General features: G+C 41.1%; 2 protein-coding genes and 1 pseudogene across 4 annotated transcripts; 2 read left to right on the top strand and 1 right to left on the bottom strand.

The window, feature by feature from the left end:
• Window positions 1–8,141: 8,141 nt before the first annotated feature.
• Window positions 8,142–10,067, top strand: LOC147885851 (7-deoxyloganetin glucosyltransferase-like). Its single transcript, XM_087396685.1, has 2 exons — window positions 8,142–8,648; window positions 8,778–10,067. The coding sequence occupies exons 1-2, from the start codon at window positions 8,162–8,164 to the stop codon at window positions 9,716–9,718; spliced, it is 1,428 nt and encodes a 475-aa protein (XP_087252811.1). The 5' UTR covers window positions 8,142–8,161; the 3' UTR covers window positions 9,719–10,067.
• Window positions 10,068–18,776: 8,709 nt separating this feature from the next.
• Window positions 18,777–33,072, bottom strand: ARP6 (actin-related protein 6). Of its 3 annotated transcripts, none has more exons than XM_087396639.1 (8): window positions 32,089–33,071; window positions 31,163–31,379; window positions 29,393–29,456; window positions 29,099–29,183; window positions 21,900–21,950; window positions 21,328–21,390; window positions 19,169–19,350; window positions 18,777–19,067 (listed from the first exon to the last, which is right to left on the bottom strand). In XM_087396639.1, the coding sequence occupies exons 1-7, from the start codon at window positions 32,805–32,807 to the stop codon at window positions 19,221–19,223; spliced, it is 1,329 nt and encodes a 442-aa protein (XP_087252765.1). In that variant the 5' UTR covers window positions 32,808–33,071; the 3' UTR covers window positions 18,777–19,067; window positions 19,169–19,220. The 3 variants fall into 3 exon arrangements, with proteins under 3 accessions (XP_087252765.1, XP_087252766.1, XP_087252767.1); XM_087396640.1 differs by having other exon boundaries at window positions 21,358–21,390; XM_087396641.1 differs by lacking the exon at window positions 18,777–19,067 and having other exon boundaries at window positions 19,289–19,350; window positions 21,900–21,936; window positions 32,089–33,072.
• A 3,022-nt stretch (window positions 33,073–36,094) lies between these two features.
• On the top strand, window positions 36,095–52,288 carry LOC147885849 (uncharacterized; annotated as a pseudogene).
• Window positions 52,289–72,089: the final 19,801 nt, after the last annotated feature.

The following is a 72,089-nucleotide window of genomic DNA, read 5'->3' as shown; positions in this document are numbered from 1 at the left end:
GATAGGAACCTATTTCCTGTGCTTCTAATGACTCCACATGCTAGGAGGTCATCAGTATCCACCTCCCTAAACCCTAGGGGTGTGAGCTGGGCTTGAAAGTGATCTAAATGCTTCACAAACCTGGGTTCTTGATTGAACAAGTACTTCAAATAATCAATTGGGACCATCTTTTCATAGACTCATCAAGTTGATATGCAAAACTCGTGATGTAGTCTTGCATGTACTTGATGACGTCTTCAAAATCATCTCGGGCTCCCAAGTAGGTGCCTAGGACATCTAGGCTCTTATCAAATACTGGAAATAACTCCTCCTCTCTATCAATTAATGGAGTACGGGAGATGAAATCATGGAAGGTAGACCTAGCAGAATCCATGGTAGTTTGGTAGCTAGGAGAACTATGGCTATGATAGTGAAACTTTGAAACTAAAGTAACTTTATAACCTATATATACCCAAATGTTCTAAATATAAAAAATAAAAAGAATTATAAATTTTTTGGGAAAAACTTGACATTGACATGAAACAAAACCATTCAAAACATCAAAATTAATTGCACCACTATTAATTGGAAAATGCCAAAATCCACAATTGTTCCACCCCACATTTTCTAGACAATCTTCAATATTGCAGGAGGGATAAAAGTGGCACTATGCACGAGCTTCTCTAAACGCTTTCCTAACTTTTCACCATTTAAGGTAAAGTGAAAGGACTCAAACATGTTATCCTCCATGACCAATAGGTGTTCCCGCATGTCCTTGAGAGTCCACTGACATGACAGTCACATTCTTGACATCTCCTAAATGAGAACCAATACATAAACTTACCCTATATTATCATCATCGTTAGAGTCAAGGGGGAGCCAATTGCCACCTGTTTTCTTCCAGTGCCTATATTGGAAAGCAAAATATAACATTTGGTGGGAGATGTGGTACTTGACAACCGCATTGTCCTTACATACATGGCATTGAAATAGATCACCCTTTTGTTCACCTGACCTGCTTCCCCAATTCACCCCAAGCAATTCCTCAAGGGCATTCTCATGTAGGCACTTGCATGACCACATGGTTTTTGTTCTGTGCATCTGGATATTATGAAAACAAGAAGAAAAAATGTGCAGAGGCATAAACCAAGACAACCTTACCCATTTAGAGCCAAATGTAAACTTCATGGCCATGCCCACATCCTTTGCAATCTTTTCCTTGTATGATTGCATTGTTCTTGTGTCCACCATGCCGCAATCCATGTCTTCAACTTGTGGTGTTGCAACACATTGAAGATGGCCATAACCTGATGCCATCCTTGGAGTAATGTACTTGGCATTATACCAATAGATATTTCTCTGTTTCAAAGTAAAGGACTTCTCTTTAGCATGCATTTGCCTTCCTAAATCCTCATGAATGGCAGTAAACTTACCTAAGAAGCACTCGACTGGTTCCCACTCCTCAAAGTCTGAAGGAAATACACCTGCTATGCACAAGTGCTATTTCAAAATACAATTTCAAACTGATTCATTACACTGGTTCTATTTCAAAATACAATTTCAAGCTAACTCATTACACTTCAAAATCTTACACAAAATGCAGACTTACAATGCGATGGTATTGTTGATTGATTGCTCGATGGAGGAAGGCGCATGTCCTTCCCCATATAGATGTGTTGCACCTTTGCAAGCAATCCTTTCTTCCCAAGCTTGAACTTCATGATGCAGCCCTTCCTTTCATGCAAAAGATCACCTCTTTTGCTCTTGGGAAGCTTATGTGGACCCTTGGCAGATCCTCTCATGACTATCCAATCATTCAAGCTATAGGTGCAAGGCACCCATTCACCCAATGCATTTTTGCTCCTGTGGGACACAAAGTACATGTATGGTCTCCTCACCATGCTTGTACAAAGGTCACAACAGCAAAAGTGGACTAGAAAGTGCAGCTTGGAGGGAAAGAACAGCTCCGATAGAGGGAGAGAGAGGGAGAAGGTATAGAGGGTGCAACTGAAGCTTGAGAGAAGCTCCAAGAGGTGCTGTAGCTAGGAATGGAGGGAGAAAGAGTAGAGGGGGATAAGCAACTGCTCCAGGAGGTGTTGTAGCTAGGAATGGAGGGAGAAAGAGCAGAGGGGGATGAGCAGCCACTACAGGAGGTACTGTAGCTAGGAATGGAGGAAGAAAGAGCAGAGAGGGATGAGCAGCTGCTGTTGTAGGAGGTGCTATAGCTAGGAGTGGAGAGAGAATGAGAAGCTACTACAGGAGGTGCTGGAGAGGGAGAAACACAGTGGACTAGAGTAGGAGGGGGCAGAGAAGATGCCAAATGAGTTCCCACATTTGAAAAATGGAGGGAGAATGGAGCTGGACTAGAGAAGAGGAGAGGGTAGGCCTATAACAAGCTAAGAGGGGGGAAAAATTTGCCCAGAAGGGCCCACTGCCTCTTGAATGACTTGTAGGTTTGTTTGGGGGAGGTGCATATGGGAGAAGGGTCAAGCATGGGTTGAGGGGGGGGGATGGTTTGAGTGGTCCCCAGTGTAAGAGGAGTAGCCAATGGGGGCTGTTTGCAGGTCTGCCCACCCTCCACCTCAACATGGCATTGCCCCACAAAAAGGATCACTCCCATTAGTACACCTCAAATACCTCACTAATACCTTGAAATTAGGAAACACTAATTGGGGGCCCTTTGGAGACCCCAATTCTCCCCTAATGCTTGAGATTTGGTATAGCATTTAAGACACACTAAAAAACAAGACCGGGAACTTCAAAATGTCTGTGTGTCGAGTCTCTCTAGAGAGATGAAGTCCATTTGTTTGAAAAAAGAAAAGAATTTCTAATGGAACGTTGGCCTCTCTCTCATTGGAGAATCTCTATTTTTTGTCTAACCTAAAAGGCCCCAAAATGAGCTCCATTTTTTCCTAATGATGTCCCCAAAGGTCTTACAAAACCTTTCCAAGTAGGACACTAGATCTCCTTCATCTAGGAATTTACTAATAAGTTTGGAGATGGTGACTGGTTTACTCCTTGGTACCCATTCTAGTGAAGGTTGTTGGCATGGCTGCCCTTTCTATTGTTTGCACAGGATCCTCATGGCTTCATCAATGAGCACCGTTTATAGTGCAATAGGATTTACTACTGGGGAAGGTGTTGTACCATAATTAGGTGGCACGAGAGGTGGATTATAGAGAGTTATTGGTCGTGCAAAAATGGGATTAGCGGGTCCTAGTCCACTCGGACTGCTAGCATTTATAGTAGGCTTGGCCTTACTAGTTGCACTGGTGATGGCCTAGGCATAGGCACACTCAAGTTGAGCATTGGTCTATAGGGTATAGCCATGGGGTAGGAAGTGTCACCTCCCCAAGTTGGGTATAGAGGGGGTAAGCAGCCATTGTTTGTGGTAGTGTCCCCCTACGTTCATTTGTTCATTTATTTGCATTGTAGGATTTTGTGTCTGATAGCTAGGTATCCTTGGCTCGAAGGTTCCACTGAAGGATGGATCCCCTTCATAGAATTGAATATGCGATCACGTAGGATTCATCAGTGCAGAGAGGATAGAAATAGTCTGCATGCTTCTTGGTAGATATGATGTTGGAGGGCCTTAAACTCCTTAGGCGCTCTACTTTGCCTTGCAAATTGGTTTACCATGTTGGGGTCAGATTGACAAAACCTCCCCATAATATTGGAGATCAGTCATGAGGTTATGGTTGAAGGTGTGGGGGAATGGAGTCTGGCCAAGGAACCATAGAGGCATTGAGATTTGGGTTTTCACCCATTCCTTCATTGAGTTCCCCTATCGAAGCTCATTTGAGTCCTCTGGCTGGAGATATCAACTTGTGATGGAGCATGCATGGACTCCGAGTTGCTTTAGTGATATATTGGAAGCACTATGCAATGGATGATCATTTATGTGGTCAGCCATATGCTTTATAGGAAAGAATAGCTCCATTGTAAAAAACTATATTTGTTCTCACCATAAAAACACATAATATGCACGAAATGAAAGGCTTGCATTCATTGAACATGTTGGAAATATTATGCAAACATATCTTGTCCAGTCAAATAAGAATTTGAGATAATCAAGTCAAATGAATCCCTTGTTGAATATCTAAGAATATTTACTAAGCATTAAAGAATCAAAATCATTTTGGACACAATGAGATAAATCATGAGGATCTAGATATATTATACTATATAATAGATATGGAGAAGCTAAGCAATGCCTTTTATTGCAAAACATTTTTTGCCTTGCCCCAGTTTGTACCATATGATAATATCCAAGATGAAATTTTGGCTACAACTTGGAAACCTAATCTAAAATCAAATTTAGATGAACAATGTGACCAATTTTGGTGACAAAGGTTGTTCTGATAGCAAGGGATGGAATAAGATCCCTAGCACATTCTCAAGTTTTTGGTATGAGCTGAAACCTTTCAAAAGTCTCCCAAAAAAGTATACAATGAAATGGATTTATGATGATTACTTGAAAAATAAATGCTAATGAGTTCAAACCAAAAAGACTTAATAGTGGATGTGAGTAGCATTACTCATTGCTAGGATGGCAATGACTCCAAAATTGTCTCTAAAAAATACAATGAGTCAACTAAAAGACACATGGATTCAAAACAAGTAAGTGTAGATTTTGAGCTGTTTGAGTGAACCCTTGTAATTTCTAGAGTTGCAAAAGAATGTTAGGAGGGCCAAGAGTGATATAAATGATTTAAATCATTAAAATATACCTACTTTATGGAAAAAATATGATAGTTAGTTGACAAAGAATATACCACTTAATATCTCATTTTCATTACATGGTATACTATATTTTATCACATGGTTACAATAAAAGTTTATGATGGGCATTGCATAATCCACCAATACTAAGAGAAAAAGACTTGAATGAGTGATTTTTTGAATGATTCATGTTTTTAACAGTCGATTAAATTGATTTAAATCACTACTTGATATCAAAATACTTAAAGTTCCCTTAAATCCTTGATCATAATATGTAGATTGTGGAACCAATAAAGAGATAGCAATAGCTAATCGAATATATAGTGTCATCTTGGATTGAGATAGTTGGAAGGAGTTGTCTTTTTGGAGAAGGGCCTTCATAGGAAGTTGATGTAGAAGAGTTTTTTAGCAACAAACACAAAGCATGAAAACGCCAAAAAGCACTAATAGCATGTACACTTGTCACTTTTACCCATCCACAATACTATCAATTTTTTATTCAAACCTTGATGGCATAGTCGTGTGCAAACATATTGTTTACTATGCCATATATTGCAATTATAAGAATTATCATAGGACTTGGAACGTGGTTACTATATATTTCTATGTCTTTTGTTTTTGGGTGAAATCCCTTTGCTATACTTCCTCTCTTAATTTGTTGTTTAAATGCTTTTTAAGTGTTACCCATGTGGCATGTTGATTAAATGCCTAAATAATTACTTTTAAAAAAAGCATATTCATGTCCATATTGTTATCAAACCTTATCAAACATACATCGTGCTTTGTTAAAAATGTGTCAAGGATACCAAGAAGCTTTAAGAAATCTCTATGGATCAAGAAATAAATTGCATTGACTTTTTTATGGTTTTACAACTTGGGGTGGTCTAGTGAAACTTTTGTAACCCAGCACATGTGTTTGACAATTTAAATACCAAATTTCATATTAAGTTTACATACATAAGTGGTAAAGTTTATTTATGTATCAAAGAAAAGTTAAAGTTTCCTAGCATTAATATATTGAAACTGTAGATGCAATTGCACACACACATTTGATAGCACATTCCATAACTTTTTCTAGTCTTTTTTTAAACTATATTTAAATTAAAAAACATACTTCACATTTATGATACTACTATTGGTGTTCCTTAAATATTCATAGCCTAATTTACCCTAAAATTGATGTGTTAGAAAATAATTTATTGATGCTCTTTGAATAAATCCAACATTGTTTGTAATTTTGTTGCATCCTTTTCTATGCACTCCTTGCAACAATGAGGCCCATAAACATAAGGTGAACAAATTCCTTAATCCATAGCCTCAAATCCACTAGCATTTCCTTTCCTATGCATTTCCTTGGATTGAGGCTATTTGCTCTCTTCATAGACGTGTAAAAAGATCCATGTTCTTTATTCATTGTCCTTAAAATAAAATATCTTATGTTACGATGTATCTTTCTATGGCTTGCAAGAAAACTAGAGAGAGGATACAAGATATGAGATTAAAAAAATTAGGTCAAGGTATGAGGAGGTTGAGAAGGGAGGGGGGGGCGGGGGCTAGTGGTATAATAGACAAATGAGAATGGAAGAGATAGTTGCAACATTTTAGAGGGATAAACAACATTAAAAAAGGCACCTCTCCACAAAAGAGCAAATCAAAGAGGTAATAGAAGGTGCACATATTTGAGCATTGCCATCAAAGCAAAGAAGAAGGTATGCTATAGTATTAAATCTTGGGAGCATTCTAGATAGCAATAATAGATCATCTAGATGCCTACCATGCTTACATCTTACTTTTTCTTGCACTAGAGGATTCATCAAGCAACAAGTTCACCAATGCCTTAGGAGTTACATGTTCAACAAACTACAATCCGTACTTGAGTAATTGCCTACACAATGTGAAAGTGACGCATAGCTTAGATAAGCTATAGCTATAAAGAGAGTGACTTAGGCTACTGTGGTGTATTCCAATGAAATAGACATAAAATGTCTTTGATGTATAACATTAAACATGTTATCTATTAGAACTTGGAGAAATATTACTAGAGTAGCAATTAGTAATAGAGTGGATGTGATGTGCCATGGTGTAAGAGACTACTAGGCATCAATGACACAAGAAAAGTATAGAAAACCTAAGCGATTAAAAATGCAATTGTTTTGATACAGCATAATTTTTTTTCCAAGATAAGATGGACATCAATAGACCTTGCATCTCGAACCCAAGAAGTACGATAACACATCATACACATGATTTTACACCATGTTTCTTTTTTTCTAGAATATTATGCGAGTCTATTTTCATTTGCATCATTATGAACTTAGGTAGGTCGATACAATCTTGATTGAGGTAGTATCCTTTTGCAAAATAACCAACCTGGTGGTTATTTAATGATAACCTAGCTAGTTAACCAATTTTAGCTAGCTTACTGGCCTTTTGAAACCTTGCTACCTTTGTTTAGCTAATGGTTTAGAAACTATATCCTAATTGTCAAAAAAAAAAAGCTCACTTTGTCCCTCAAGCCTCGTAAGGGAATTCGAAGTAGGAGATGATCCTTAAATCCAAGGAAAAGATTGAGGCACATGCCATGGTTGCTTGTTCCCACCAAAGCTTGCACCTTTCGGGTAGGACCCCAAGAAACTGTAAGCAACTGCTAGCATTGCATGCCTAGCATGTTGCACATTAAGTTGCTAGCCGGTTTCATAGATTGCTCCATGGTTAGATGTATCACCCATAGCTTCATTTGTACCTTGCACACAGGTCAATTGCTCAACATCACCTCCTCACCACATTTTCAAAGTTGAATCACCAAATATCCAATGCCCATAGCATGCATACTATTCAAGCATTGTGCCTAGCTCCATGACTGGGATGAGGGGAACCTAGCAGGGTCTCTGTAACAACCCCCATCATCTCTTTGTGATGGGTCTCTATAGCAGCTTGATTCCTCAGTAAGTCCCTCCCCCTATTGTGGTGCTTTTAATTGTACTTTTGGAGTCTTTCGGCGATTTCCTTTTCTAGCAATAGGAGGTTGTGGTCAAATAATGCTATGCATGAGAATGTAGTTGATTGGCGATGATGCCTCTCTCGTATGCTATGGAAGCTAATGGTGAAAATGGCAATTGAATTTTGTGCTTGCGTAGCATAACAGATATTGAGAAAAGCTTTCAAAGCTCACCGTGATTGTTTTACCTACAAGGAAAATTTTCAAAGTGGGAGGAGTGCCTGGCTATGGTGATGGAGGACTTAATGGCTATGGCAATGGAGGAGCGATTGGCTATGGCTGCCAGACCTCTAGGTTATGTCTTAGGATAGGGTTAGTGAAATTGGGTATACATTAGGTTGGACAATGTAGGGTTAGGTTAGGTTAAATGTTGTAGGTTAGCCATATCTTATGTAGCTTTGAAGCCATCCTCCCCCTTATAATTTGCTCTCGAGTGGGCTCATAGTATACACCTTGTTGAAGATGGAGGGGGTGAGAGAGGAGCAACACCATGCGGTTCTGATCCCTTACCCAATACAGGGGCACATAAAGCCTATGATGCAGCTGGCTGAGGCCTTTGTCTCCAAGGGCTTCACAGTTACATTCGTCAACACACAATACAATCACCAACGGCTCCTCAATTCCCACACTACCTCCTTGCTTCCTCGATCCATTCGACTCGTCAGTTTCCCCGATGGCCTTCCCCCCCACTTCCATCGCCACCCCTCCTACATCGTCCAGCGCGTCCTCGCCTTCGAACAGAACCTCGTTGCTCCCTTCCAACAGCTCCTCGCATCCCTCTCCCTCCCCGTTTCTTGTATCGTCTCTGATGTGCTCATGTCTTGGGCTCTCCCCGTCGCTGCCCAGCTCCACATCCCCGGAGCTGCCTTGTGGACATCCGCAGCATCCAGTTTTGCAGCCTATTGCCAGATACCGTCTCTTATCTCACAGGGCTTTTTGCCAGTTCCAGGTTTGCGCCGCACTGCAGTTCTTTGTTGTTCATCGCCTCAAGTTTCAATTTTACTTGTCCAAAGCTGATTTCAGAGCGTGATTTCGGCTCACGTTCCTTTTGCTTCTTTCTGCTTATTTGAAAGTACAGACGTTCCTGCCATTCTCAATCAGGAGGAAGTTATCACCACGCTACCCGGTTTCAAACCGATATTTCGTGTGAGGGATCTGCCTTCCTTTTTCCTTGTTCAAGACCTCTCCGACGACGTTCTGCAGGTTATAATGCGCCAAATGAAGCTGATGCTCAAAGCGAGGTGGGTGCTGACGAACACAATGCACGAATTAGAAAGCGAGGTGGACGAAGCGTTGCACCAAGAAGCGCCGAGTATACCCATCGGCCCTCTCTTTGCGATAACAGCTCCCGCTAAAGGACCTGCTGGAAACAAAATGGCTGCCAATCTGTGGAAGGAAGATGCGCGTTCCTTGGACTGGCTGAACGAAAAACCTCCAGCTTCCGTCGTCTACGTTTCGTTCGGAAGCGGAGAGATTCTTTCTACGAGGCAGGCAGAAGAGATCGCCATGGGCCTGGAGGCGAGCGAGCAGCCATTTCTGTGGTCATTTCGACCGCGTTTACTGGACGATCAAGCATCGATGCTGCTGCAAGGCGAGTTCCAGGCTCGGACAGCGAGTCAAGGATTGACAGTCGAATGGGTGGATCAGCAGGAAGTGCTGGCGCATCCATCAGTGGGAGCGTTCGTGACACATGGCGGGTGGAATTCAGTGATGGAAAGCGTGTGGATGGGGAAGCCAATGTTGTGTTGTCCACAGTTTGCAGAGCAGAGGATGAACTGCAGGCTGGTGGAGGAAGCGTGGGGAGTTGGGAGGGAGCTGAGGGGTGGGGAAGATGGGGTGGTCGGAAGGGAGAAAGTTGAAAAGATGGTCAAGGATGTCATGGTCGGAGAGGATGGCATCCAACTAAGACTTAGGTGTTCCCACCTTCAACAACTTGCCCATGGGACCTCTTTACGCACTTCCTCATCTAATCTTGACAATTTTCTTCACGAATTACTCAACCTTCCCTCCAAAGTTTAGCGAAGGGCCTCCTTGCTTCTCCATCCTAGTCACTCAATATTTATATGTACTGATTTGTATGGCCTTCATTGAAGAATGGGTATAGTGTATAGAATGCAGTCCAACTTGGATCTCATATGCTAATTTGATTCTATGGGAATCTCTTCATTCCAGTTCTTATTTGTGATTTACCATCTCCTTGTTTTGTTTCTCTATGCCAAAACAAAGACTCACATACATGTCGAGTCCTAAGTTATGCTTCTACCTTCTAACAAGAGCATATACTATAGCCAAGTTTCTTCTTTTACAAGATGCTAGCATCCAATCTCGTTATACAACCCTCCTTTCTGTTCTATCATCAAACCCTTGTCACCTCTCATGAATCGTCAAAAATCTTTTCATTTGTAAACCTTGAAAAATAATTGGCCATGTCATATCTTGACAACAAGTTTGGAAAAGAGGAATGGAACATGGTGTAGTCATCTTGATGTGAAATTATGATTCTTGGGAATCTTATGATTATTTAAATTGAAAGGTAAAGTTATTATTATGTGGTCATCTTCAAATGAAACTATGATTCTGCTATTGTGAAAATTTAAAGGGTGAAGTTGCTAAATACATTATTATGTTTCTAGATAAATCCCACAAAGCTAGTGTAAAATTTCATGCTAATAGCACACCAAAAGTAAGTTAATAAGGCAATTAGATCTAGCATGGTGGGCTTTTTTAAAGGGTAGACAAGCTTTTGTAGTGCTTCTATAAAGGGTCTTTGAGAAGGAAATTATTCCTAATAAATCTCAAATATTTTCTCTAGGATTTATGCATACTATTTAAAAATGGAAATAGATTCAAAGGATCTATAGCAATGATGAGGATCTAAAGATGCAAAATAGAATGCACAATATGAGCAAGGATGAAGGGAGGGTGCAGAAGCCAAAGTAAGGCATCAATAGTACATATAGAACCCTTAATAATGTTTTTTATTGATACTTTTTTAACCAAAACTTGCAGGTATCAGGTATAGGTGATGGTCGAAGTAATCTGGGTGTCTTATCGCTATTTCTTACAAGCTAAGCATTGTTGAACTAGGGTAGTTACATCCTTCCTTGATCCTCACCAATAGAAATATCTTTCAATGATATCAATGGTCTCTCTTATACCTTTATTTCTTGTATAAGAATACTAACTATGCATCTCTTCAAAGACTATGAATCTAAATGCATATGGTACACATATAAGCTCACTACAACTATTCACCTCATTTTTAACACTTTTTTTTATGGAAAATACATTGCAAATGTTTTTTTCAACTCGAAAAAGCATCACAGTATGTGTCGAAAGGAAATTGTCGATACTCCCATCATATTTTCATAGATATTTCTCCCAATACATCAATTATTTGGACTTGCTGGTGCTAATAGCAATCATAATATCGACACTTATTAGAGTTTTGTTCGATGGATATTTTGGTACTTTTATTCATGCTTGTCAGAGTCTTTGCAACCTGTTCTTGATGCTTTTATCGACAGTTAAATGGATGCTAGTAAATCATTTTTTGACTCTAATATATACGCTAATATCAATGAAAGTGAAAATCCTAAAGCTGTTTCGATGCTAATATTGACACTGTATTTGTGTCCAAGTTTTTTTAGAGCAGTTAGGGCCTAATCTTCCCTTTTGTATAAAGGAGTACAGTACACTATAGTGGCCATTGTAGTGTATTGTCTATATTTTTAGAGGTCAAAATTTTCCTATACATCCTATACACAAGAAACTAGTCATTGCTTCAATCCTCCGAGCCACCTTTCTTGCTATCTTCATCATCGTTCCTATTCTTATTGTCCCCTCCTCTAGCAGCCCCACTCTCTCCTGCTATTATGGTAGTGGGATCAGCATACACAAAACCTATCTAAATTTTGAAAAGGAAATGTATACACTTAAGACCAAGATGGCTAGAGTAGAAGAGTTGGAAGAGATAGGCCTTACCCAATAAGGCTTTGTGCAGCCAATAAAGGAGCAACCTAAAGCCTCCTCAACCAATAAGGGAGGAACATAAAGCCTCATTAGCCAATAAGGGAGGAGCTCAAAACTTCCTCAGCCCGAGTTTTTGTCACCAATCAAATATTTTCTTGCATTTTCATCATTTGACCTAACAGATCCAATAACCCCAGTGAAACCAGTTGAAGGAGAAGAATGTCTCACAACTACAACCCAAACTATAGCGATGGCAAAAATAGAGAAAAAGATAGACATTGCTATAGAGATACATATGATGTTCAAGATGATGACATAGATTTCACAATTACAAAAAAGGATAAATCCTTAGGTCTTTTGGTTCATAAAATTACAACTATTACCAAAATGATGACCGGGTTGTGGATGACAGACACCTCGCTGACACAACCTCAATACTAGCCCTCAAATTGGTTGACTATGCAAATTTAGATTTCAAAGGAGATGATGCAAATATGGTTAATGATCTCTCAGAACAAGAAGATATGAAGGCAGTACATTTTGCCAAAGAAACCACTAGCCTCTAAATAAATTCTTAGTTTCATCTCCTGGAAATCATGGAGTTCTCTTATATTCTCCATGTCAAACTGTAAGGTAAGGTTGACTCTTAGCTCCTGAGATGAACACATTCCCTTTTATTTTTGAGTGAGAAATGAATAAATAAAATCATTCTGAGAAAGCCCTGTAAGTGAGAAATGAAATCTGAAAATCACTTTTTGGTAGCCGGGAAGGTAAAAAACGGAACTAAATTTGAGAAAAACAGCGCATTAAAAAAAGTGTAGTGATTGATAGAAGTGAAGTACACAAAGAATAACTTCCCTGTGCCTTGTCTTGGGTGTTGGAAAGAAAGGAAGAAACGTAGGCTGAAGCAGAAGTTCCAAGAGTGAAGCAAAGTTGTCAAAGGGCAAGCAGACAGCAAGAAAGATGGTCATGAAGAGGGCGAATTTGCAAAGAGAGCAGCAAGGAGAGGGTGCAAATTTGTAAGAGCGAATAATTTGATTGCTTAACACAAATCCTAAGCTTTTATAGGCCTTGGTGAAAGAAGAAATGTATAGAAAGCTGATAAAAAGCAAGTTGAAAAAGTATAAACATTGAGAAAACTATTTCGAGTATCTTATTTTATAATTGTAGTATTTGATTGGTTATTCTAGTTTTTAGGAATTATTTTAATCCTATAATCAAGTCTCTTAAAAAATTATGCACCACGACTCCTCTACTCATGCACATAATTAATTAGATTAGTAGGCCTAGAACAAATGTACATCCTAGGTTTGTTAAGCTCATAGCCTAATCTAGACAACTCAGAATTTACCCAAACTGAAGCTATCCTTTAGACCTTAACGTAACATGCATGTGAGTGATCAAGGTGCTAAAGCTAACACTGAAACATTGGGAATTATGAAGATCACATCCTCCTGATGATTAAACACTATGTGCTCTTGATCTGTCGTCATTAAGCTAAGCCTCATTACCCCACACACCAAGGCTCACCCCCAAAGCCAAACTGAAGATGTTAGAAAACCCTTGTGGATGCAACACATCATCAATCTCGTACAACTCACAAACATCTGTCTGAAGATACATCTATGAAAGTCCTTGTACCATTTTTGTCCTCTTTAAAGATACAAGGCTTTTGAAGTTGAGGTACACATGCCTCTTATGCCACAGTGTACTCAAATAGGCATCATAATTCTAATGGTGAGCTGCCAAGTGCTCTCTATATCAAACGACTGGAGATAACTTGAACATATGGCTAATTTTACACTTTGAGCAATGATGAAATTGAAACTATCTAGTTCCCAAACTGTACATCTAAGCTTTTTGAAGACAACCCTCCATGCCACTCTCTGTCCAACATAAAGAAGATTATGTGCCATTGTGGAGAAAGAAAGAAAGAAAGAAAGAAATTTTATTAGAGTCTTCCGAAGACCGATGGGTCTATGAGACTGGAAGAAAACCTGATACAAATCACACGGGCATCATCACCCGTGCTGAATCCTAAGTCTGATCATACATAATCAAATACATCTGGGTGTAACAATGAAAAGAAAAAGACTAGAGTGGAGCGGAATCTTTTGTATGTCATGTCGCCCTGGCTGGTGCATAGTCGGTGATGGGACGTTGGTGCCCGTTAAGAAGTGCCGTGTGTCTCGGTCTCCTCGACGCAAGACCAAAGCCACCGTGACTCCCGTGGGACGTATCTCGGGTCTAAACAATGATGGGAGGTCCCCCATAGTGATCTGTGTCTCCTCGATGTCTCGTGTGTCGTACTGTGGTCATCGGACCAGGGTCTTGTCACATCTACAGCTAGAGACTATGGACGATCAACATCACTCGATGGGAAGAACTCTGTGATCCTGCTCTGAGAGGTGTCTGATGATGTGGCCAAGCCCCATTGCGTGAGTAAGTACTCTCTATGTCGGATCCCCTCATGAATGAAGGCCGCAAGGCATCTCTGATCTGGGTAGGCGAGGAATCTGGAAAGGAGCCCAGAGCCGTCTCTGAAGAGGCAATGGTAGCAACCTCGGATCTCATAGTACACTGGGCACCTAAAAATAAAATGCTCCTTCGACTCAACCTCTTGACAATCGCACAATATGCATAAGTGATGCTCCCTAATAATCCCCTTTGCTTTGCCGCTCTCTATGCGGAGGCGGTGTGATGATACCTAAAACTGTCCCATGAGTAGTGAGTGAGGCATATGAAGCTCAGTGTACCCCGGTGGTGTGATGAATCTCTCGTCTGAAATAGGAAGACAATAATCTCTGTAGAAACTCAGCTTCACTAGAAGCTCCCTCGGCTCCAACCAGGTCCTAAAGGTGTGCAGCTGCAACAGATCCTCTCAAATGACCCAGTTGGTGTGTGGCCCGATCAAGATGGTGGGCGGGAGTACCGGAGGGGCATCTAAACTGTACTGAAAAGGAGGTATCCTATCGATGTGAAACCCTAGTCTCATAAACCACCTGTGAGTCCATGCATACCAACATCGCTCGTCTCCCTCTGCTGCCAACCTCATGGAGGAATCGAGAGCCAACCATGGCAACCTCTGTCTCCCTGATGTGCAGTCCCTATATGATATAACCCGGTGTAGATATGTGATGGTCTGAAAGGTTGCATCTAGCTGGAGTGGAGAAGCACCGACCATGGCATGAATGATGTGACGTGGTACAGACGGTTTCCCCCGGATCATCCATGAGAGCATGAGGATCTGTAGGCGCTCCACCCGTGTCCACTCTATCTCTGACATGTCAGGCCCCCAACAAGGGCTACCATACATATCGACTGGTCCATCTTGGAAGTGGGAGTGGAAACATTGTCTCTCTAGTCGAGCCAATGAGGCGTATCCCCTACTCCATCTGGCCTACATCACTGGTCTCATCGTGAAAATCGAGCCGGAGAAGATGACCCCCAAGTAAGTGTATGAGGATATGATCGCAACTGGTGACCCACTGAAAGTGAACTTCCGTTGCATGTTTGCTCGAGAGGTGTTTTTGATTATGACCTTGGTCTTGCCAAGGTTGACCTCCAAATCATGGGATAAACAAAAAGCCTACATTGCATCCAGGTGTTGCTAGAGCCCCTCGAGTGTGGATGACAAGAGTGCCACGTCATCTACATAAAGAAGAATCCTAATGATCATCTCGACAAGTGAGCAACCAGTCCCTTCGAATGCCCCCATGAAAGTCTCAAGCTCATTGATGTAGACATAGAATGCATCTGCATCGCTATGCAAAGGTATGTTTTCGATCCCTTCAATTTTGTAAGGTGTGTCATCTCCCATCACAACATTGTCTTTAGGATTTTTGTTGGGGAAAAGGTCAAAGAACCATTATCTCTCAAGGGTCACATGGTAGCTCACATCGACAGAGAATCACAATGTATCTTCTTCCTTTACGCTTCTCGAAAAGGCACAATGTGAGACAAGGCTTTATGCTGATAGTGATCTTGATAATTCTCCTCATCATAGGCATAGTGTGTTGATTATCTGTATTGATTGCCTTGATGTTGATGGGGATTACTAGATGTGATAGATTGGCCACTTGCTAAATCCCTTTTCTTTTTCCTATACCTCCAGGATTCCCTGTCCTCTCTAAGCGAAAGAACCATGGTTTTCATTCTGATGTCCAAATAAAGATTGAGACTGTCAAGGTTGTTACTTCTGCCTTGATTATTGAAGTGACCAAAGTTCTTGCCTTTTCCTCTATGGAACACCCTTCCTCCTCTAACTGTAAAAGCATTGTCATCATTCTTGAAATCAATGATGATGAGACAACATCTCAAGTGCTCTTGAATGATCATATTTGACTCAACTAGTCTATTGATGGGTTCTTGTATGCTTAAAGTTGATTGATCTCCCAAGTCCTTCAATTTGACCAAGCAAATCTAGAACTAATTCAATTCGTATCTTGGGAGTGTTATTCAAATGATTCTTCACCAAGAGGATTTTGGATTTGTTCACATTAAACCAGATCTCAAGAGCCTTCCATGCAAGCGTAGAGAATACATATCATGATAGCTATTACATTGAAGATTATGATGTTCAATGCAAGCTAAGATTTCACATCCCAATTGGATTGTTGCTTCATAATCTCTTAAAGTTGATCATGTATAAGAGGAGGCTCAAGTCTTTTTTCTGTTTCGGTAGTCACATCGCACAATCTCTCTAGTTGGAAGATGTTGAAAATTTTGAACTTCCAACTTCCATAATTGTTATCATCACACTTGCTATTGTTATCTAGAAAATAACACCGTCGTGAGATTTAGCCATAATAATCAAGTTGTGTATACAAGCTTAAAAGTTGTACGTAACATATCACAACAAAGTGCCAATAATATTCAAAGGCTTTACAAGGCTTGATATGAAAAATGTGCAAAAATCAATGCCAAGGTAGTCAACTAGTGACTTACAATGGTGACACATGAGTGAACCTATGTGCAAATGTACTGAAGCCATTAATCCAACTATCAACTGACGCATCAAGTGCATAATTGCCCACTGCCAAAGTATTGACAGTGTATCAATTACGTGAGTGAGTACAAATTATAGTATCCTAAGAGACTGACACCAGTAGAAACAAATCAAAGTTTTCAAGCAAGGGCTCAATTAGCTTAGTAAATTATCTTCTCTAAGATGCGCTAGTCTAGGCATTTTATGTGTTGGGTTCGAAGAGGCTCCCAATGACTCAATAGTTCCAATGATGAGGTTTCAATAAAAAAGCTACAATATTTACAAATTCAAATCAAAGGTAACAAGAGTGTGGAGCTTGAGCTACTAAGCAATTTTGCTTTTTGCACTTTCTCCAAATTCCTTCAAACATCCCAACGTTTACCAAAGGAGTGTCCAAAATAATGATGTTGATGCACAAATGATGTGAAGAATGTGTGCATATCTTGAAGCACTTGTGAGACATAATTGCTAAGGTGGCAATGAGGTTGCATTACCAACTATGTGGTGTTGTAACGTGCATTGCTTGAGTTGGCTACACATCTACGTTGTGCGGCTACCTTTACTTTGCTTACGTCGCTGTTGTAGAGTGCTTAGGTCTATCATCCATAGAGTCACCTTTACGTGAAGGCTGTTAAATGATAGTTGCTAGTGGAGTGTCTTATAACATTGCGTTTGTTGTCGATCTTCTTTGTGTTGCGATTGAAGCTTGCTTTTGTAGTCTGTTCTTACTTGCCTTGCATAGTCGTTTCAGTCATAGTCAAACCCAATCAAGTCATAGATGTTGCAGCCTTGTTGTTGCCTAGGTGGAGGCTAAGGGGATCACATACTATGATTGGTTGTGTAGTTGCGATGCTAAATGACAAGTACGAGTGATCAACGCCAAGGAGGGAAGAAGGAACTAATAAGTCATGTACCCGTGTCACAAAAACCACGAGCCCAACAAGTAGTCTATAGTGCTATTGGCCCCTCTGTGTGGAAAACAGGTAAGCCCTTCGAACAAAGCCCACGGCTAAAGGCCGTTGTATATGATCAGATCATGTACTGCTCTCATCTCCAATAGGTCTTTCTCATACCCTATCACATGTGGTGCATCCTCCGAATGTCATGTATGTTCCTTTTGTGTGCATTGAAATCACCTAAGAGTACCTCTCCTTGCTTGGAGAGCTCAACGATATCATCATATATCGACTCATATGAGCTATGACCCTCTGTCGTGACTTCATGCATAGGGGGGCGATAACATGAAATCAAATATAGAATGCTACCAGCTCCCTTTGGATGCAATCCTATGCTGTCTCCAAGTCACGGCTCTACGCCTCAAGAGCAACAGTCACCCCTGCCGGTCTCGCACCCATTCTAAACATGGAGGGAACGTCCCCAAGTGTAATCTATGCGTCAACCCTCTACTTGAGCTGCCGTGTCACTGGCTCTGGCTCCCATTCATGTCTAGGACTGGGGGGCTCTATATGGTCGGACTGGAAGAACTCCATGATCATGCTCTGAGAAGAGTCCACCAGGGTATGCTCCTCCTGTTCTTAGATCGGAGTAGGCACTCACAATGCCTAACTGCCTCATGAATGAATGACGCTAGGTACCTTTGATCTGGAAAAGTGAGAAAATCGGAATAACAACCCGGAGCTATCTCCCAATAGGCAATAAATACATCCTCTGATCTCATAGTAAACAAGGCATCTGAAGATGAAATGCTTCTCCGCCTCAACCTCTTGTAGGTTGCACAAAGTGCATATACGCCTCTCGGTAGACCCTCTACCCGACCCCTATCAATGCGGAGTCTATGTGAGAGACCCGAAATTGCCCAATAGAGACCCTCAATGAATGGGGCAAGTGACTCTGTGTGTACCCTGGTGGGTCAATAAACCCCTCATCCGAGATATGCAGGCAATGCTCGCTAAGACAGCTAATTGTACACTAAGTTGTACTCCAAAGAAACTGGAATCCTTCGGGTTAAGGTTTGTCCCATAGACCCTATCTTGATGGTACAATTTATAAGATTCTCATCAACCCCATGAGCAAAAGCATCTACAAATCTGTGATACCCACAACACTAGGAAAGAGAAGCAAAGCACCCACCTTATCCCTCATATTCTAGAAAAGGGGAGCTCCTAACATTACTAATCCCGTTCAATATCCAGGCAGACGGACCATATGCAAACTACTTTTTTAACAAACGTAGCAGCAAATCATCCTATAGATCTGGAAATCTCAATTTTACAACCAGAATATTCTTGAGATATCAGAAATTACAAGTGGAAGCGCCTGCCTGATCACAGGAAGCGCCTGCCATATCTATAATTTTATTTCCTCCCTCCATGTGACATATAAGGGCCACTATGAATGCAAAGCACTGGTTTATGTGTCCTGACAGCATGGAACTTGGATCCAAATCTCCTGTCTCCAGAAAACAGAGGAATGACTTAATTCAGAGCACTTCATATCATCTCTGACTTTTTGCACCACAATGGAAAAATGCTGCAATTCCAATTGCATACCTTGCAAAGACCAAAATCAGAGCCGCAGCACGTTTTACCAAATGTCAAATAGTCAATGCATAAACCTCCGTCGGCACCTCAAAGATCCCATTTCTTCATACTCAGCTCTGGTTACTGAGCAGCCATCAAACTCAGAACTAGAAGCAAGCAATGCACCGCCCTTCCAAGGCGCCAAGATGGGACTGTTACATTAGCCAAGTGTAAGAGACTCTAACATAGGCACACAATTCATAGATTCACAAGATAAACCCTTCACGTTAGAAAACTCATGTTCTAAAATTGAGCAAGTTTCGATTCTTTCCACACAAGAATCCTTTTGGGATTAAAAGAACAAATTCTAGCATGCATCCATCCGATTTCAAAAAACCAGGATACACTATCACTCAGAACTATGAATAGCAGCCACTCAAACCAGTGGGAACTAGTTACTACCATGATGCACACAATGCAAAGCTTCCTAATCCCCATGTCTCGATGCCTCTTAAGGACTTGCACCATATAAATGAATAACCCTGCAGATAGTAAGCCTCATTCACCTGGACAAGACGCCAATGTCCAATGTATAGCTATGTCAAATCCTGCTATATCCAGAAGTAAGAGACCCACCATGCTCAGCTAAGCTACTTTTGCCCAGATGTTGACCCTACAAGACTTTTAAAGGCAAAAAACAACCTCAAAAAGGAACTCCAAGGAAAAATACAGAAAAATCAGTACAGTGCCCAATAGGTTGCTGAAGAGCCCAGGGTGCAAGAGCTACATGAAAGCAACTAAAGGAAGACGATGACCAGGTCGGTAAGAAGTGGGATACAAGACAGAGAGCTACCTCAAAGAAGGTAAGGGAACAGAATGACCAGGTCAGCAAGAAGTGGAGGACGGGGCAGAGATGATATAACATAAGACTTATGTGCATGATCATGGATGAGAGAGACGACACCCTATTAGGATGTCTTAAAACCAGAAAATGGCAGCAAACTATGTGGGCTGAGCATGATGCGATCATTAGAAACAGTACCTCTCAGTTGACCAAGAGGAACTTATTCGGGGGGCGCTGATCAATACCTCCAATGTCATCCCTGCCAGCCATTAGCTTACAGAAATCCCATGAGCAAATAGCCAGCAGACATGGGAGACATTGTCAAAGCTCAGGGGCTGCCGTAAACAGCCAGCAAAAAGCTGCACTCTTGTATCATGAATCTGCCAACACCTGGAGTAAGAGAATTACTGCTCCATTTGATTTGTATGCATGAACATTTGTCTCATGGTGAAGAACAGGGATCCGTCATCCAAGGACCTATTCTATTCATATTTCATATCATTCTTTTGGTCCTCATACAATACCTCTCAAACACCACCATAGCCCTCCCCCCTTCTAAGGCCTATCCAAACTTCCCCACTGGCTAAGCTATAGCAGGCTTTTTGTAAATTGGAAACTGGCACCTAGTAAGAAAAAGGAGGCTTCTTGAATGTCATAGTACATGCTATGCTTTAATGGTACATTTTGTTTTCCAAAAAAATAGAATTTAAACTAAGGAAATGTACACAGAAAGGGAAGCGTCTTTACCTCAAAATCTAATCTTGCGAAAATTCAAAGATCGGCTCTAGGTTCCCTGACAACCACTTGATCACTTTCCAAAGGTATCCAATCACAAAAGTGCTTCCAACAACTGTCCTCTAGTATGACTCAGGACAAAAAGATGCAAACCACAAAGGATCCACTTTGCTTCCTCCAATTGGGTCTTCAAATGTCACACATTCTAGACCGCATCCTTATTTAGGTTAGCTTGCTCCAACATTTATCAATATGCTTAAGGAATGAGCCAAGTAATGTTCTTAGTGTATCACTTTAAGAAAGGAAGGGAGGGTCACAGAATACCGTAGCCATACATGTGCATCAATGATGCAACCATGTCTTTCCATACCATAGCAGTGGATAGTGAATTCACAGAAAGGGATAAAAATCAGCTGAACCACATGAAGGTGATGATTGGACACTCTATGAGGAAAACAAAGTGTGCAGGGAATAGATCTTCATGTGAAGATTTGTGAAGCCTTTAATTTTGCTTCTGTATCATTCATATCCCCATACATTAACACAACAATTCACAAAGAGAGAGAGAGAGAGAGAGAGAGAGAGAGAGAGAGAGAGAGAGAGAGATTACTCATCTACAGTGCGTAGGTTCAACTCATACTCAGTAGGAACCAAAGGCCGAAGCTCCAACTCTCTGTTAAAGATCAACAATCCATCTCAGAAAAATGTTCACAAAAATGGCCTGAAAAGATCTGATACATTTCACCACAATAAATGGTCAGAAAGACATATCCAAAGTAAAGAAACACTCATTAATCTAGGTACTGGCACTAAGTATGCAAAAACGGTATAAATAGCAATACGGAAATCTTCATCTGTGTTTCAGTGTCTCTGTGCTTAACAAAAGACAGTAATTTCCTCTCCATATTACATGCCTGCTAATATGTGAATTTATTTATGTGCATGAGGTTGGTGATTCAATGTGTGTGTGTGTGTGAGAGAGAGAGAGAGAGAGAGAGAGAGCATTAATGCTGAACAAGAACACAATGGCCTAGCTTTCTGATTTCTACACCTTTCTATTGGCTTATTGGCATATGTTTTCTTGAATGGACAAAAAAAGAAGTGGAAAACATGAACTCGTGATTTCAGGAACAGGAAGGAACAGAAAAGGAAGCAAATAGATCAATCAAGCCAAAGTCTTACAGTCTTTCCTTAAAGCCCGGGAACTGGCTGCTTCCTCCTGTCAACACGACACTGGAATGTAAAAATTATATAAGTGACTTGAATTTCAATTCTTCTCACAATACGAACTACACAACTGTTGCTTTTTAATAGCTAACTTAAGAACAAGCTGGAATTTTTTTTTTAAAACAATTAGTACAATGGAAAGGACGAACTTCTGATTGCAAACCTATTCAGTGTTTTTTCACTGCTAAGAGAGGAGAAAAGTTTAAACTTAAAGCACAGTATAGCCACAAGTACACATGCGTGCACTGCCCCACAAGCTGTGGCAGAGGTTATCATAAACAATGCATGCTAGATCCTTGATCCGAGTCTCAAGCCATCCAGGAATCAGGGTGAAGAGTATTATTAAGCATCATACCTTCAGCAAATTCGCAGGGGATGACCACTGTTGACATTAAGTATCAGAAGAGAAGGGTAATGCTCAAGTCCCACAATATTTCCATGATTAACATTGAATTTTAGTAAACAAAACTTACAATCCTTTCCAAGGTAATGAGCTCAAGTATGGGAACGTAACAATAGGTGTGCAAAGAGGACCCCTCCTCTGCATAATGGATCATTGGAGCAAGCAAAGACATGGTTGTAAGAGGTATGTTTATCTATCTATCATTATAAGCAATTGGTTTTGGTTAACAGTTGGACAGCAAGATGGGCTATCACAATCCCAAAACATTTTAACAGCTACTTTGTTGAAGACTATAGAGAGCCAGGTGGTTCTATCTTTGCTGCATGTTTGGGCAGCATTAGGCACTAGTTTTTAATATCAAACTAGCAGCAAATTTGTCTATGATAACCGTCAACGTTATCAAGAAATCCTTATGGTCCCATCTTCTCCCAGCTTGAGTGGCATCAGCTGATTTTGAAGGTCCTTCACGATCCTTGTTAGGATGATAGTGTCGCATCCATCCTTCAAGATCGTCCAAGCCACTCTCCAAGACCTCGAGTATTTGTTTAACAAGGCTTAACATCTTCATGTGCAGCTCCTCTGTAACAAATTTCCATCAACATCTCAAGTGAGATAGACTAGTCTTCTGATTTGTAGTGCGTGCTCTCACAAAACCCTAATAGCTTTGAGGGAGCTTGTTAAGCAACATCAATGCAAGAACATACTTAAACCCTCCTTCCTATTGAGCCTCCCAACTAAACCTAAGGTCATCTCGATAATGTAAGAGGAACAATGATACTTTTCATGGATTGGAACAATAAATTTACGTCATTAATTCACCTTGAGGTAATTTGATGGTTAGGACTATTATTAGGTTCACGAAGTGGATGAACCATGCCAGCCATTGGCAAGGTTAGACATTTCCAAGGAGCCAAATGAGGTCATATACCCATACATACATCTATTGTGGATGAATGTATTGATCAATCCTACATCATTGCATTGACCACTCAACACACTCTGGTGCAATCGATTAGGTGATGCGCTTAAGACTATTCTGAGCGATCAAATAGATTGTCTATTGTCTAACAAAAGAATAAGTGGCAAATATTGTAACAAAATCTCTTGCAAAGATCAACCAAGATCAGTTTCCCAACATTTTGGATGTTAAACCGATAGGAAAAATTGGAACACTAAATGATGAACTATGGATTTGATTCATTGATTCATCTTCATGGTGATTTGGTGATAAGGACCATAGACAAGTTCTTGGATTGATAGGTTAGACCTTATGGACCATGCTATGACTTAGAAGTCATTGGTAGGGCTAGAGACTTTTAAGGAGCCGCATTGGGGTGCCACACCCATAAGCATCCATAATGGCTGAAAGAGATGGATGCTACATGATACCATTCTATTGGCCATTCTAAGGTGGTTTTGTCATTAATGCGTAGGAGTATAGTCACAAGAAACGTATCCCAACTCTACTCAAAGGTGACAGTGAGAGTCAAGGTATCACTCTTGAGATGGACCACCCAATATAGAGATCACAGAGGCCACACCCCCACTACAACGAGAGAGCACCCAACAAATGCAAATAGAGATAACGCATGTGCCATCCGATGGTTCCTGAGGCCACAAGATCATAGTTGATCACACTCTTGTTTTCTCTAAGGATTGCTCAATTTTGAGTTGGCCTTGGAGTCTCTCAGTATAGCACTCAACAAAGGCCTTAGAGAGCTCTTGCATCAAACCATGGTGGTTTGTGAGGACCCAAGGACACACATCAAGAATACAACTTTCTTGATGTAGTGAATGAGGGAAGGGATGACATGATGGATTCAATTATGACAATTCATTTGTCAATTCATAGACAAAGTTATTTTAACGCTAAACCTCATGTGGATGTGCTCAACCTCTCTCTCTCTCTCTCTCTCTCTCTCTCTCTCTCTCTCTCAACCCTAAACTTCATGGGGGTGGGGAGGGACCAGAGTCCCCCACCAAGATCCAAGCTTAATACGATCTTTCTTGAGAATATCAAAGGACGGAGCGATTTTCAAACCCTAGTACTAGAGGATAGACAAATCTCACACGCACTGAGGATTGACATCCGACACCTACAAGTCTCGTCACATCATATCAAGATCGAGGCAAGGAGAGCCATAGACACGCTACGGAGCAGAGGATATGCAAGCTATGCACATTGCCAGAGGTAGAGACAGAGGAGCACTTCCTATGCACTTGCCATGCATAATATGAGATTCGAGGACAGTACCACTCTCTTTTCAAGAGTTTTGGAGGCATCTCTCGACTGACCCACTTTCATCACTAGGTTTTCCTTGACCTCGACTTGATGGAGTGCGGCAACACGAAACTTATTGCACTAGATCAAGCAATAGCAAGTGATAGTGCCACAGGGGGTCGGGCCTCTGTAGACCTTGCTTGAGCAACCTCGATCGTGTGATGGTGGATTCACCTCTAGCGGCAGAGCTGGCCAGTGGCGGGTTGGGTGGTCTACACCCTTTGCCCTCTTGTTGGGGCATGCTTCGTTCGCGTAGGGCTTGCAGGTGCAAGTTGCTTTCTCGTGCCACCCGTGGCTTGGGGCATTGCACCTCCTCAGAGGGAAGCATTGTTGGTTGTAGCCTGCTCCTGCGCCCCAGCGGCTTGCATCACCTGCACCTTCATCGCAGCAACAGGAACATCTTTCAGGAAGCGTCGTGTGTGCTCGGGACCTTTTGTTGAGGAAAGGTTTGGTACTACCTCGAGCTCAAGGAGATAAAGATGCGAGATGCCTTCCCCCATGGTGGTCAAGAGCTCTTCTTGATGGTCAAGCTCGACAACAGGGATCCTGGCGCTTTCGATCTCGGAGCTACACCGGCTCGTGGAACCTTGCTACCTCGACGTGGCTTCACTGCTTTCCTCCTAGCAGGGGTTCTTGATCGTGGTTGGCACCTTGGTCATGGTCGGACACCGGCTCGTGGAACCTTGCTACCTCGACGTGGCTTCACTGCTTTCCTCCTAGCAGGGGTTCTTGATCGTGGTTGGCACCTTGGTCATGGTCGGCCTCGATTGCTGGATGTTGACTCATAGGAGTCATATCAGTTGATGGTTCACTGTCTCAAAGACTTTCTACCCACAAGGCGGCGGCTCGTGGCTCTATCCGCAGGGCTGCTGGACTTGATCCCTTCTCTTGGGGCTCTACTCTTTCTTGTCGTACCAGGAGGCACCCCAACTGGGTTGAGGCGTGGAGCGGGCTACTGGAGTGCAGACTCGCCCCCCGCCAGGCGGTGGTTGCTCATGCAAGCGGGTCTTTTCTTGTTAGTGCCCTCGAGCGGGCTCGATGGACAAGAGCTCAGCGGAGGAGGTATCCATACCTTCTTGGATCACGAGTACCTCCAGGATTCACTTCATCAGGGATCCGTAGCTTTTTTGGTTTCGTGGTTTACTGGTTTTCAGAAGACCTAGACTAGGGCTTCTTGTTTTGATAGCATTTTGCAACAGTTTTATGCTTAGCCCTATGTGGCTTGTAGTTTCGTGGGTGGGAGTTATCCCTGTGCTCCAGCATTGATGTTGAGTCTCTTGTAATCCTTGTTTCGAAAGTAATATAATTAGCCCTTCTTTTTGCCAAAAAAAAAAAATCTCTATCCCTCTCCCTCTCCCTATCTCATTCTCTATCTCTATCGCTATCTCTATGTATGCACACAAACACAGCTTGGGCTTCCTCATCTACTTACTCCCCTCTCTTTTCTTTTGTTTTTTGTCTCAATAGCGTCAAGAGCATGAGCCTTAGTTCTTGAGCTGCCAGATGCTACGGCTTTGTATGTGGAGGGAACGACCCCATGTCTATATTCATTGCTTGTTGACTAGATCATCCTTTGTGTCATGTGTGGGCTTTGTGTCCTTGGCTGTGCCGTTCCGTGCCGTCTCTTGTGGGGATGACTCAAAAGCATAAAACTCTATGAGATGTCGCTGCGCATGGTCAGGCGAGGGAGGTTCCGTTGAACTCCAGCCGTTGCTGCCATCAGATCGAGGAGGGATGCGAGGCGCCATCAGATTGAAGAGGGGTGCGAGGCGAGGTGGAGGAGGGCGAGGGAGGGGAAGTGGATGAAGACGGGGGGGGAGGGGGGTGAAGCGGCATGCAGGCAGCAAGGGGCCATGGGCGACGGGGCTGCAGCAGCAGGGAGGCGGGAAGGTCGCGACGTTCCAGTCAGGGTCCTTCAAATATTCAAAAAAGGGGATAGAGATAGATACACACATTCAGTCGTACAAACATACGTACACACACACACACGCGCGCACACATAGAGATTGCCGTTGATGGGAGGCCTCTCAGGCCTATGAGACAAAAGTACAACCCAAGAGTAGCTCATACAAGCCACTATGGGCTGAAGCAAAGGTGTTGCTAAGGCCCTTGCTGAGCGCTATGCTACGAAAACTCAAAATCAAAAACTAGTACTCCAAGCTAGTACTCAAGATATAACCATTTGCCACGGTGTTTATCAGGTCATCTCTCGCTGTGGAAGGGGGCGTGGTCTCTGTGATCTCTGTATCTAGTAGGCCATGTCAAGAGTAACGCCTCGGCTCGGAAGGTCCCCTTTGAGTAGAGCTGGGATGGGTTGGACCTCCATCGTGCATGCTTTGGTCAGATTTGGCAGCCACACTAATTGGCACAAATCCTTTACCCTTGACATGGGGAGAGGCTTAGGTCTTCATACAGATACTGGAGGCTTTGCAAACATCGCAGTACCTTGATTACCAAAATTGGGCTCCTGTCTTGGCCATCTGCACCTCATGATATGACTGCCTTGCTGGCAAGCCTGCATATCCACAACAGCAGCAGGACAGCAAAGCAAACACAGACCTGCTGCACAGTCAGCAATAGCAACAGTCTAGGAGCCTGCAGACAGGCGCAGGCATCAGAGGTAGGAGCACGACACATGGCAAGTCAGCAGTCTGTCATGTCAGCAGGTCAGAGCAGCAGCTGCATTCAAGAGCCATGTCAGCAAGTCGGCAGTCAGCAGTCTGGTCGGGTGACACATGGCAATCAGAAGACAATCTGCCCAGTCGGGTCAGTCTGTGGCATTGGACAGGCTACAGACTGAGTTGGCCCTGTTCCAGCCATCTCCCTATAAAGACATGCATTCCTCCCTCATTTCAGCTTCCCCTCCTTCAACAAGAGCCTTACCATGGCTCACAGAGGGCGGGCACGCTTTTCCATTGGCCCAGTGTCACCAGCTTACAGGATTCATGGCCAGCAGTTCTCCCGGATAGAGGCCTTTGACGCAGCACCACCCACCTGTTCACGAACGAAGTCCTCACCAGAGGATAGTGTCTCAGAGAGGGAGACAGTGGCCAGCATCACCGCCTGGAACATTTGGGTTGCTCGTTGCAGTCAGGTGATAGGGGGACAACCGACGACTCCTGCGACTACCCTAGTGGCCATCTGGCAGGATATCATTTTCACGCTACGCGCTACTTGAGAGTGTGGCACTCCATGTTTGAGTGGGACTGCCGAAAGGTGGGACCACTTCTGCAAGGTTTGGCTTGCAGGGACTTTTTACACTCTTTCAGCAGAGATATCCGTTGGATGTATGGTCACCACCTCCATGGCTGTTAGCTCATGTTCCAGAGGCAACTTAGGCAGTGAGACGGTGCCCTTGGAACAGGCTGGTTTTTCTTCTAACAGCCTTGCCATTGTAATTACCGGTTTTTCAGCTCCTTATGGGGGCTGAAAGCACTGGGGGTTTTATTTTCAAGCATTAATAGAAGTTTCTTTTCTCTGGAAAAAAAAAGAAATGAAATAGGCACTCAAATACATGTGCAACTGTGGAGTGAGTGTGAGACTCTGAGGAAGGAATATAAACGGCCTCCGAAGAGGAATACAAACAATGAATATTATATGCCCACTAGGGATGAATACAACTAAAAGAATAAGTACTGTATGGAGGGAAGAACCCTCACTGCAAAAGAGGAAAGAGAATCCTGTATAGAGGGAGGACACCCTCACAGCAGATCTGGAACTGAGGGCTGCTGAAGGGCAGACCCTATCTACTGCTGAACGAACCGGGCTGAGGACGAACTGAAGGAGGGCAGCAGGCTGGAAGAGGCTGCTGGACTGCTGCAGACCCTCTTGCCCTGATCCAAACTCTTAGGACTGCTGCTGGCTGAAGACTAGAGCCTGCAGGAGTGGATGAAAAATGAGGGCCAAGGGGCTGCCTTTTATAGGCCCCCTTGGGCTCCAAAACTGACAAACCAGCCTGCGAGAATTTGGAAGTGCCTTCTTCTCATTAGGGAAAAGTCTTCATTAACTCATTTGTCCAAGTACAATCAGAGATAGGCTCTGATACCATGTTAATAATTTCGACATGTGGATTAAGGTGGAGCCATCCACAAAAGCATGCTGTTCTGTTTCCATCACTTCTTGATAGCACATTTGGCAGACATGTTCTTCCCAGGGGGTACTAGTCATCTCACCTGTTCACGTCTAAGGCACTGAGAACAACCAAATGCAACAAATTATTGAATACATTGGGAGGGAGGGAGGGAGATAATGATGATGATGATTACATTAATATCCATGGAGGCCAAATAGACCAAAATTATTATAGACTGCGAAGTCTAACTAAAATGTGAAGGGTAGATGTGGTACGAAGGTGCAAGGTGTGAAGTGCCCGATTGGGTGCTGGATTCATGTGTACTCCCGTGCAAGGGTATATATACCCCCCCCTGGGCCCCCGCCCAAAAAAAACACATAAGCTTTCAGGGGACATACCTGGAATAAAGAAGTGGATGCAGATCAGGGTGGCATCCATTCACTGCTCGAATTATGCAGTCAGCTAGCCCTGCTTGATTCATACCTGCAATGTTCCCACATTTCACGACCATGTAACACATTGTAAGCAGATCAAACTAGAATGATATAGCAGAGAAAAGCGGAGCTTTCAAGGGAAGCCAAGATCTGTTGGGTGAGATTACATCCGCTCATGTACATGAGTTTTCAATAAATGTGTGAGAAGAACAAAAAGAGCGACAGAGCATATACAAAACTGGGCTTTCAATTACAGACCTAGATCTGCTGGGTGAAACAGCATCTCTGGAACCAAGAATCTCTCATTCGTTAATGTCAACTCCTGGGTCAAGAAAAGTAGCATTGTTTGTGACTAGTCAGGTAATACTCTTGAATTTCACTGCATTGACTACACTGCTAGCATGACCTGCACCGAGTATCCAGCAGAAATATGACATCTATTGCTTATGAAGTGGTCACTGCTACTTGCTCTCATGATACAACTCAAAGCTAATGGATGTCCAAACTTTGAATTACCTCAGCAGAGGTCTTTTTGAGTTAACATTAGCATCTATCACGTTAATGTGATCAGATATCTACCACACTGATGTGAGTCATCTTTTAAATCCCAATATACCACACAGACCAACAGATAACAGTCGACAGATCTTCCAGAACAAAGTGCCTCCCCTATTTTTTTAGCCTATGGTGTCCCAGGAATATCCTGACTTTGACTTTGGTCTAGTATATACCAAACCCAGCTCCCTTCCAAATCCAACAAATAAAAAATAAAAATTTATTACTAAACACCTATAAAAGCTGATTAAACAGAGGTACAATCTCAACAGTTAGCATTCACAATCCTGTATGTAAATTAAAATTTTAAAGACCCTTGGCTTTCAGATGCTTTAGAATCCCAGGTCTGGCAAACCATGTAACGAGAAGGCAGGGTATGCAAACATTTTCTTAAGTGTGGGACGACGGGCCTCATTACCAACCAGAAGGTGCTGATGAGAAAGCTGCTGCAGATGTAAATGTAGAATAAAATGAGTGAAAGATAACAAAACACTGAATTCTAGGACATAGATTCAAGGATCAATATACCTAGATGAATCCAGGAACATTCCCAAACTCATCCTCTAAAAACACAACATAGTGCAGTTTCAATGTCATGATAGTCACTCACAAGGTTGAAAACCATAAACTCCATCATGCATAGCAGGGACTAGCTACTATGACATCCCCACTGACGGCATCAGCCCCCAACAGTGGATGTAGACCATAGTATAAAAATATGCTCTCACACATACAAATCCACACACCCACACATACTTGAGCATCCATTTATACAAAGTCTTCGTACTGAGTTTCTGTCGGCACTCCGGAGGTGAAGGGCAGACTCAGCCATGATGAAGGCTAGCACTAAAGGAGAAGGCTAATCAAAAGGTAGATTCAAGGATCAAATCCGCGATACAAAATTATGAGAGAGGGACAGTGCATAGACTATCAGCCACATAGGACATGGATTCAAGAATCAAAATGCCATAAATGCACAAAGAAAAGTATTAACAGAAGGCATATAATCCCCCACAGGGAGCTATTGCCGATCAATCCAAAAAAGAAGCTGCATGTCAGAGAATGGCCAACACCATCTCATGACAATCCCTGTTTCCCCCAAGGTGGGGATGTAGTCTTAGCTTCAACTTTAAGCAGTATCCGATGCTTCTTGAAAAAAACACACCATCCCATGCTTATCAAAAGCTCAAATTTCCAACCATGGATAACCAGTTAAAGGCTTCTTGGTAATGAATGGCGAAGACCCCAACAACTTAAGAACCGTCCAGGCAAGGCAATAGTATGTTTAGATCAGCAATGTACAGTTGCGTAATCCTTGCCCAAAGCCCTAGGCCAAAGCACTTTAATATATATATTACTCTCTTGAAATAATAACAGCTAGATTGCATATTCCTGCTTCCTGCATGAGCATGGTGCTATAAATCATCTAGCAGCAAGTTAATATCTTTTCTCTTAACAAAAACATAAACATACCTGTTCATCATGCATTGCAGGCTTTTCTTGCTTAATTTCTGACGCTTCATCTTCCAGATTAATTGCACTTTGCACATTCCCCTCTTTTCTGGAATCTTGTGACAGATTTCTAAGAGCAGCCTGTGCAGCCTCGGGATCTTTGACAAAACCTCTCTTATGTTTCACCCCATCTGGCAGAACATAGGTGCACTTAATAATATTTTCCTTTCCTGCTTTCCTGCCAGAAAAAAGAACTTTTGAGCATTTCAAAGTTAAGAACTTCTAAGCTCAAGGCTATCGAAGCGATGTAATGGAGGATGAAAAGAGCAATATAAAAAGCATGCCAATCTTTGAACGAGTAATTCTTCCTCCAGCCAATCTGGATTTTACGGGAACTACGACAATTGTGGTGCATAGTCGACTAGTAGAAACTTTACAGAACGGACATTAACACCGATGTTAGCAGGAACAGGTGTGAGATATTGTAGGCTCACCGATAAAATACAACATAACGTTGAGGAGCTTTGATATTGTGCGTACCATTCAGAAGCCTCCCTAAGGCGATTCAGAAATTAACTTTTTTGGGGACCAGGGTGGTTACAAGCCAGAAAATCATTGTTTAGGTCGCCCTTCCTGTAATTCTTCTTAGTAAAGATGAGGTGTGATAAATTTACGAATAGCATTGGAGATAAGATTCCCCATCATCTATTCTCTAAAGATTGATTCTCCTTGTTCCTAATATAAAGGTGCATTGAATTCATTTGTCATAAACGAGGCTGGCTTACGGGCATTGTTACCCTGAGATTCAAAAGTTCTATGTGAGAAAACAAATACAATTTCTTCAGGTGACCTCCAACCGCCGCCCAGAAAGAGAAACATTCGGGAAATTTTAGTTTAGAAAGATTTCAGTTCGCGCAGTGGTTCTCGAATATACATAAGATACGTACCGAGCTATTGCTAAGTCAGAACCCACGTCCAAGGAGCAGTAGCATAGCTTTTCTTTCACATCATCTATAATGTAAGTTTCATCCATCATATTCCAAGCCCTGTAGGAAACGAGCTCCTTCAGATAATTTGCTAGAGCCTTGCCTCCCAGGTCGATCCTCTTTACCGCATGATTGCATGTAAACTTCTGAAAGACGGGAGCTGCATGAGTGAAGGAAAAGCCGCAATCAACAACAAGGCTACATTGAGACCTAGCCAAAAGACTTCCGGGGTCCCGCTTCTCTTCATGTATATGGGTGAGAGAAGGTGCGTCTGCAACGTAGAGCGACTGAAATCCGAAATCCTCAAACACCAACTCATCGGTAGCTTTCTGAACGGAAGGCAGGGTAAAGAGCGGCTCTACGAGGACGAGGCCGCACTCGGAGGGTCTGATTTTGAGGAGACCTTTGAAAATGCGATCCCAAATTTCCTTCTCCAATTCGGGAACAATGAGGTATCCTCGATCCATGGGGCGACGGATGCCCATACCCTGGACGTCATCACACTGGAGGATTTGATCAGCGACGAGCCAACGCTTACCATTCTGGGGGCGCCCAATACAGTTAGGGGCGACAACGGATGGGAGGGACTGTCCGGCGAATCCAGCTTTGCAAAAACCAGCGCCATTGTCAAGAACGACGACAGATTTCACGGAGCTACCAGCTGCTGCAGCTCGAGTCATGGCTCCTTGATTTCAAAATCTGTTACAACTCCAACGAACACAAAACGCATTCCTTGCTGCCTTGATTTTGAAATCTATGAAAAACCCGACTTGCTTTGATTTGAAATCTACGAACAACCCAACTCGAAAGCATTGCTTTGATTCGAAATCTGTGAAGAATCCAACTCAAAAGCGTCGCCAAGACTGTGATTCAGAAGAACAATCTTAGAAATACATGTTTGTGATCCTAGAAACAAATAGCTGCCTTTTCCCTGAAAGCTTACAAGGTACTAGTATCATACCAAGTGCATTTTGGGGTAATGGGTAGGCCTTCCTCCCAAGAGAAAAATCCAGTATTTAGTTTTTTTTTTTTTTGGGCATCTCTCTCTCTCTCTCGTTGCAATTGCTCCCTTTTCAGCTCACCATCTAGGGTAGGCCACATGAATGAAATTCATCTTGCTTCAACATCCTCTCAACTCAACTTTATTCCTGCTTATTTTGACCCATGGAGGCTAACCCATAGTCTTTTGTTTCACAAACCTGAGCTCTACCACTAAGCTAATAGGTACCCCCAGATTGAAAACTAGGCAATTAAGCGAAGGGGGGGGGAGGGGGGAGTGTAAAAAATTTATCAAAGCCTTATTCTGCCGTGCGAATTCCCATAAGATTTGAGAGAAGGGTATGAGCTTCTTGAAGAAGAATCTGGTCTCCATAAAGTTCTAATGGCGGTTATAAAGAGCAGTCCATGCTGAAGAGAGGAGAAGGGGGGCTGTGAAAGCCTCCCGGGGAAGAAGAAGGAACAAGAGCAGAGGGGAGAGGGAGGTTGGAGTGGAGAGAGGGAGTGGAGGGAGGAAGAAGATGAGAGGAGTTGAGGGAGGGAGAGAAGTAGGAGTGGGGGAGATGCGCAGGGAAGGTGTTGAGTATTCATCTCAACATCATGTTGAACATGGTCATAGCACTAACCCAAAAGAGTGCTAAAATGGAAAGGGTTGGAAACCCTAACCCTAATGCTAAAGGGGATTGTAAATATTCATCATTTTCAACTAAATCTAGTGTAGCTGAGAGGCGTAGGAGTGGAGGGAGAGGGGCAAACGCGGGGGCGGGAGAGGCGCAGACGCGAGGATTGATGTGCATATTTTGCATATTGAGGGGTTGTAAGATTATGTTAATGTGTTTAATTAAAAGGGGGGACAGATCAAGTAATTAATTAATTCAAAAGAATCGAGGAGCGAATAGTTGGAAGAGTATAGCATCCCTAGCTAGAATGTTTGGCTAGGTCATATGTGACGTGTGCATTTGAGTTTAGTAGACACATAGTATGTAAACATGTAGACCTATGTTCCTGTTATTCGAAGTTTGATGTGCATGATAATTGACATGATGAATACAATCTCATTTGATGTCTATTTTGTTGCATAGGTCTCATATAGGCAAAAGATTGGGATGTGTATACCTTTTGAAGAATATATTCATCCAAAGTATGATGTCTGTTTTGAATTTGCAAACTCTAGTAGGACAAATAAAAACAAAAGGAATTAATAGATTTGGAGTGGAATCCTAAAGTACTATATGCGCATGAGAAGAATGTGCTCCTTAGAATATGTGCGCAAGGATGGGAAGATAGGGGAAGGGGGGGGAGGGAAAGAAAACCCATACATAATGTATCACGGAGAGTCGGCACAAGTCTCTCCGTAAATTAATAATCATAGGGAAACATGTCTTTCCCGAGTTTTTAAAAAGATCACCACTAGTGTTGGAGGTATAGCATATGAGAGAGCACATCTAGTGTTGGATGTGTTGAGCAAAAATAAAACAATCTTGCAATGTCATACTTACATGGACTGTCAATGGTTGCAAGTCCACTCTGCTTATTGTCTATTGGATCGATGGTAGCTGCAAAGTAGACGAGGAGGATGACGTTGGAGATGAACTTGTAGACGGGTTGCCCTGCCTCCTCGTCCGCCATCACAGATTGCCATGACTTGTTCAATTACCCTTTATTGTAGATGGGCAATCGCGACACATGAAGCTTTTGAACTTTCCATCGTGTCAAAAATCCTTCACATATCATGCAATTAAAGGCTCCTTAGCTCATAAAATCTATGGGTGACACAAGCATGATGATCACACAATATTACAGAATATTGCTATATGAGCAGTGACACCACGTGATCAACCTGTCTCTTGAAAGTCAAGAGTCTGGCCAAGTAAACCGCTTGAGGTGCTTGGCGTACTAGGAGGCATCAACGACATTGCAATCAGCCTCTGAGAATCTAACAACCCACCTGCAGATTCAGTAGTAGTGGTACTCGTACTGGAGCTTCTGCCATTGAAGCCAAGGAGCCCTATTGAAACCACCCATTTTTTACCACGATGGTGGGAACATTTGTTCTAGAAAATCATCCATTCTTGTTGATTTGAAGCCAGATGTGGCTCGAATAATGTCTGTTGATGGAGTTGTAAGATATTTTGTGCATCAAACCCTCAAGCCTGTGAGTTGGTTAGTAGGGGTTACGATGTTGTAGATTTGGCTACGTTCTCCGCTCCGCATGAGCGTCAACAATAGCGACAATCGATGTGATGACCGTTGTCCACATAGTGATAGTCGATGTGATGCCCACTGTCCACATGCGTGGGAGGTGCTATAGTAGAAGCGAATCATTGAATTACAAGTCCATGTGTCAATTGACCAGTGGCTTCAAAAGCATCTCCACTGCTGGACTCAGTCGAATCATTCCAACCCTTCCTTGACCAACACGGCAGAAGCTTTCGATGTGTTAATTGATCCATCCTCTTCACGTCCTCTCCTTTCTGCCCCTCTTCTTGCTGCCCTTTTTTATTTAAGCTGCTCCAGTCTACGTGAGGTGTTGTTGCTTTCATTCCATGAGTTTCATAATTTGTGAGTCACGTTCAACTCAGTACTTCCTTCTCTATGATTTTACATTTTGGGCAAGCCTTATGAATGAGTCATTCATTTTGTTCACTTGTTTCTTACTATATTTTTTTTCAACTTGAGTGTGGAAGCATGGAATGCTTTCTAGAGAGAGAGAGAGAGAGAGAGAGAGAGAGATTATGGATGCGGACATCATGATATATGCTACCTACTAACTTTATTGCTTTTTGTTGGGTCCTCACAACCACCAGTAATACTCCCATGTACTTATGTCAGTATTCCTCATTGAAGAAGGCTCATTTGAGTCCCACAAGAGAGGTATGTTGAGGCTATGAACGTATTCATGGTCGAGGGTATCACTAATACTACACTATACTGGCTATGATTGATCCCTCCCCATGATAAATATGATATTATGGAGAATATGGTGTCTGTTTTTGCTACTAAGAGAGTTGGGTGGGCTATTGGGGATGGTGTGGAGCTATATAAAGCTATGTGGATTGCAACTATTGTGGTTGAAGGCTCTACTACAATTGATGCTGTTGGGGGTGCTACCAAAACACTCATGCATGTTGTTGAAGGTGAAGCGACAATTGGAGCAGCTATTTTCCTGGTGTTGTGCTAGCAGGGGAACTTGGAGGAGTTGATAAAGATCAAAGTATGAGGAATGGGGGATCTCATAGAAATAGGGCTATGACTGCCCGACTTAGTTGGGTGGTCAATGCCGACTTAAAAATTAATGTGTTGACTTTTGATTAGAAAATTCGACTTGGTTTTGTGACCTTTATCTTTTGCTAGCCTTTTTATTGTTGGATTTGTCCCACCGCACCATATCACATGAAAACCTCTTTGATGGCTTCTTTCATTAGGGCACCCTTCTACTAAGTCTAAGGTCGTGGCCAGGGAAGTTATGACTACTTTATTGTGGTAGACAGAAATGAGGACAGTGCCATTTTTGTGGTCCTTTTCCTAGTAGTGATCATAGAGGTATTTTTTGTCATGTCTCAATTTATGCTTTGCAAATGAGAAAACCTCCAAACTTGCTGTCAGTTGTTCATTGGCTACCTATTGTGCCATTGTCTATGGAAAGGGAACTAGAGGTCTCGTAGGTCCTCATGTTCTGCGGCCCTTTGGAACTGGGTCCTTTGCTCATGAGCTCAAAGGTTTGAAGCAAACTCATAAACATTGTCAAATCCCATGGGCCTAAAGAGCTGCAGCGTACCATTGAGTGTCTACTCACAATCAATGAAGGAACTTCATGGTCTTGTCCAAGCATCTTTCTATAGCTAAATGGCAACTTGAGTGGACCAATTGGCATAGCTATTGACTGAGTCTAGGCTCCTTAGTTAAGTTTAAAGAATTGTGCCTCTGACCAATCTCTAGGTTCCGAGGTGGAAGGAAATGTGCCCCAACGTCCTTCAAGATCTCGAACCACTATATTGTGGTTGCTTGTTCTCTTCATCATAATGATCCTTTTGCCACTTATGCCATCAGGTAGCTACCTTTACAGTGAGGTGCATTGATGCAAGAATACACTTCTTGTTGTGTTTCTAGATTTTGAATCCAATTCTTTTACCAACTATCCTTTTCAGCAGGTGAGCATCTTATTGATAGAGATAGAGGATAGAAGGATTCAACATAATTTGTTTCTGGTTTTTTTCCTACCATTCAAAAAATAATTTTGAAATTGGAGCCCAAAAATCAATACTAAGGGGTCTATTTTACCATCATACCATAAGAATTTGAGCATCCCAAGAAATGACAATTTTGTGGCTTCTTAATGGCCTTGCATCTCTGTGGTTGAAGAGAAATGGGAGGATGGCAATCTCATTCTTCCTCTACATCTCAATGAGTGCAATTGTTTTGTATTTCTTGTTCTAATACAAAAGGTACTATAGATCGTGCTAGGGGTGTGATCTATGTGCACTGCCAATGGACATGTTAGCTATTGAGTGGCTATACAATTTTGCAAACATTTTTCCAACTTGCTTGTCTTATGCAATGTTACTATAAGAGACATGGTCCAATTAGTTTGTCAATTGCCATTATTTGTTGGAATTGTAGTGTAATACAAAATTCAACACAAAAGCATTCCTTGCTCCACTAGATTCCCCCTTCTTTGATTAAGAACAACAATCTAGGAATAGTTCCATAGCTGTTACTTAAAAAGGCTATGAATGAGGTGGCTCTGTGCTCAAGTTTTGCACTCTCTGTATATATTTGTTTGTAGACATTTTGAGAAAAAGACTTGGTTGAACCACATTGGGGCCTTGCTAAAAACAAATAGCTGCCTTTTTTGTTCAACCTTCAAAGCTTACAAAGTATCATATTATTGACACTCCTTTGCCTACAAGATTTTGAAATCTTTTTTCTTCTCTTTTTGGGGCATAGGGTGGGTTTAGACCACCCGACGGCCAAGGCAATGGGAGGAAAGTTGTTTGGTGCCTTGCAAGTTCGTTTGACACTATCTCCCTGCCCAAGTATGATCTAGCCCACAAGCAGGCAACCCATGAATCACAAAATCTCACGGGCATGCACTTGTTAGAATCCTCCAATAAACACCCTCCAGAGACCCAGGTAGCATTCATGAGAGCTTATGAATCAAATTGGTGTGAATAGAGCGAGGTGCCAACCAACCAATCTTTGGGACGATGGGCGGTGGGCAGGTGGTCTAAACCCAGCCATGGTGTTCTCTGAGGTTCCAAAAGAGAAAAACATTTTCTTTGCATTTTTGGTGTGTTTCAATAGTATTCAAAGGGTGTTACGTCACTGTGGATTTTGAGCTCAGATGATTTAATGCCTACCATGTGGTTCCAAAGAGGTGAACCATGCTTAATGGAATATTTGATTTGTCTCCAACGTGAGTCGCATTTTGGTGATTTAATAGGTGCTTATTTATAGATTCGATTACTTTCTAATGTGAGGCAAGGCTGTCATGAAGACTCACTCTATTGAGCTATTGTGAGGAGTGTGTTTATGCTGGTCATTTACTCTGATCTAGTGGATCTTATCAACCATTTTGTAACATGCAAAAGGAAATGGTAGTTACACTAGGATCAGCTTGCATGTCAATAGAAGATTGAAGCATATGTTAAATTTACATGTTAAGTTTGATGATATGCTAGGTTCATATTTAGGAAAATCCTATCAGATGCAGAATATTTGGTGGAGGCGATGAACAATATCATAGGTATGTAATCAATTCTTCAATAAAGAATTTTGGAAGGAGATGACCATCCGATACAAGTTCCATGGAGGTTGTAAGAGCCTATATGAGAGGATGTGTCATTTATTCTTGCATCACGTCGACTTGTTTCTCTAATTCTCAAAAAGTGATGGTTGAACATGAAGGTTCCATTGGATCAATGGACATTAAGAGTAGCAAGTTTTCTTGAGGTTGACTTCAGTTCTTCAATTCCTAAGTCATTCCTTTCTCACTTCGTTTCACAATTTTTCTTATCATTCACTAATTGTTATCTTTTTGTGTACAGCTTATGAAGAGATGTGGCAAGAAAGTGGACACATGTGATGAAGGAAAGTCTTGGTTGAAGGTAAGATTTTTTGCTTTTAAGAGCCAATCTAATTTTTTATCGAGTCGATTGTTTGTATGTGTTTGTCGTTCAGTCTTCACAAGGAAGTGGACGGATATTGTATCACTTGGTAAATTGTTTGCCTTGCATATGTGAGCATGGTGTGACTTATGACTTGGAGAACGACTTTTTTCCTTCCTCGATTACACATGTTTGAAATCAAGGAGAATATTGCTAGACTTCACGTTTCAGTGTAGTCCAAAGCCCATGCTAAGCCTTCTAGCAAATGTCAAGCGTGTTTCTCATTGTCTTGAAGATGTTTCATTAAGGTGCCATCATAGGTACATAGATAGGAGTTGGATTGCCATATCCGAATGGTAGCTTGGTAGGCAAACAAGAGTAGAATGCTTAACTACTACTGATAGAACCTAAAGATGATTTATCATAGTTTATTGTCTTCACTATAGGCATTGTTCCATGTAGACTTTCCTTGTGTTAACTATCCCAAAAGTCTACTGCCAAACTTGTGGTGATTAGAAAATCCCTTTTTGGATCTCTCCAAGTCCTTCTACAAAAAAACTTTTATAACCTAGTGATTAGATAGGTCCCTCGATCTATTGGATGTCTCTTCTATTAAGCTTCTATTCTGCCAAGATATTATTGTGCATAGGTATATGATCTGAGTAGTTTTGACTTATGGGTAGCAGATGGTGAAGTTTTCATTAATTCTAAGTTTTGAGTCACTTTCATTTTTCTTATGAATAAGATTTTTCCTCACAGGTCTTCTTGCATGCTCAACTGTGTCTCCTTTGAAAAGCCCATGGAGCCAGCCTATTAGTTCTACACCATTTGTGCTCGTTGGCAGTCCTAAAGCAGAGGAGATGGGTTGGTCTTGAAGCACTCACCGATGAAGAAAAATCCCAACAAATCTTTGCAAAAGGCCTTTCAAGAAATTGTGGAAGATGGATACACACCACATAAAATCAATTGCCAATCTATTTGCATATGCATGAGGTAAAATCAATTGCCAATCTACTTGGTCTTAGAGTTTGATGGACTGTATTTTGTTTCAGCTATTCTTTTCTACATCACATATTTAAGTTTTGGTGAAGGTGGCTTGATGTGAATTTAGTGACCTATTTGATGCTAGTCAGTAAACAGCTTTGAGAAACAAATCTCTACTATCACACCTTTAAGTACCAAGCTCTAAGATCATATTTGTGATGGTTGTTAGAGTGTAGAGCTTAAAATTCTGAACATTTCTCCTTTTTATGGAAGCACATTCTGACACAACCACCAAAAGTTATGGGCAATCAATGATTAAAGATTCTAATTGCCATAACACAAAAGAAAAATTAAAACCACCTCCCTAGTCAAACATGGACAAATTCAAAGCTGCACATGTATTTGACTACTCAAACGTGGACAAATTCAAAGGTGCACATGTGTTTGACTAAATCCACAGCTCCCCCTCCTTCCCTATAAAAGTGCACCCATCCATCTCATACTTCATCTTTCACATCTTGCCTCCATCCTCTTCCCCATTCCGAGCCCTACACAAGACACTTCTCCCTCTCCATCGACCACCACCCTACTCCCATCCTCACATGGTGAGTTACTTCAAGCCCATCTCACAGCGATAACCTAGCCATCCATGACCCACCGTCCATTCGTTCTCAACAACGATCACCACCCTACTCCCATCCTCACACGGTGAGTAACCTCAAGCCCATCTTGCAGTGATAACCTAGCCATCCACCCACCATCCTCAACAATCCTGTTACATTGAGAAAGACTTGGAGAGCGTTCAGGTGACCATCTCTTCCTCCCTTTGGATTTCCGTCAAAGTTTTCTGTCCGTCAAGTTTTTTCTTTTTTCTTTTTCCTCCCTCCCCCTCCACCATTCCCCCCTTCACCACCATCCCCTCCATTTCCCCCCCTCCCCCCCCCCCCCCCCTCTCCACCACCACCCCCCTCTCCACCACCCTCCCCTCCATCTCCACCACACCCTTCCATCTCCACCACCCCTTCCCCCCCCCCCCCCCCCCCCCCCCTCCCTCCATTTCCCCCCCCCTCCATCTCCACCACCCCCTCCCCTTCCATCTCCTCCACCCCCTCCCTCCCGCCCCTTCCATCTCCTCCACCCCTCCCCCTTTTTTCCATCTCCTCCACCCCCCCCCTCCATCTCCACCCCCCCCTCTCCACCACCACCCCTTCCCCCATCTCTCCCCCCTCTCCACCACCCCCTCCATCACCACCCCCTTTCCATCTCCACCCCCCCCACCCCCCTCTCCACCACCCCCTTCCCCCCCTTGCCCCCCCCCCCTCCCTCTCCACATCACCACCCCCCTCCCCCCCATCTTCCCCCTTCCCCCCCTCCATCTCGTCCACCCCCTCCTCCCCCTCTCCACGCCCCTCCATTCCAACCTCTCTCTCTACCCCCCCCTCTCTCCCTACCCCCCCCCCTCTCTCTCTCTCTCTCTCTCTCTCTCTCTCTCTCTCTCTCTCTCTCTCTCTCTCTCTATCTATCTACCCCCTCCCTCCTCTCTCTCTCTACCCCCTCCCTCTTTCCCTCCCTCTTCTCTCTCTCTGTCTCTCTCTCTACCCCCCCCACTGGCCGCTCCTCTCCCTATTCTTAATCTAAGGGCCTAAGGCCCTTCCTAATCTATAGTCTAAAAGGCTTATTAAGCCTTGAGGCAAAGCCTTCTAGCTCGCAGTGCCTAGCAGTGGCTGCTTGTGGCAACGCCAACCAACGGTGGCACAGCCCACCGAACGCTCGCCCTCGGTGGTGCAACCAGCCACCAGCGGCAACGTACTCGCTAGAGGCGACGACAACTAGCCAGCGGTGCCCACCCGACACATGACGATGCGGCCTCAGCTGCCTCAGGCCTCACTTAGGCCTTCAAAGGCCTCCAAAAGCAATCCCCCTCCTTGCATCTCCAACCCCCCTCTGATCCAAAACCTCCCACCCCCTTCAAACATAGACCACTGTAGTGCGACGCCCCCTCCCCCTCGAAAAAAATTAAATTAATTTAATTATTAAAAAAACCTAACCTAACCATACCATCTAACTAACTATAGTTAGGTTAGCATTAACCTAGGTTAGTTTAACTTAGGTTAGATTAGATTTTACCTAAGTTAGTTAGGTTAACTCTAGGTTAGTTACTAACAGCTAGGTTAGCTTAACTAACCTTTAGTTAGTAGACTAACTGTAGTTAGTGAAAGTAGTTAGGTTAGTTAAAATAACTATCTAGTTATAGTAACTGGGCAATTAGGGTTATAGGCTAGTTAGACTAACTGGAATTAACTTGGTTCAAACCCCTCAGTTAGACTTAAAGTCCATTCACACCAACCTTAAGACCAAGGCCCCCCCCCAAAAGGCCAATTTTACCCCTACTTCAACAGTTTGTATCGTGCTCGTTTGAACCACGATTTCACACACGGTGGATGGACAAAAGTAGTAGAGCCTAGACCGCCTTCACAACCACCCTCATCCACATTTAAAACAAGTGAACAACACCATTAGAAAGTAAAAGGCTTTCATTGAAAATCCTTGTCTTTACACACCTCTATATACAAACTCATACTCTAGCCTCATTTCCTCCACAAGCCAAACAACCTCAAGAAACCCAATGGATTATACAGCTCAAGACAAAAGCTCCTACTGACTGAGCTCAAGCTCAAGAACATACAAAAGAATCACAATTTAGGATGCACAGAAGATTGATGATTTTCAGATCTATTCAACTGTCATTTGAAGTCCCCTCTTCATTGACCAGAGATCATCCAGACAACCATGTATGGTCACAAAACACATAGCCCACAGTGATAGCCTCATATTGCACTTGACTCTGCTAGCATCCTATTCAGTTGATGACCAGCTAGCACATAACTTGCTGCCTGTAGCACCTTTGGTTCAAAATCACGATCTCTATTACCACCTACTGCTTACTCTTTTCTCATAGCTGCTCCTTCAGCATCTTAGAGCTCACGGCCTCTTCCCAGAAGTTGCCCCTGTCCATCTCCATCTTCATACTTTAGTAGCTACCCTGTTGCTCACGTGCAATCAATGACTAAGTACCTTGTATCTTGAATCTCATCCATTGTGTCTTCTCTCATCAACTTGGTGTGCACGCTCTCTTCCATCCAAGGCATCCCATCCCCACAATAGAGATACCATGCTCCTGTTCAATGACTCTCGACTAGCAACAACCCTTCTCCGTTAAAAGCAAGCAGCCCGTACTCCGCATAAGCCAAGGCTCTTAGGTTCCCAACCAGAATAGCAGCTCATAACTTAGAATATGATCAAGATAGCACTACAGTGCATGACCTTCCCTGTTGCCCTCACCCAAGGTCCAGCTTCTATAGCTCTCTACATAGCCGCAAAAACTTCCAAGCCTTGTGACTCCCTATTGCAAGCTTACGCAAACTACTCTCTATGTTCTAGGACACCTATAGCTGCGTAATCCTCCTCTATAGTAACACCTTAGTCCAGTTATTTCCCGCCCGATTAGCTCCTCACCTCTTCTAGCTAATCGCAGCTTCTCCTACATCCAAAGGTTGGATCTCTTGATGCACAAGGTCTTTTGGTCTCAAAGCAACTGCCCATCATCTCTGGTCCTTCCTTGCATGGTGACCTGACACTACGGCTTCCCTGGCTCACGGACAACCTACCTGAAGGACCTCCAGTAGCACAATAGACATGCCTAGCCCAAATTCCTTGCAACAACCACAATCACTGAACCTTTGAGCAAGACCCCCCTCACGCGTCACCTTCATGAGACCAGAGCATAGCAGCTACCCTCTTACAAAGCACACAACTCACGGACTCCAGGCCTGCATAGGAGCGATGCACCCAACCAAGTCCCTAAGCTCTCCATAGTCCAAACTTGCTCGTAGAGCCCACACTCCCTCTCACCCACCACCTCCACATGATGATACTACCTTCCAGCTTCTTCTACACATGGAGTGCACATATTGTATCACCTCAGGACCTCTTAGCCTTCACAGAGTATGGATGCCTTCCTCATGAAACCGAGAAACACATAGTGCATGCTCCCTGTCACTCCCGAGCCGCCAAACCTCATTGAAGCCATCCCCCTCCAAATTCAAGAATGCTCCCTCCTTCATAGTTACATGAGTCCTCCTTTCCTTCAGAATAATCCTCCATGTGATCGATCGGCCTTCAGAAAACTCCCCATTCCTTCCTATGTAGCCACCTTTGCATGAGCAAGATGCCTTCCCAATCAATCCAGCCACCTCATCAATTCATTTTACCACTCTCCATTCCCTTGTCCCCAAAACTTAGTCTAAGGTGATTAATCTTCCAACCATAGACTTAGTGCACTCAACATTCAAGCAAGCACTTAATGCTTAATTGCCATAGATGACCACACATGACAGTGGAGACACATGACAATACAACAATGAAAGACATATGTCAACACACCGTCACATTGGATACCAAGTACTGTGGAGTGCTTGGTGCACCCAACTGTACTCATCATTTCCCCAAAGTCCTCGTAGAAGTATCTACCATCTCAAGAAAATATCTACATGAGTGTGGAGTCTTTTATGAGAGTGTCCATAACTCAAAGCCACCACCAACTAACTATGTACATAACTATGCACCTACCCATTAGCATGCAACAAGTGAAAAACCTATTTACATTTTTATCCACACAATGGAAACGCCATGCTACGGGGCATTTTTCTAGCCCATTGCACACCATTTTGGCATCCCTAGCACACGCTCATTCGTGCCCTCGTGTGGGCCTCATTTTGCACTGATTCACTCGTATCTTTACGTTGTAACCTCCGATTGACGATCTGTCTGCACTGACACATTTCCCTACACACATGGGACAATCTTAGGCACATTATTAACATGACGATCCCAACAACACTAACACAACTCTAACCCTCTAAACACAACTACATCAACACCCACACTTGCAGCAGAGACACCCTTTGCAACTCTCGCCCAAACTACATGCAACTACACTTCGGCCAATGCCTCCGACTCCAACACTCGCCAAATTTGCCTACAACTCTGTTGCTGCAACCACCGCCTCCAATGATCCTCTACCCTGATTCCCCCCTGAAATTCAAGAAATCCCTTTGACTCCATGCCACAACATGGCTAGACGCCGTCGCGATGATGATGGAGATATTGACCTCGATGCAGAGGTTGACAATTTCTTTAATCGTAGAAATAATAACAATCAAGGCAAGTGCCCCCTGGGAAAACTCAAACTTCCCAAATATAATGGTAGGGGAGATCCAGCCCTTTCCAATACATCAATTACAAGCCAAAGAAGTAGACTCGCCATTTGAGTATGAAGCAGAGTACCTAGTGTACTATGTAGAAGGCACAGAGGGACTAATACCAATCTATGCAAATCAAAAGTGCCAATCAAGTGCTACGGTTGTGGAGAAAATCACCGGATCGCAGAGTGCCCTCATCGTGGTATCCCCGCTACTTTCCAACCACTTTGCAGAGATTGTGGCATAGGACATGCTTGTATGGATTCTCCTTTGAAAAATAAGGCCCCACAACAAATAGAGGTTAAGCCTGACGACCCAATCGGCATCATTGGGGTGGACCATCAAAGTCTGGGTTTGACGTATGAATGTAATTACACGCCAATAGAAAGAGGCTACCAAGGACCCTAACATTCCAATCCAACCAAAGCAACTTCTTAAAAAGAAAGCACAAGTGCCTCCACCTCCACTAAGCAATGAGCAGCCAAGCTCATCCACATCAACTCCTGAGCCTCAAATAAAAGAAGCTCTATACCCAAATGCAGAAGTGGAGAAGGCTCGTTTTTAGGCACTTCAACAATGGGTACGAAAGGAACAAGCTCAATTTGAGGCTAAGAAGCAAGCACCAAACCCAATCCATGACTTGGCCCCACAAAGTATTGATACTGTACTCGAGCCTCTGTTCCAACAATAGACTTCACAACATAATGTACCACCACATCAACTTGAAGGAGCCGCACTCTTTAGCATCTTGAGTTGCCCTATGTCAATTCCAATCGGAATCCTCCTATGGAATTTTTCCAATCTCTGGGAGAGTTTCAAAGGATGGATTGAACTCGCAAATCCCCCTCCACCTATGGATGACATCGAAGATATCCCTATGTGGATGGGTGAGAGAGATGACATACGTAACATTACTATGCCTTTGATCCACAAGGCATATAATGAAGTCCAAGCCATAGTGGATGGTGGAGTAGGTGTAAATGTCCTATCAAAGGAGCTCTACAATGAATGGGGTCTCCCACCAATGCAAAAGGCTAATTTCAACATAAGTCTTACCGATGATTCACGAGCTAAACTCTTGGGAAATAGTGAATGGCATGTCCACAAAGGTCGCAGGAGTTGGCTTTTCCCTTCAATTCACAATCTTGGATCTTCCCAAAAAATCCTATCAAATCTTACTAGGACGTCCTTGGTTATGGGAAGCATCAATCCTCCATGACTGGGGAACTAATAGAATAACAATCTAGAATCACGACACTATAGTCAGGGTGAATGTGGGAATAGGAGCTAAAATACCAATTGTGCCTAGAGCATTGGGTCTTCAACCACAATCTCAAGCAAATCAGCTCCCCTAGAACAGCATGCCATAGCAGGCAATTCACAAAACAGTGTCAATAACTAGATACAAACATTGGCAACCACCGACAATTGCCATTCATTAGACCCCATCTTCTTGCAGATAGATGCTAAGGTGCTACAGGTAGATCCTCCACTCACACATGAAGAACCAATCGATCTAGAGGTGCCATTCTTTATGGCTGACCTCGAGTGGGATAATGAACCTGAAGAAGGTATCCATACCAATGATGGCTCAGATTTTCCTTGGGGCCTTGAAACTGAGGCTGAGAATGCTAAAATTGAAGATCAAGTCTATGACAATGACTTAGCCATTCTACATGCCCTAATGGCAGTCGAGCTTCCAAAAATTGAACCTCCAAAGTTGAATAATAGTAGCAAAAGATCCCGCAAGAAAGCTGAAGGAGGAAATCGCAAAATAGCCAAGGCCACACACTTAATGAATTCGAACGAGTCCAAACAAGGATCGTCGAATTGTATCTTGCAAAGCCAAATCCCTCAAAATTAGAACCACCACCTCTTGAATGGTCCCCTGAGGGACTGGAAGGAGTATGTGCAGCAAATGAACCCTTACTTAGGAACACCTTACCAGTGGAAAAGTTACCCCATAGTTCCCAATGTAAGAAGTTTCAAAAATATAAGCCACATGTGCAGATGAAGCTCGATCAAGAGACTTCAAAAAAAGAAAGTCAAAAAGAGCCTAACAAATTGGTAAATGAAACTATGCCACCTAGTACACATGGCACATGTCAAGCTAGTTCAACACCATCAGAGGCTGATCTTTGAGAAGTGCTAGAGTACTTCAAAATTTTAAACAAGTGGCAGTGCCCCAATAGCAATGCCAAGACCACTAAGAGAATATGAAGTTCAAGAAACTGATAGCATTGGAGAAACTCCAATCTATGAGGGATCGGCAAAAACTCACACAATAAACCTCGCCCTTGAAGGGTAGAAAGAAAAACTGGTTTTCATTGGGAAATAGCTTTGACGAGAAGATGAAACCAAACTGAAAGCACTCCTAATGGAATACCGTGACTGCCTAGCATGGTCATACAAAGAGATCAAAGAAATTTCACCAAAAGTGGCGATACACACGATACCTATAAGGGAAGGTGCCCACCCTAAGGTATGTGGACCTTATCGCACAAATCCTAAGTATGGCACCATGGTTTATGAGTGACGAGTTGGAAAAACTCCTAGATGCCAAATTCATCTACGAGATAAAGCACACTGATTTGGTTTCAACCATCGTCATTGTGCCTAAATGCAACAAGAAGCTCAGAATATGCGTAAACTTAAAGAATGTGAATGTTGCCACAATTAGGGATCACTATCCCTTACCCTTAATAGAAACAGTGTTGGAAAAGGTGGTAGGCTCCGAAATATATAGCTTCTTGGATGGCTTCAGTGGCTATAACCAAGTGCAAATTGCTCCTAAAGACCAATCAAAAATAACATTTGCTACAGAATGGGGTAGCATAAAGAGTCATGCCATTCGGCCTTTGTAATGCCCCGGCCACATTCCAGCGAGTCATGTTCACAGCTTTCAAATCATTTTTGAATAAGTTTTTACAGATGTTGTTGGATGATTTGTGCATCCATTTGAGCAAAAAAGACCACTTCAAATGTCTTGAAGCAGTACTAATCAAATGTAGGGAGTATGGCATCTCCCTAAATCCAACAAAATGCCACCCACGGAGTTGTTTTGGGACACATCATTTCTCAACATGGGATTGCAATTGACATGGACAAAATCAAAATCATCATGGAATTGCCTCCTCCTACAAATTCCAAAGGTGTACAAGTCTTTATGGGACATGCTAGCTATTATAGAAGATTTATATTGTGGTATGCCATGATAGCTAGACCACTTTACAAATTATTAGTGGAATTCTTATGAATAGAAGAGTGCGACCAAGCCTTTGAGCTTTTAAAGTGGTGCCTAATCACAACACCCATCCTTATATCTTCCAATTGGGAGGCCATAAAAAAACCAATAACTCAATCACACGTCACCTATTCGGAGAAATAATACTTCGATTGGATCTCATGCTGTGGTGCAAAGGTATAATTCTCTGCAAAGTCCACCACTGAGACAACCACCCCTATAGGAAATGTGCTCAAACATGCACGGAACTGATGATCCTCCCACTTCGTAGTGTGCGAGTGGCGTATGTAGTGGTATAGCTTCCCTCAGAAACTGTTAATGAATACAACACGTGGAGTCTCCTTCCCCACAAGCTGACGAATGGGCTTCTTTTTTTGCTTCTCTTTAGGAGCCTTCTTTGCATACTTGAGCAGATTTTCAATTGTAAGAGCTCTATATCCATTTATATCAATGGATGTGTAGCTATCCTCTTGAAGTTGTGAGGAGAGAGAAATGTATCAGAAATTCATTGACATCTTGTCATTATATATAAGATATGCAATAAAGATCTTTATATTTACCATCTCTGGTATTTGTGCTCCAAAAAAAAAGTCCAGCATGTACTCTGAGGTGGTAGATTGACATGGCAAACTGAGGTGGAGGGATTGGTGATGTGGCAATGTTGACGAAGTATGCCAAGGTGGCAAGGTGTGATGACATGGCTCCAAGAGTTCCTATGATGTGGAATGATGAGGTGGCACATGTGGCTGATGTGGCAACACGTGTGATAATCTAAGGTGACATGGCAACGAGTGATGTCACATCTTCTTGATGACATGGCACCATGCAGTCTAACAACGTGGCATGTTGACAAGGCAAAAATAGATGACTCAGCCTTCCACATGGGCAGCATGCACACTCCAAAGGCTTGCCACTAGGATTAGTGATGCTCCTAACCTACCTCACCAAGCCTAATGCCAAGCCTACCTTGTCTTGGTATTAGGCTTCGGTGGCCCTTTTTCCCCCACAAAAGGGAGATTTCACTTGTGGAGGCCATAATGTACCCTTTCCTTACTCAAATTTAACCAAAAATTTTTCCTCTTATTCATCACATGGACTAAAAATATTGACATTTTTGAAATGTTTGGTCATGTTTAAAAATTACTAGATTTATTTTTAATATTCTTTATTGATCCTCTAAGGAGTAAAAGTAAAAATTAGACTTCAATCTCCCTAAATTTAACCGTTGGATTTGGGATTTGATGATTGAACCACACACCCTTATGTGCCTACTAACCTTGCACTGAATTGGATTTGCTTAATTATTCAAAATACTAAAAAAATGGTGTGCTACTAAAATGCATGTATTTTATGACTTTATTCATTGTAAATAATTATTTATAATTAGATAAATCATTCAAATAATTGCTAATAAATCAAGTTAAGCTCTACATAATGTAAAGAGACCACCTACAAAGTTTCAATAACATTTAATCTAAAATGAGTCAGAAGTTCCAAATTTAATATGACACTCTTTGTTTGTGACAAAGGTGTGACCGCTCTGTGACCATTCCGTGTGACACAAATAAATTGTGCATCAAATTTTTGACCAAACCATACCATTGTGCGCACAATAGCAGGTATGATGTTATGTCTGAAGACTTCAAAGACTAGATCCATAGGGAAGTAGGTGAGATTTGCATTTTTGTGTGCCAAAAAGCTTATTTTTCCACCTCCTAAGGATTGGGGAGTGAACAAAAAGTGGACAACCTTAGCTCGCTACCTCCCTGATTTTGATTTTTATGAGATCTTCTCTGTGTCTCACTACAACTGTGAATTATGTTTGATACAAAACATGCATTTTGAATCGTATTCCCTCCTAAAGAAGCTTTCCCTCTTCTAGCTTTGTTTGAACCACCAATTTCTTCTTTTGTTCTATTCAACAAACCTTTTTTGAAAGCTCTCTTTGAGGATCCTACACCATGTTATTGCTACTCTGTCGATTTCATAACGATAAGTCTTCTCACCCTTTGTATGCTCATTTTAAGCTGATTTTACTCTTTCATTTACACCATTACGGAGCTCTATTTTGGCAACAACAATAATAGTACATGCACTAATTTTTAATCTTGTTTGTCTCTTTGATTTCACAATTGGAGTCTTTGAAAGGTTTTGATGGCTGCGAGAAACTATGGACGTATCTGTAAAAAATGATCTGTGGCAAATGCGGATGAAGATGGTGATGTGAAGAGTAATTGTTTATCTCGTCGACCTTCCTCTTCTATCTCGTGCATAGAAGTTTCTAGTACTATTACTATGGATGGCAGGTGGAAAAGACTAGCACTGGCAAAAGGAGCATGGGTACTAATGCAACCCAACAAGAGGAAGAAACCACAATTATTTAACATCTTCCAGGCTTCTTGGAAGGGCAGAGTAAAAGATTTTAGAATCAAAGAAGGGAGGAGGTCTGTAAATGAAATCCTGATACAACATGTCTATAAGCATCGAGAACTTGTTTTGCAAGATTATCCAACATATCTTCCACAACATAGACCCAATTGTAAGTTTTCATTTTGAGTGAGTTTGTATTTGAACCAAATTTTGGGTTGGCTCATTATATCTTAATATCGCCTCTTGGCTTGTTTTAGACATATATCCTTCATCGTATGAGGAATAGCAGCCAACGGAGTGCATATTGGTATTCTTTAATGTTCTACACAGAGCCATCAGAGAGCTACAATATCAAGGCAGACCTGCAGTGCAGTTGGCTCAATCGGGTATATATTTTTATGACCACTTTTACCAATTACTAGACAAGGATAATACTTATGGTGTATTGCAAGAACAAGATATTCCAGCATGGAATACAGTTGATTGGCCTGTTCTAGATGGCATGATAATAGAAGCATATAGAGCTAAGCTGTTCGCAGAAGTGTAGAAGTCTTTGAGACCAAACATTGCCACGAGAATAGTCAAAATAAACATTTGCATGCCACTTACAGTATTTGTATATATTTTTCATGATTTTCCAATGAAGGTTTGCAAGACCATGTTGACTTTTAAAGGAAAAGGAGACGATGGCATTCCAAACTTTCTAGATGCTGATTGGGATAGGACAACTGCCAGCAATGTGTATTGTGAGGTTCTCCATAACTCACTCTGAGTGAAATATATGATTTCATCTCAAAACTACATACTTTCTTTCTACTACAAACGAAGTAGGATGATTGGTTCAGAACTTGTGCCACTTGATCAAGATGAGAACTCTTTTGGCCGAGAAAATGGTTTAATTGAAATTACAGTCACTGAGAATGGAAGTGTGCTGAGCATCATCTCACTCAAGCAATGTTGCACCCTCTCTCAATTACGTAATGACATTTTAACGGAATCGGAGAGCATTGTCTCTGAAGGATTTTCATTTGTTCTCAACAAAAAGAAGGTGAAGTAGATTTTTAAGATTGTTTTTAGTTTAATTATTTCAGTTACAATTTCGACATTGTATTTATGTGCAGATTCTACAAAGAAGAGAAAGTACAATAAAATGCAAAGATCTTGCGAGTACAAATATTGAGATCGATCAAAGCTCATGAGATCAGGTAATGTTTTAAGTGATGTGAAATCTAAACTAATAACAAAGTCTAGATCTTATTTAAACTTGTTGCTTTGCAGATATCAAAGACTTTAATTATGTTCATGCAGTTGGGATGGAATGAGGTATACCAAGCTATTATTAAAAAGAAACCACATTTTTTTGCAGACAAATTTGAAACTTGTACACTCAATTACATCAAGTTCTTAGGATAATAGCTGCTATTTTGTCACAAAATTGTGTCACAAGAATATATTTGTCAAGAGAAGTTAAATGACTTGGACTGTCTCTATTGCATATGAAAAAGATCCATAAGCGTGCATTAAACATGCCATGGCATATCCACTTCATTCAAGGAGTCTGCTACTTAGTGGAAGGCTCTATGGGAGGGTTTGAGAAAGATTGCTGAGAATGTTGATGCTCGGAATAAATGTGTTCTTGCTTCTCCTCCAATTGGTCCTCCTTGTGAGCACCCTCTTGTGTATTCTGCTCATCCATCTTCACCTACTCCTAAACCTTCTCCTCATCAACTTTAACAAGCTCTTGCTTTACCGACTCCTCATCCACCATCAGTGGCTCCTGCTTTGCATGCTCTTTAATAGCAAACTAGATCCAACACGAATGGGCTTCTTTTTTTGCTTCTCTTTAGGAGCCTTCTTTACATACTTGAGCAAATTTTCAATTGTAAGAGCTCTATATCCATTTATATCAATGGATGTGTAGCTATCCTCTTGAAGTTGTGAGGAGAGAGAAATGTATCAGAAATTCATTGACATCTTGTCATTATATATAAGATATGCAATAAAGATCTTTATATTTACCATCTCTGGTATTTGTGCTCCAAAAAAAATGTCCAGCATGTACTTGGCATGCATGTACTTGGCATGGAATAATGTTCTCCACCCACATGAATTTGGATCATCTTGTTGTGGTGCCTACACAAGTATATCATCATTGAGAGATGGTTGTGAAGAAAGATGTATCAAGTTTGTGGAAAAGGAAATCATTCTCTCACCGGCATATCAATAATTTGAATGGTGTCTAATAAATTTACATTGGGAGGACATAAATCCAATGCAGTGAAAAGTCTCTTCAAACACGTGCAATGTATATTTTGAAAGTCATCAATGGTCCAAAGCTAATAAATAAAATAAAAGATAAAGGATGAAAACAACATACAGATTCAATCCTTTATGGTTGCCATATAGAGAGTTGATTTTAAAGCACCGCTTGTCTTTAAGATCTACACAAACTACGCTCCAATGGTTGCTGGAAGAGAAGAAAAATGCATAAGTGATTCTCTACTAAGAGATAAATATGTATGCTAATACAATTTAATCACGTACCTTGCATTGAAAGAAAATAAGAAGAGTTTAACATTTTTGAAGTTGCAGTATGTAAACCACTTCTTCAACTCAGTCGGTGCAACCCTTGGATCTTCAAGTTTTATAGAGAAGGTAGTATCAATTATAAAGATTTCATGCTGGGCTTCCTGATGCAATTCATTCCTGTACATACTGTTTAAGAAAACATCAGTTGCATCAATGAAGAGGAAGAGTTCTTGAACAATGTTTATGTATTGTACCCCAATATTCAAAATCAATTGTTAAGCATTGCAACATTATTAAGACTATATCAAATATGAAAACGTCTTAAAAAACTTACCAAAGGATAGCCATGATAATTTGATCAGTGACCCACTCATTCTTTGATTTGAGTGCATTTATGCATTCAGTTGTCATGGTAATATCTCTTGCCTCAAACATAGTCACATAAGAAATAAAAAATCTAGAACCCAACTCAACCAGCCTTTAACAATTTATCGAATCTCTTAAAGTTGTCTCGTGAATAAATTACTGGTTGCTTTTCTCCCTTTCTAGTGCAATGTACTCTTCATAGGCAACCTTGGCCCTTGTGTCTCTGTTATGTGTCACTTATTGTATTTGAATGCCCTCATCCTTTGGCTGTAGGGCTTGTGGAACCAATAAGATGTCTCTCATTTTTTTATCCACCCAATCAGTGGGATGAAGGAGCTTGTCATATCTATATCTTACCCTCTTCACCGTCTCAATATCTTTAACCATGATTGTGACTCTATGTGCATGGGCAGCTACAAGCATTCCATCCTAAAAAAACTCTATCATATAATCTTCAGCAGCTTCTTGAAGAGTATACAAAGCTGTTCTTTGCCATCAATGTTCAAGATTCCAATCTTCAACACAAATTCTCCTGATAAGCCTTTGGAATGGGGCATTTGGGATAGCAAATCCCATGGCCAATTGTGCTTTTCTGATCTCTCTTAGTGCTAATGTTTTTTGCTTAAACCTTCTTAGTTTAGCTTGCTTGAGTATATGCCACTGATTTACCGTTTCTTTGGTGATAGCCCCTTTGAGATGCTTCTACTTTGGCAGCAACTACTGTGATGTCAGGACCTTTTCCATGTTTTCTTGCTGTAGATTTGGTCCTTGCCATATCCAATCTTCTTGACTAAAAAAACATCAAACACAATCCTCAAAGCATCAAGAGAGGTTGTAAGATTGAAAACCACTATAGGACATATGCAAAACATGCTCAACAAAGAGATTTAGAATTACATCATAGTACACCAACATACCAAACCACTTTCTCATGCTTCAAACAATGGAAAATATGCTAAAGAAAGATTTTTTAAACAATATACTCTAAACAATACCAACATACTAAAATCGCTTCATAGGTAAAAAATGTTTGAAAAAGCAATTTCAAGTGTCATACACTAGCCGTCAAGGATGAATTCACGTTTTGGAAATAGTTACAACTAATGAGTAGCCATGTCTATGAAATATGCTCAAAAAAGTGATTTTGTGTGAGATGACTTGCTAGGAACCATGAAATCGCTTTTTTGAGCAGAGCTTTAGTTCTAATCTGCAATGTATTCAAATAATGCTCAAAAAAGCGATTTGGTATGTCACAACCTATTATGGAGGATGAAATCACTTTTTTAAACACAAAACATAATGTTTTTGTAATGGTACCATACACTTAAACAATTATGTTGAACAACTCTATTTTCTATATGACGACTTCTTGAAAGACTTGAAATGGCTTCTTTGAGTATTTTTTTTCAAACGGCGATAACAAATAAAGAAACGAACAAGGAAACCAACCTGGAGGGTATTGATCTTCTATTGGGGGATTTTTTCCTTGCACTGCCGACTAGATGATCATTACCTACCTTAGGAAAAAGAGAGACAGTCCAACCCTTATCTTGGGTTGATAGTAATGCACGAGTTGATGATAATAAAGGAAAATCATGCTAGCCGTTCTCTCTTTGTTGTAAATGGCCACTAGAATCTAATATAGGGTAGGTTGAAAGTGGACCCTTACTGGACACTTACACGTGTGAACTAATAATGGCTAGGATTGTTGTTATCTCGGTCAAAGCGCTCTCTTGGGGCCCACCGACTATGACGTTTTTATAATTGGTAGAGGTCTTATTTTACAACTCCAAGATCCATATATTTGGCATAGTGCTACCTTTCCACAACACTTCATGAATAATCTCGGGCCACATTTTATGGAGCAGCAAGCAACAAGTATGTATGTTCTCACACTCATGCAATTAAGTGTTTTGATTGCTATTTATCGAGTCCATAGCAAAGTCTCTCTTTTTCTATTGAGAAAAACATTGTCAAAAATGTTTAAATTGTTCTAATAGCTAAAAAAAGAGATATGATATGAAACAATACCGTGTGACATTATGAAATCACGTTTTCTTACGGATTGAGATTTCAAATCATCAAAAAATGCTTCACATTTTTTGTTATTTAGAAATGTCTATACAAGATGCTCCACAAAGCGAGTTTGTGTGAGATAGCTTGCTAGGAAGCATCAAATTGCATTTGTGAGTGAATCTTGACATAGAGCCTAGATTATCTATAAATCATGCTCAAAAAAGCGATTTGGTGTGAATTGGCTTGCTTAGAAGCAACAATTCGTTTTTCAAAGTGAACTTTGAGTTTAGAGTCTCCAAAAGCAATTTGGCTCATAAAAGCAATTTCGCTTGTTACCCAACACCTCCCTACATAAAATCGCATTTTTCGGAGGAAGATATCAGTTTTAAAAACCCGCTTTTTAAATTTTGGTTAAAACACGCTCGAAAAAGCTATCTAGGATGTTGCCCGAATCTCGACATGTGAAATCGCCTTTTGCAACAAGATGTTCATGCTTGCCATTTGTAGATTCTCAAAAATGTGATATGGCATGTTACCTTTACCGCCACACAACAAATCGCTTTTTGCAGCATAAAATCAAGGCAATGAAATCTCTATATAGCACGGGAAATTGATTTTTCCAAAGATGCTCAAATACACTGAAAAACGTGATATGGTCATTCTGCCCAAGCCCACACATCTGAAATCACTTTTTTTAACTTAAACATGGCGCTCATGATTTTTTGCACACTTGGGTTTTCATAAGGAAATTAGAAATGGAAAAGCGAACCAACCTGGGAGGTAATTATGAGTAGGAGAACGTCGTCGGTCCTTGCACGAACTTGTTGTTGACAACGAATCATTGCCTCGCATATATCTTATGATGATGAATCATTGCCTCGCATCTCCCTATGACGTTGAGCCAAAATGGACCCCACATGTCTTTTTATTTGGAGGCTTGCTATTTTTGCTTGTATAGCTTTATTTGGAAACTCGCTTTTAATGGGGTGGTGGGCCCAGTAGCCGTTTACAAAGATTCATCTACTAATTCATGTGTGTGCCTCGTTTGGGATTGTTACGCTTCACTAGTTGGCCTCACAGTCTTGCACCATGCACCAAATCTGAGAGACAACTAGTGGCGATGGAAGCGGCATTCTAAAAGACTCTTGCGAGATGCGACAATCTACAAGGCTCTTGTGAGTAGTCTCTTGCTCTGGGAGTAGTCTCTTGTGAGTAGTCTCTTGAGGAAATGACGCTCTATAAGGCCCTAGAAGCGAAAGCTAGAAGTCTCTTGCGAGAAGAGGTGGAACACGACTTGTGCGAGAAGGCGAGATTTGCAGATGAGAGACTTACATGAAGCATAGCCGGATGAGAGACTTACACTAATACCATGGACGAGGATGCAAGAGGTACTCCATGTTTTACACGCAACTATCGATTCCACTAGTGTTTCTATTGGCCAAGATTTGTGTGAGCAACGAATATCAGAAACGGTTGAAAAATGCAATTTGGGGTAGCAAACACCTCTTCCTATGCTAAAATCGCTTTTTTGAGCATGTAAAAATCAAAGTCGGTCAAAAAAGGTCTACTGCAAATTATCTTAAGTTTCACATATGAAATCATGCTTTTGAAATCGTGATTCTTGCTTTGCATGCTTAAAAAAGCAATTTGGTCTTTGTGCTCGAACACACATGTATAAAGTCGCTTTTTTGAACACCTTTCAATCTTATGGTAAAAATCGATTTTGTTTTTGTACTTGAGCATGGCTTGCACATGGCTATGCTTAGTGAAATTGCTTTTATGAACATCAAACTCGAGATTGAATTCTCACAGGGAGATTAGGAAAAAGAAACACTTGCATAGTCATAGTAATAGCTAGGGGGAGGGTCATTTGGGGGCGGTCTAGGCAGTGGGGGTGGAGGAGAAGGGAGGCATGCATCCATGTCGTCTTCATTTCTCCCTTGACTGCTGCACCCTTGGTCTTTGGTATCAATCTTTCTGGACTCGTATTCCTTGTCTTTATCATTCTTTTATGACCCATGGCATGCTATACATGATACTTTTTGTAAAGAAACTCAAATCAGTGGACATATGAAGTAGATTCAACACTCTTTTGTGGCTATCTCTTTGTCACGAAGAATATGTTAGGAATTGTTTGCTAATGCTATTCTTTGTTTTTTGGCTTGACCATGTGAAGTTGACAAGATTAAAACAACCAAAAAGCAGAGTGTAAGAAAATTTGCCATGAGAACTTGCAACCCAAGTATGTCGAATAATTATGATTTTAAGATCTTTCTTTGAATTATTGTTCACATTGATATTTCAACACATGGTGCAAAAATTTACTTTCAATTATGTAATCACATTTTCATTTCAACACACATGGCATGGTGTAGTAAATTTGCAAAGAACTTCTATGACGGCACCAGTAGGAAGAAGATCTCTGCAAATGACATTTGTGAAACCATCAAGTAGTCCTCAAAGGGAGGAGAAGAAGTCTGCCGATGATGAGATGTTGTTTGACTTTTTCCGCAAGTCCAATGCACATCAAGAGTGTCATATTTTTACGAGATGTTCAATAAGAGTCTAAATTACTCAGATATAATGTCACAACACTATGAAATTTTTATAAGAAAATAATACAACGTCTGTGCTCAACAGATAACAAGATCTCATACGCAAGAGAGAAAAACAAGATAGTATGGAGAATCAAAAAATTTGATTATTGTAGAACTGATACAATAGATGGCGCTGCCTCCCAACCGTGCGCTCCTGTGAAAGAAGCTTCGATGGCATGCTGGAAATAGTAGAAGACGGAGGCTGGATGCTAAGGAATCAGGGTTGCTGTAGCCAGTGAAGAAATAGGCTTCATGGGCTTGCTCTTATATAGTCACCAGTCATGATCAGTTAGGCTCAATTGGGTGACTGACCCAGTCCACCCAAAATGATCGACTTGGGGTCAGTCTCAAAATTCATTGAAATACGTCTTTTAGGATGTTTGCCTTCGCTCTTCCTCCAAAATGTTGTGTGTATGAAAGAAGGCATTACGGGCAATGTAATGTGATTTCTCCATCCCTTGTGTGGACCAAATTGCTGGGCAACCATATTTTTTAATAAAATACGAAACATGATTGTAGATAATATGCTGCCATACAATAAAAGAAAGAAAACTTTGATAGTTACCATATAATGAGTTAGGTTGCATCTCGGTTGCATGATGTCCAAGCCTCTCATAGACTTTCCAAATATTTTTACCTCTTCCTAAAAAACTTGGTAATCATTCTTTGTCCATGTCTTTTTGTCACAAAAAATGAAGAGTTTGTCCAATGTCTTCCACACCTCTGCTTTGATAGTCCATGCTTTTCCATCAGCCTCATGATCTTTAACGGCATTATGGACTTGCTTCCATAATCTATAGTTTATCCTTGAAAGTGTTGTGCATTTGTTCACTTGCTTTTTTTTGTTTGTTGTTTGGGATAAAAATCTCCTTGCCTTGACACCACCAATAGATGGCTTGATTGGTACCTCTTTGCCATTTGTAGATTTTTTCAAATCCTTTGTTACATGAACATTGCCTCCATAAAGACCCATATTAGACAACACTTTCTCCAATGCTTGGAGAGCATGTTTTCTACTTCTTTTAGGACGAAGCTTCCAAGAAAATCCAATATAAAGAAAGACCAACTTCTCCACAATTTGACACAGTGCATGCAATGTGCATATATGAACATTACTTATTGGAATGTCAAGAATAGCCTTAAATTTTGGATCTACTTTGTCTCTATTTGGTGCTCTCTTCCACCATTTATGATCCATCACATGTGCTAGCTCTTTGCAATACAGACAAGGAGACTTTGAATTTCCTCCTTTACTTACATTATACATACACTTAAGCATTTTCAAATCACCTACCATATGCCACTCTACTTGAAAGTAACCTTTGCCTGCAACATGGAGATGTTCACCTTGAATTTGACTCTTGATCATTGTTGGTATGTCATATGGTGAAATACCCAAGAAAGAGTTTCATGGTCCTCTGTCTTGACCTGTGAAAAATAAAATTCACACTGTAAGATCATTTTTAGATTGAAAAAGAGAGCATTGCCTTATACGATCTGGAATGTTTGTGTACCTCAAAGGAGCCTAACCACCATATATGTTTTTTTGATTGCACACTAAAATAGCTTGTATCTTGTTTAGTGAAACTGATGTATTAAGTGTTTGATTCATTAGGGTAACAATGACTCTCTCGATCTTTTTTTCCTTAACAATCTCACACTCATCCAATTTGATAACGAATTTCAAAAAACCTTTGCATTCTTCGAATGAAACACTATAAAACTCTACCATTCTTCTTTGCATTTGTTTAAGGTCCACAAAAATATTATTAAAAGGATCATACACAGTGCTTCCCTTACTACCATCATAGATCCCTTCAATATGGTTATATTGTCCAATATCTGATCTATTTCTGTATTCAATAATCCTCTTTTTCTCCATATAGCTATTGGGCTGGGTAGAAGCACTCATTTGATTCTCTGATCTCTTAAGTTAGAGGAGAGAGCATTGTCAATTGAAGCATATCCTTTTCTGCCGACTCCATTGACATCAAGAGATTCTTGAATTGTATCCACATCAACCTTATTATTGGATATGAATTCCTCCACAATGTTCCATTGTATTGTTTTGAAATTCTTCTCTTCAATCAATCCCTTTGCTATGTGACTGGATATAACAATCCTTTTATCTGTTTTACAGGATTGACCTTTGGGTCTATGTTTTCCTTTGCAGGCTCTAATATTTTCCTATAATAAACAAGCAATACCAATTTCACTTGTAATAAGAATCATTGAATAAAGAACAACCTATTTGAAGAATTGGATTGATAAATTAAATTAACTATTTGCTTACCTTACTAGTTGAATTCAATGCTTGCATCCTCCACTACCAGCCTTCAACTCTGCAATGTTTCGAATCGTTTTGTTTCGTAGTCTTTCTCTGAGAATTGTTCTCTTCCTTCTTACTCATCGCAACTCCTTCGTCGTATTTGAGTGCTCTTGGATTTCTCTTTGCAGTTGCTCCGTCAAAGTTGACACAATCTCCATTTGTTGTATCTTTTCCGTACTCTCTTGCATACATAGCATCTTGTACATTTCCATATTGGATTGGTGAGCCCCAATGTATCCATACAATCCATTAGCTCCGTCCACCACAAATCGTAAAAGCGATGTGGGATTAGAAAATGGAGGTGTAGAGTTTTTTGAAGGACATGTCGGGTAGATGCTTTTGTCCCACCATAAGTCAATGTGTTGTGAGCCTCCTCTTCTCATGTTCTCCTTCTACTCAGCACTTACAAGTGGACCTTTTTGTCATTTTTGCACCGGTGCATATTGTTCCTCTAAGTCAATGTGAAGATGGTGCAATCGCTTCTTCTCAAGTTCTTCTTCAAAGTCAGATTGGATGTGTCCATTTTTTTGAGCTTCTCTAGTTCTTTGCCTCTTCATCTCGTGTGCTTATAGAGCAAGTCATTAAATGCAGGCGGGATTGATTCAAATATTCAAAAAAACACTCAAGATGATTTAGTTATGAGTTCATCATAGCAGAGCAGACACATCTCATTTCAAGAGATCTAGAATCTATGCGGGATCTATGTGGAGAGAGAATCTCATTAAATATTTAATGCCAAATCATGTGAGGAATGTACAATAATAGATTTATTCTTTCTTGGACTGACATGTTTGCAATCTGAAATGACACATCTAACGTGAGATAGTCTATTTTATTGCTTTTTTCATATTTTTGGTGACAAATAAAGAAGAAAATAGTGAAAATCTTAGAGATCCCGAAAATGAGCTCCCTTTTTTCCTAATGTCTCAAACATGTATCAACTGTTACAATCCGTTTTTTGTTGTAATTTTTGGCGATTTTTGAGAATAATATCCCAATTTTTAAATGTAAGGTGAGTTTCTAATCACATAATCTACCAAGAGACCTACTCTCTCAGTGTTATGCTCTCAAATATGTATCAAATGTTATAGTGACCCATATTTGAGATCCCGAAAACGAGCTCCCTTTTTTCCTAATGTCTCAAACATGTATCAACTGTTACAATCCGTTTTTTGTTGTAATTTTTGGCGATTTTTTAGAATAATATCCCAATTTTTAAATGTAAGGTGAGTTTCTAATCACATGATCTACCAAGAGACCTACTCTCTCAGTGTTATGCTCTCAAATATGTATCAAATGTTATAGTGACCCATATTTGAGGCTTTTCCAATTTTTGTGGTTGTAAGTTTTTTGTATGATGAGAATAAGATCCCAAAATTTGCAATGTTTCTATATGTAAGGTGAGGTTTTAATCATATGATATGCTAGTGTTATGCTCTAAAATATATATTGAATGTTACAACATCCATATTTGAGGCTTTAATAATTTATGTGGTTATAAGTTTTTGGGGATTTTAAGAAGATTTGAAATTTTGCATTGTAAACAAGCTCAACTCATATTGATCCCAAATCTCATGAGAGAAGTTCTTGCTCTTAAAATGTGACTAATCAGTCCACATGGATTGAGTAGTAGAGGTAGATATTGAGATCATCATGTGGTTGGGTCACTCCTACATGTATGCAAACCAAAGATAGCCAAAGTGTTGGGTCATATCTCAATATTAGAACATATACATCCCCATTTTTTAGGATCAATGAGGCATCTAGATCATTGTTGAATGGAAGACTCATTTTCATATCCTATTGCATGTAATATATTCACTGATGTAAAAGCTACTTATGGCAAGAGAGCAAACCCCCATGCATAGATAATGTGCATGCTATTGTGGAGTAGTTGTTGTAATGCTTGATTAGACCAAGATGAATTCTTTGATGTGGGTAGACACATGCCAGCGTGTCTTTTTTAATAAAAGTGAGAGCTCTCACAAGTAGAAGGACTTTCTTATAATTTTCCTATAATTATGTAATTCGAAATCTTACCAAACGTTGCAAGCTTATAAAAAGCCCGTCTTGCTTAATGATTATCCTATAATTCTGAAATTTGAAAGCTCACTGATAGTTGTGAGCTTATAAAAAGCTCGCTTGAAAAATCTCACCAAAAAATCACACTCCTCATAGCTAAGTATCTTATGTTATAGCAATTACAAAATTTATAACTCTCTGTTCTTGCAATTATGCATTTACCATAGCCCTCTCAATCATAGTAAGAAATTTGTATATCTGAGGATAGTGATATCATCAAGTGGAAGGATCCTTTTCCTCTTCCCAGTCTTTAGCCAAAAGTATTTTTTAAAGTTTATGGTGTTGTTTAATATCTTGGTAGATTGTTGGTTTGTATTCATGTCTGTGATAACGGGTAGTCGGGGTCTATGACATGTACAGTCCCAATCTCTATGTTGTGTATATTCTAATATCACCTTCTCTTGGATTCATGCAGGTAACAATCCCCAACAGTGGAACACGCCTCAATGTAGCTGCCAATGAGATCAATTCTTTATTACTTTTCTTGCTCGTCTCATCACCCCAAATGGGGGGTTGTAATTTCTAAAGGGTTTCTACCCTATTGTATTTCTCATCTTTCATTCCAAATGTAATATTAAGAATTGCAAGAATTTTTTTCACTCGTAATACCAGGTTCAGAATCACTACCTATTCCCATGGTGGTTCCTATAGGCCTAACACACATACTTTAAAATAGATAGTGTGTTCTGCTGTGTGTAAGCTTCATCCACCATTTCAATGATTTTCCTCGTTACATTGCCATCCCCTTCCATCACTAATTTCATTTCTTTTCTTTATTTCCTTCATAGGATGAATATCTATTGGTCCACAATGGAGATAATACTTAAGCTACTCTAACGTATGCTGATTTTTTGCATATTCTAATGACAACCATTGATATCACAATTTTACACTACTTTCCATCTTTATAAAGTCCTAGAGTAGGGATCTCCTTGATGGGCAATGACACAATGCTACCTCTAGTTGGAGAAGAACCCGATTGGGTTGCCACTACTACTACATTTTCTTGCTCACTTTTTAAATTTGGGACCCACAAAACTAGAAAGGTAGGGCCCCACTCCCATATTTTTTTAGGTATGCAGGACCCACGTTAGGGTGGGTACACACACATGTGCATGATCGTATACACACACACACACACACACACACATGCATGCACGCATGCACACACACACACACACACACACACACACACACACACACACACCCACACCCACACACACATCCCCTTCAGGATGCTTGTGATCTTGGAGTTATCGACATTTGTGTAATCCATACAAATATTACTAGCTTTGACCCTGTGTCATTGAGAGGACTACATTAGTAATTTTGGAGGAATGGGGCTCTAGTAAATGTTCTCCCTTGGTTTAGAAAGATGAGAGACCTTGCATGAGGAGATTATTTATTATGCCTCCTAGTTCACCAATGAATGTTGGAAATCCCTAGCTTTTAAACTCATGAGGTATACATGATTCTTTGGAGGCAATCCTGTGTGTAAGGATCAATTAATTAATAGTGTAGAAGGACATATAGTACTTGGGAAAATGAGTGACAAGGAACATCATCATCTATATCATATATAGTGTTCTATAACATGGAGGGGAGAAGAATGTACAATATGTAGAGTAATTGGATGCCAGCCATGAGAATTTGAGTAAATCGGAGGAGATGCAGGGATTGGCATGAAGATATATGTGTCCAAGAAGTACTTGCATTTAAATTAAATGACTAATTTTGGAGGGAACAATACCACACTACATGGCATTGGGGATGGAGCATGTACATAGGGATGTACATGCATTATAATCTGAAATGTGACAAACTGCAAAGTGCCTTTGTTGGGACCACTACATTGATAATGGTGAGTAGGTGTAGTAAAGAAGGAATTGTGAGGACCAAGGACATCTACTCTCCTTCACCTCGAGAGTGATTCGCCCTCCTCCCAACATTCTCTCTAGAGAGATCTCCTCACCCACGGTTTCACATCATTACATTACTTGAAACCTTATGTTCATTAGTTCAGTGAGCAGACTTCAAAGAGTACAGAGGGTGAAATGGATGTTGGTCTCCTCTATAATACCCATTGATGTGTCTCCTTCTCCTTCACAGCTCTGGCATTACATTCCTAGGGAGCCATCTACCCATGGGACAAGGAAACTATTAGACTATATGGATGAATATCTATGCTAGGGACCTCACGATAGAACATGGAGTCTAAAGCTCTCGTATTCAGAGAACATATGAATGATACTTTTGGAAGTGCATCGTAGCACTCAGAAAGATGCTCATTAGTACAATATAGCAAGCCTTTAACCAGGTGCCTCAAAATCTTCCTATCTTTTTATTGAAGCCAAAAGTGGGCCGAAAACTACTATTTTAATTTTTCATAGGAGATGGAATCTACTGTTGGCTTATGCATTCCTCCTCAGAGCCCTTAACTTACCGACTCTATGAAGTCCCCAGGAAGAAGCTCAAATTGCAGCTAGAGTGCGCAACTCTAGCTTGTTTTAGTTCTATTACTTGCTTGAGAAAGTGTATCTGGGACCTGCCTTCACTTGTGCTCAACACGAAAACGTTCCTAAGATAATCTCCAGTATCTTGCTTTTGAGACCTTATGCGCTAGCTCTCCCATAGTGACAATCATGAAGAACCAAAGAATATCTCAAGGGCACTCTCATACATTGTGGTGTGTCATCAAGGAGTTGTACACTACAATTTGGCATGATGCTTTTTTGTAGGAACACATATAGATCAACAATAACTCTGATCACGTCTGCATAGTAGACCACGAGTTTGTTCTGGTCTTGTGAACATTGATCCATGCAAGGCTTACCTGATTCCTGATACATAGCACAAGCTTTTTGCCAGGAATGTAGGATGTGACAGATTTCAGTTATCGTCTCTTTTGAGAAGTCCTCTACCGTGGTGAGAGCATGAGACGAGCTCTATGGCTCTGCCACCACCAAGGTAGTATGCCTCTGATAGATACGACTCAAAGTTGATTTTGCCTTGTATAGTATTGCTCGATTGGAACAAACATACTACATAGCTAGGTCCAAAACCTTATATAGTACTAGATATAATGCTTGGGATCGGTGATACTCATAACCTGCGCTTGTTTCTCTCTCATATTCTAGGAAGAACGTCAAAGACCCATAAAATCCTTGGTATAGAAAGTCTACCTAGCTGTGTTGGTGAGAGAGCTTTATATCTCTCTATTGATCAAACAACCAAAGATTACAGGATGTATGTGCAAGTGTACCACCTAAGGCCTTATAAAAGTTAACATCTTTTTTCAAGGGGAATCCCTTTTTCTAATACTAAGTTAAGGAAAAGGAGATCCTTACGAAATGAGTACTCTCTTGAGGATTCAAATCCCTGCATCATAAACACCATTAGATTTAAAGTCCTCTTTTTTGTTTTGGCATTTAATAAACTTTAAGAAAGTTGCCTTTGCAGTCGATTAGAGAACCCAAAAGGTTTTAGACATGTATTTATATACATTGAATAGTATCTAGTAAGGATGACCATTACTGATATGTAGGTCAATTAGTCGACCTCTTAGCAATCGGTCAATCAGATCAACTGGTTCCAAGTAAGGATGAACATGGCGCAACAATGGCTACTAAACATGCCTAGATCGTGATTATGCTTTCACCTTGAGACTTCAAAGTTATAATGAGCTGATCTCTAATAGATTAGAGAGATCCCTTCATACCATACTCATGCCAATGTCCCTTATAGCATTTAAGGATAGCTCTAGACATAAAAAACATCCTTCCCTTATTAAGAAAGATCTTAAGTCGTATTTACAACTCTTAGCATCCAATCATGCAAAATAAGAGCAAAATATAGCCTTGATTCATAGTAATAGCAACGATTCTAGAGGAGCATAGCCATAACAAATCTGACCATTACTTGTATTGTGACCAAGCATATCTAAAACAGGTGGTTGTGAAGATATAAAATTGTCATGAACTTCTACATATTGACTGCGCTGGGTCTCTTCCAATGTCCAACCAAATGACTGCATTTTGCATGTGATAGGGAATCAGTAGTCAGAAACTCCATCCAAATGAGCTTAGAATGTGGCCGCGCATGGGCGTCTGTTAGTTAGTTATCCTGAATCTCTATAGTAATAGGGTCCCAAAGTAATCAATTAGATAATGGATTTTCTCAAATATAAAGTAGAGCGTTTCAAAAAATCGTGTGGTTCGGACAGTACACAGACAACACAGTATTCAAGCACTGAAAAACCACATAAAATGAATGCTATCAGGTCCTCGGGTATGCAAGCTCACTACATGAGAGGAGTCATGGTCTTAGAGGTAACAAGCCACTTTTCAATGTCTAGTAGAAGGAAGTGATGGGTAGACGGAAGCTACCTCTGAGAGTCAAAACCGCTCACAGCTCAAGGGATATACTTTGTTGTAGCTCAAGGAGCTCTCGAGTTTCATTGATTGCCCATAAGCAAACCTTGAGCCATCAACCGAGCTCAATATCAAGCATGCACAGTGATCTCCCAGCCCACGAGAAGGGAGCTGGAGTTTCTCATACGAGTATCTGTTATGATTCGTCCATCTAGCTGAAATGAAGGGCTCAGCATGCTAACGTGTTGTAGCTTGGCCACAGCGTGGCAATCACAAAGTTGTAACATAGTCGCCAATATTAGAGACGTCTAAGCTCCCCAAGGTTACGTAGCAATAGTGTACTGCTAGTAGAAGAAGCGAGGCCTTCCATGAGCTATACACAGTGTTGCAGCAGCAAGGTCTGTGAGGAATGTGCACGTAATGGACCTTGCTGGTGATGAGTTAAGTGCTCTGTTGGTGCTATGCAAGAAGCATTTTGATGCTTATGAGCAGCACTCAGCCTGAGCTGGGAGATCACTGCTCGCACTTGGCTAAAGAGCTTGAATGGGCGCATTGCTATCAAACATTAGGACACGAGTGTATCCCATTATGTATTCCTCTCGCGACGATACGTCCAATACTTCTGCATATAACACAGAGTGTTCTTGGATTTTAGAGTCAAGCCGGCCTGTCGTTCAGAACTTCTTGTTCTAGTGTTCTTTCTTTGCATCCCGAAAGCATTAGCTTAGGCAAGAGATATTCGTCCATCTTTTATTCTTCCATTTAAAGAGGAACTCATCCGTTGGCTAACAAAAATGACAAGCAAATGTCTCAGAGACAGTCGAACACGATAAGATCTGATAAGAGCTGCGCTGCGCTACATCAGACAAGTAAATGGTGGGTTTCTAACGGATTATTCAGGAGCCATAGTAGAGCTACAGAGAGGTCGCCAAGCTACCAAGGCCATGAACATCAAATAGAAGGTGAGTGCATGCTAATCAGGCCATGAACATCAAAGAGAAGGTGAGTGGTGCGACACAATCCATAGATCCCATATCTAACGGGAATGCAGAGCATGATTATTTTCTCCGTGCCTGCTGCTTCAAGCTATGGATAAACCAACAATGGCCAGTGTTGAAACAATGGCTTAATGTGGCTCTTCGTACTTCAAATGCACTTAGGAAGCTTTATACACTAGTCCGCTTCTCTCGCAGTAAAACAAATCAAGGAAAAAGAGCCAAGGAACAAATGAATTTCTTGAACTTCTTTCCCATACACACCTGAGTTTTTTTGAGTGGACGCCTGTGTTGCATGCCTCTTCTTTCATCAGTGCATTTGAATGTATGGGCACCTAAATTGCGCCCACAATATTGGACTTGGCAAGCCTGGCTTAGTTCAGTCCTCAATGTCAAGCATAATGGAATGAAGGAGGTTGTCTACCTGCCCTGTTCTAAGCACTCTTACCAATGCTTGAATGTCAAGCTACATGGCAGCTTCTCTCTTCAGAATCATGGTTGTTGTAAATCCAGTTTCCTCCTCGAGCCACGAGTTTCAGTAGGTTCGCGACTTTTGGAAGGGATGTACGTCATGCCTTCGGGCCAAATATTGGTGCAATTAACGTTTCTTGTAAGGTGTAGTCAATGTTCCATGTAAGGCCCATTGGTACTCTCGTTAAGTCTAGAAAGCAACCAAGGTAAGTGCTCAACAACTTGCACTTTTACATCCTTCATTAGTCACATTTCGTTGGATTTTATTATTTAATAGTCCATGTGCATACAACTAAAAGAAAGTGGGGGCAGATGGGTCCTTCACATTCAGGGACAATGCACTATGTACTTATACATTACCAGTAAATTTCCCTGCCATTGAGAATGCAATCTGTACACTAGTCACTAGTCCTGAGGACAATATGTCCTTGATAATATTCAATCAGTATCAACACGTGATCTTTGCATACATATGGCCCCCTTCAAACTGATTAAATTTTCATATGGTCAAGGCCGTGTTTCTCCATTATTTTTACTAGAATAATTCCATGTTAAATCATTGCCAAAAGCAAAATTCTCCCATTGAATATAAATGCATCCAATGTTCAAGCATACACATTATCACGCAACCATCAGCTGGAGGACACTACGACCTCCAAGGGGATGTGTGTGTGTGTGTGTGTTTCCCACCGATCACGTTCCTACAGGTCTAACACACAATGCAAGTGAGGGCAGTAGTCCGCCCATCACAATGGATTGGGTCAGACTACTGCCCTAGATAGAATAAAAAATAAGTATAATAGTGATTTCTTCCAGGAGAAATTTACTACCAATTACCCTATGTAGTGAATTAAGATCTGTAAGTAAAAAGTAAATAAAAGTATCAATCCTCTCCAACTAGTCAGTGGAGGGTGACCAAGTTTTCATAGTTATGGAATAAGTCCTTAGACCAGTAGGTCGGGAACATTCATAGAGTGTATCAAGTGAAAGATGCTCAACTAGTTGGTCGAGGGTATCAGTCCCAAGTATCAAAATAACATGCTTCTAATGATAATTAACACTTCGAGCTTCTAGATAAATTACCATTCCTCTTAACAAGGTGTCAAAGTGGGAGTCAATTATTATAGTCACATTTATGTCAGTAAGTACAACGATACTGATGGCTAGTCTTCAATAGAGAGTACAATCTTATTTAGCAGTACTTGGAGAAAATCCGTTGTAGAGTGCTCCTCGAAGTTGCCAACACCATCTCTTCATGCCTTAGATTTTCTAATGCAAATCTATGGAGAAGTATGCCAACTCACCTACATCCATCCACAAACATAGCACATTAGAACATGCACACTATGAATTGTGGGACTACAGGCTTCAATATCCATGTCACTCGATCTAGATTAGCATAATCAAATCTTGGCATTTTACTATTCAATAGTAATCAGAGGTGGGCAATTAAAGATATGAAGAAATGCATATAAAATGTTACTGACATCCAAGTAATAAGTGGGAATCTCAAGTAAACCATAAATATTGGTATTCCAATCAAGTCCAAGGGAATTCCCAAGGTCAAAAAATCCAAATACAACCTCAATATACTTATACCTTTCCTCCATCTCCTATTGCACTTCCCAATTATCAATATGACAATTAAATTTGTGCACAGATCGAAGTGTGATAAGGTCCTTGAGAATGTCAAAATTGAAGGACAAACTCCATGCTACATGGCCTTTTTACCATTTCACACTTAAAATCATGCTATATTCTTGATTTCTATTAATAATTACACCATGAATGTTTCTTAATCAATAGATAGCTAGGAACTCTGTAATATAACTAATAATATAAAAGAATGCTCCGATGGTAATTCTCTCCCTAGTCACATTAATGTAAAAAACTACTGGCAAGTTCCCAACTCATGACAAATGATGGCCTTTTCCATTTATCAAAGTATAAAGTGTAAAGTGTAAAATATCAAAGTATAAAGTGTAACGTGTAACCCAATACCATCCTAAGGGTAAAATATTACCTAGGTGCTCTAAGTACATAAAGATGGTTGTGCTAGACCATGCTACTATAATGAAGTTCAAGTCACCAATCAACTAAGACTTAGGGATCTTCAAATAGACTAAGGACTAATCCAATCCAATGATAATAGAATACAGTAATAAAATTTCCTGGTTATCTCTTTCTTAAACAATGACCATCCTTGTTAAGTGGAATTTATAGGTGGAAGTTTCCTTGTTATGTCTTTCTTAAACAATGACCATCCTTATTAAGAAATATAGAAGTAAAGTATCCGACTTCATATAGACTTCTCATTGACCTTTTCTTAACAAATGGCAAATAGTCTTTTATATATATATATGTGTGTATATATATATATGTATATATATATAGTGAGATTCCAATGGCCTTTTCCTCTTCAATCAAAGTTAGAGAAAAGCCATTGAAACTTCAATAAAAGTCCTCAAGCAAACTTCAAATGGCTAGCGTGCATAAAATTAGAAAAACGTGTGACTGTAATATACTACAAAGACATAGAATGGCCATCGTATTTGTAAGGCTCTCATCATAGTTCTCCCTCTATCATTGGTATGGCTTCCAACGTTTTCTAAGATATCGTTGAGCTTACAATAGGTAGTCTGATATCATGTAGTCATGAGCCATGCCGTGGTGTAGACACCCTTTAGCCAAACTTCAAGACAGCTTCTATGCCTCTTCTCTAGTCTACATGCACATCACATAGACTGGCTCCATAGCTTTCATGTATAGAGAGGCTGGTTATTAACAGACTACTCTCACTAGTTGTATGAAAAGGGCAATAGTAGATGTTTGCAATTGATTTACTTTGACATTGAAAACTGGTCCAATAGTATATTAGGATAGATGTTTGATAGGATGAACACACACACACGCACACACACACACACACACACACACAGGGTATGCCCAGATGATTCAATATACGAATGAGTGTTTTTCCTTATTGATTCTTTTTCTTAACCGGGTATGCCATAAGGGATGTGTGCCCATGTAAGTGGCCATAAAGCTAAAATGTCACTAAGTTTTTTCCCTTCCAAAGTGCCTTTGATTGCTTGGCACTCAAAGAGCCCTTTCACACTTGCTTATATGTAAGGTTCATCCCCCTTGCGATACCCCTACAAGTACTATTTATTGGAAAACTTAATTCCTAATGGTACTCCCTAAAAGGACTATTATGTAAGACTACCACAGACATGGCAGAGTCC

This window comes from Dipteris shenzhenensis, chromosome 25 (genome assembly GCF_047967505.1).
Source record: "Dipteris shenzhenensis isolate YYH24624 ecotype China chromosome 25, Dip_SZ_1.0, whole genome shotgun sequence".
NCBI lineage: Eukaryota > Viridiplantae > Streptophyta > Polypodiopsida > Gleicheniales > Dipteridaceae > Dipteris > Dipteris shenzhenensis.
Note: the sequence above shows the minus strand (reverse complement) of the source record. Positions and strands in the feature narration are given on the sequence as shown.

Bases quoted from the DNA above. Each gene is read 5' to 3' on its own strand.
- LOC147885851 (XM_087396685.1), top strand. From the start codon at position 8,162: ATGGAGGGGGTGAGAGAGGAGCAACACCATGCGGTTCTGATCCCTTAC. The intron at 8,649-8,777 runs GTTTGCGCCGCA...TTGAAAGTACAG, and splicing joins GGGCTTTTTGCCAGTTCCAG to ACGTTCCTGCCATTCTCAAT.
- ARP6 (XM_087396639.1), bottom strand. From the start codon at position 32,807: ATGACTCGAGCTGCAGCAGCTGGTAGCTCCGTGAAATCTGTCGTCGTT. The intron at 29,184-29,392 runs GTCTGTAATTGA...GGAACATTGCAG, and splicing joins GTTTCACCCAGCAGATCTAG to GTATGAATCAAGCAGGGCTA. The intron at 19,351-21,327 runs GTAATCTCTCTC...CTAATGTAACAG, and splicing joins AACCTACGCACTGTAGATGA to TCCCATCTTGGCGCCTTGGA.